Raw genomic sequence first — 72,089 nt, 5'->3', positions numbered from 1 at the left:
ATAGTTAGGCAAGGCTCAATTGCAGCTCAATCGTTGCCACGCTTGGTGTGTCATGCATGTATTAGGCAAGAATCACGATACCTCGGCCAAGAAAAAATTTCCAGAGAAAACAAACAAAAACTATAATTACTTACGTTCGAACATAATTATATCGTGTAATTCCTTTTATAAATGGACACACTGGACCAATTACAATGATCGGAAAAATGTAGCATACATCTATAACCACATCCACAACATATTTGATATTTCCTCGTTACAATAAAACTCGTATCGATTTCGAATTATTGTCTGAAAAAGTTGAAGAACCCGGCGGTCGTTGTTGATAAGAATGACAACGGGTGGGCACCCCCTCCCCGTTCTTGCCCCAAAGTCACGATACCTTTTTTTGTATTCATTTCGTTCTTGGTGGCAGAACAGATTCAGGGCGGGATATTCATTTTTCATCAGAAATAAGGAAACTCAGGTAATTATTTAAAAAATATCTATTTTATCGATAATTTATACATAGGATATAGGAATTTGGGGTATTTTAAAATTAAATTATAATATTTTAGGGATAATTCAAAAATAAAATCATGAGAGAAATTATCATCCCTAATTATCACAGAAAACAACAAGGTTGAAGGTTGGGTCTTAGATTTGTCAAAGGAGCAATCTGCCATAGAAGGAGATAACCTCTGAATCGGAAAAAAAGAATAAAAAACGTAAATATAAACGTAGTAAACGAGAAGAACGTTCGCCGCTACGTCTTAATTAATGGCCACGCCCACGCCGGCAAGGACCCGGTACTGCACTTTCTTTCGTGAAACCCTTCACCATTGAGTTAGAACGTTGCCGGTCAGTTAAATTAATGTCTTGACTTGAGATTTAGACGGCCATCGAATAGGAAAGAATGAAGAGGACGAAGATGAGAATGGTGATTATAAGGTTGAAAGCAAAGATGAGGTGACAGGGCTCCATGGTTTGGTGTTGTTTCAGACAGTTGAGGCCTTTAGGGGCTTGGCTTTGGTAATATTTACCGTGGTCTGTGATGGTGAATAATTGTATTTTAAGGCGGTTCAATTGAATTATTCGAACACTTAGGCCCCATTTGATTTGTGGGAATAAGGGTCTGGAATGGGAATTGAAATATGCTATTTCGATTCTAATTGTTTGGTTTGATAGAGTTGGAATCCCATTTTTATTTTCCCATGCATTTGAGGAAATGGTCACTTCCTGTCTCTTTCTTGGGAATGATTTTAATTCTCATTTCCATTTCTATCTGAACCAAACAGACTATAGGAACGAACCTTTTCTAGAGGATTTTTATTCTAATTTTAATTCGGATTCTGACTGTAAATCAAACAGACCTTTAACATTTAACATGACTCACAAAATTAATTTAGTCTCAACTAAATACCAACAAATAAATGTTTTCACCATATTAGAAATATAATATATAGGCGTTTTAGTCAACTTTAAAATAAAAATGTCATATGCTTATGCTTAAAAATAATATTAGGTAAAGTTAAAATGGTGAAATTGGTTATGAGAAGACGACCAAGGTACCCAACACCGCTTTGGAATCAAGATTACGTTTACACGTAAAACACACTGAGGGTTCAGTATTTGGTAAAAGTTCACATGTAGTCAAAGCGTGCCTAATTTGCAGCTTGGTTCAGTTTTCAAACATTTGGTGAGAGTGTAAATGTGCTAATTAAAGCTTATTTTTATTACCATGTATTTAATCAGATGCAAGGGAAGACGCTAATTAGCGTGTTCAAGGCTGTGATTGGTAAGGGTACCAATAACGTCAATTAGAACTCAGATACAATTTCTCAAGAATAATAATATATATAAATTGGTGAAGGAAAACATAATGATGAATTTTTACAATCAAATGAAGGTGAATTTAAAATCACCAATAAAAGTAGATAAGCACAATTCTAATCCACCACAAATAATAAGAGAAAAGATAGGAGATGTTCTCAAAAGAGACTGCAAAGTACCGGTAATAGTATGGTTAGGGTAGATCTGCAAAAGAAGCCAGAACCCCAAACATTACAACCACTATCAGAGATTGTAGCTGCCTTCCATAACTGCATCCGTTGGAAAACTTGTATGGAACTCACCATGAATTGCATCTGCCGGACAACTGTGAACGGACTTTAATCATGGACAACAAAACGTAAAGCAACATTCATCGGCATCGAATGCCCAATACAAGATCTAAGAGAAAGTAACCTCCTTGTCAAAACACCTGCAGAAAGTAGAGAAAAAAAAACACAAAATGCACAAAAAGAGACGAATAATGAAGAGAATCAAATGGGAAAAGTGAGAGGAAGAACGGTGGGAAATAGAACAGTGGGAAGAAAGGAGAGAACCAGATGGGGGGAAGAACGAAGAATAAAAGCAAGGGAGGAGGGAAGAAAAGAAACGACAGAAAGAGAAATAAACAATAATAAAAGAGAAGAGGGGATAATGGAAAAGGGCGAAGGAAGCCCGTGCAAAAGAAATTTCTAAGATGGAAAGCGGATGATGAACAGAGGGAACGGTTTCAGAGAAACCAGAAGACTGGTTTCAGAGAAACCAGAGAGGGAACAATTACAACAGAAATTTGAAAATACTTGCAACTGCTTGGAGAGAGTGCAAATGTGCTTCCAAAATAGATGTAAAAATTAATGAATTTTATTACCATGCATGTGTATTACACTTTTAAGGAGCAAAGTTTGCTTCTATTAAAAGAGTACAAGCTTTGTCGATAATATACACTGCAAAACTGAACCGAATTTGCACAGTTTCTTTGAATAAATTTGCATTCACGTCAATATGTGTGAAACTTGATTTCTAAGCAATTCAAAAATCCATTATTGTGTCGTAACTCGTAAGGGCCCAACGCCAACATGCATAATCACTAAGAGTTAGCTTAGATGATTCCTAATTAGAAAATCGCCTCCGAAAATTATGGGATGTGCGGTCATTTGGCGAAACAGGTCGGGGAATATTTGACTAATAGAAGGGACAAGTTAGAATGTAATAAGAAACCCTAAACAAGTAAATATTTGGTCAGATTTCAGGGATTGGGATCTGCTCCTCACACTGAGCGCCTCATTCCGACCTTATATGCACATCTTATCATGTATTGGGAACATTTCCGTGAATAATAATGTATAAGCACGGGAGATGTTAGAATAGCATGGTAGGTTGTGCATATGAGGCGCCTTGTGTGAGGAGCAGATCCAGTCTCAAATTTCAAATAATCCAAATGAGAGCTCAGATTTTCTATTCATGATAGAGATATGTGCCTCCAATTCACGGGTAGAGAGTGGGTAGGAAAAGTGAATAAAAAATTCCGAGTATCCAAATCATGGTTTTCAAAATCGGATTAGATTGGAAAGACCGGGAACTGGTCACTTGATTGGTTCAGTTTTTCCCAAAAACCGAATTTCCCCTCAAAACCATTAATTTTGGTCAGCGAACCACTGAACTGGGCAGTTAATAGTCCGAACAGTTCGAAACATTCGAACGGTTTTGACTGTTTTCTATTTTTTTTAATTTTTTTATTTTTTTATATTTTTCTATCAGAATGGGCCGAACATTTGATTCAAAAAATTAGACCGTTCAACCTAATAACCAGACCCCTGACCTGTTCCGTTTTAAAAACCATAGTCCAAATTATGCCTACTTTTCCTAGCTTTGGTCCTCATGTTTGCCCTTCAGTGTAGCATGTAAATAAATCCAATTATTATTCCAGGTAATAAGGAAACCCTAAATAAGAATTTGGATTTGGGGCAATGTTTGCCACGTGTCATATTTCATTAAAAATATTAATAAAATAATATTTTTGATAAAAAAATATTAATTATATAATACTATTAATATATATTTTGATTATATATAATATTATCGTGCTGGGTTTATTTAAGAGGTATAATGCATGTAGACCAATTTTTCTTGGCAGAGTGCAGGTATAGCGGTTTGACCGTATGCATGTGTTTAAAACCATCCCGCGTCCAAGTTTGATCATATGTAGATGCATGTTATATACATCGCAGATTATAAATGTTCATATTTTGTACATTTCGTCAATTTTTTTTTCTACGTGTGTTAATTTTTTTGCTTGCAAATCTTACAAACGTATCATCACCAACTATGTGGAATATTGCGCTGGACCAGCCTGCACGGTCAGTTTTCATAAAGGGCACACACGAAAACTTGTTTGTATGTTTGGGAAATGACCTATTTATTAAAAGAAAAAGTCTATGATACCAGAAAGATACATATCATAGTCGAACACTTTGATTGAGAAGCAATTTGGTGGTTAGGTTTTGGTTTGACAAGTGTTTACTCTAAATCATTAAATGAATTTTATCTATACGTGTTTGGTATTATAGTGTTGCGTTTCCATTATATTTTGGGTTGAAACAAATTTGTGAAAGATTGATTTTTCTACGCGATAACAGTTTAAATTGAGCAATACAAGTAACAATTGTTATTTTAAGTTTAAATTATATTAATATTTGATGTGACAATACATATTTCTTACAAACTTGTATTGATTAACCCCCCCCCCCACCCCCAAGTCTTTAACCTTAAGTTGATCAAGGGCCAGCTTGTAGCTCAGCTTCAACAACTGAACCAATCGGCCAAATTTATAAATTAACTGTAGATTTGTAAATGATACTATCTCAACGAATCGACCTAGTAATTGCACTATTAAGATATATAAGTGAACTAACGTCCACCTAGTGATGAAGAATATATAGGTTGGTGGGGTGGAGTTAGGATCTTGCCAAACAGTTAGTAAGAGAAACAGATTTGAATTGGACCAAGGAATTTGAATTCCCTCAGGCCACGAATCCATCGACAAAAAATCAAATCCCCACGTATATATGACAAATCAACATTTACAATTTTGGAGTGTACGAAATAAGTTGGCAGAAAAACGCAACAATTAAAGGCGAAAAGCTTTCAACTTTAGACTGAAATGTGTACGTTAAGTGTCACGAATCACACTGCGATATTAGTAAGCAATATGCCTTTACCATGTTGTTCACTTGACTACTTGTTTCTCAAGTGTGCTGTGTGCACTTAAAAAGTCTACATTCTGTAATACAAATTAATTTGTTATATATATATGTTTGGATATTAATACTTAATACGCATATACATTCACATCCCAATCACAAATACTGCTGTAGTTGGACTTTTTTTTTCAGTCCTCTCTGGAAACACTTCTGATTTCAAATCAATGCTGGTGATGAGCATGCTGGCCGTCGGCCAAGTGGAATTGTTGTTATTATAAGACTTTGGGAGGAGGTCTCGTTCCAACTCTGCTGACACCATTGATTGAGAGAGAAATAAAAAAATACCCAAATATGATCAACTGTTAGGGCAAGTAATCAGGTATAATTGGTTAAGTTACGCTCTCTCAAAATAGCTAGGGTGTATTTCCTGTTATTCTTCAAATATTCTCCCAAAGCAATGAGGTGCCCTTGCATTAATGTAAGAAGTAAAATGGTTAATTAATTTCCTGAAATTTTCCATTTGAAAGTGTTTGATGGCTACAAGTGATAGGAAAATGACATTATTCTTTTTAATTTTTTTCAAATCATTTTATAAGTAGAGATTTAGGTTCGTTTGAATCAAAGTTGAAATCGGAATAAGAATCAAAATCCTCCAGAATTGGAATCGGAACAATCTATTTTTATAGTCTTTTTGGTTCGAACAAGAATTACAATAAGCTGGAAGGGATTTCATTACCAAGGGGGGAGGGGGAATGCCATTCCACCTGGAATGGGTGGAATGCGAATGGGATTCCGTTTCCACGCAACCAAACAGTTGGACCATTTTAATTCCTGATCACCCCTATTCCTGCACACCAAATAGGCCCTTATATTCTTTCAATTTAATCCCTTAATTAATTTAAATCCATCCAAACACACCCCCTACAAACCGCATTCACAATATGAACTGACTGAATATATGTGTCCCTTATATTCTATCAAGATCAAGCCAAATACAGTATTCAAACAAAAGGGATATATACTCATAATTGAAGAAAAGAAACAGTGGACAGAGATGAGATGGCCGGGCGAGGCATGCATGCCGTAATTAAATAACTGGTAACTTGGGATGTTGGAGATGGTCTTGTTTTGCTGCCTTGAATAGAAGCACCACGTGAGTCGATCTGCGTCAATGGAATTGATGATCATGAGTCGTGGAATGGAATAAAGTTGAGAAAGAATATATCAATGCCTGCATGCATGCATGGGCTATTAATTAATTCCTCGCTCATTCCATTATTATTCATTCACTGATTCGAGCAAATTAATGTGTATTAATTTAATTATTAGTTAAACTGATACGATGATCAAGATGGAGTTATTAATTCGGAGCAACAAAACATTCGTTAAATGAGATTCACGATCGTCTATGGTCTATCTCGTGTGTTCACTTTGCTGGTTGCTGAATCCGATTGACAGCTGACAGCAAATCCGCTGTGTGGAGGAGGTTGGATTAGAAATCAGAATTATTATTATTATTATTAATATTATTATTATTATTATTATTATCATTCCATTCTTCTTACATTTGACACTTTGACAAATCAATTAATTAGCGCGCGCGTGCTCCACGACCGGTTCTATATTTCAGTTCACAGACGCCCACGTACAATGAATATCAATACAAATTAAAAAGAAACTCAACATCATCGTAGCTCGTGGGTTTCAATAAAACCATAAACTAGCTCAGAAAGTCTTCCTTCCATGGATTTATCGTACCAACTATCAGATTCTATGCAATTTATCTTCCAGACTTACGGGAGGATCCAGCCAATAAATAAAAAGGCTTAAATAAAATAAATGAATCTAGTACGAGATAAGATCATCATCTCAGATCGAGATGAAGGAGTTTGTTAGATAGAGATTCCACTTGCTATTTATTGAGTTGTGATACGTTATAGATTTAGTTGTCTTCCTCTCTCTCTCTCTCTCTCTATCCATCGTCATCAAGTTTAGTTCCTACCCTCTTCACTCGCCCACTCTTACGTACATGTCCAGCTCTAGCTGTGTGGTTGGTTGGTGGTGGTGGTGGACCCTAATACTCTTTTGACTCTTGGCTCTGTGTCCACCACCCAATTTTCATAGAGCCGGCGAGAATCACTCTGATAGGGATGTTTTTAGATAAGCTTCGGGCCATGGCTAATGTGGACGCTCAAATTTATCAATTTGCCTGGGAATTTGAATTCCCACCACGTAAATCATTTATTATTATGGATGGATTCGTGATTCCGACCAGCAGCAGCAAGTAGTGCAATTCGTGTTGGTCCACGCTCGATCGAGCGGAGCATGCATGCCCGACCTGACTATGGCGACTCGACTGCTGCATTCTTCTTTTTTTCTTCCTTTTTCCACAAGGGAATGTTGAAAATTATCACCTTAACTCTTGATTTTAGGAGCAACGCGATCTTCAAAGTTCAAACCCACGTCATTCTTTCGCTTGTGTGAAATGTGAACAAATGCAAATCTTCTACGTAAAACTAAGAAGATACACATTAGTCCAGTATATCCTTAATTACGTCTTGGTCTAAGTTTTGCCTTCGTGCATTACGTGACAACTTCAAATTCCTTGGGGTTAATTAAGGGTAAGTTGGTCTGGCCGGCCCCGGTTGGGCCCTTCGTTAACAGGCTGAAAAGTGGTTTTACACCAGCTAGCTAGCGGACGTGTCGCCTCTATCCGTTAATCTGGTCTGCCACGTTTCTATTGGTAGCTGCTCCTTGTAACACTGTCCAGCCCTTCTTCATTATACATCGTTGCGCGATGGACCGAATTAGTCCATTAAGATTTTCTCCGACGCAAAAAAAAAAAAAAAAAAAAAAAAAAAACTCGAGTCCGCTGCCGTCCGTTTCATTTTGTGTACCCAAGACCAAGACCGTGTGAAGTGAAATTCTAGCCAGCTCCATCTCCAGCTGGCTGCTGCATTTGCAAAATACTGAAATTAATACAAGTAGCTTTTACAAGGTTTACTAGCTTTACAACTTTACCATAAATATATAAACATAACCTACAACTGCTGATACTGCTTTTCTTCTCGTGTACATGGACTACCGACTCTTCTTATACCGAGTAACAAGTACCAACAAATTTGTGTAAAGTCAAAGAAAAGCCGCTCAAATGTGAATTTTTCGTCCTCGCCACCTCACGCCCAGGCATTTTAAGAAACAAAAAGGAGGTAGTCAAACACAACTTCAGGGTCCCACATCACACCCCCCAAAAAGGCAATCCACCGTCCTTAATGCCGATGATCCGCGGCCCCCCACCCCACCCCTCTATATATATCCTCGGCTAAGGCCAAGGCCAAGGCAACACATGCACATGCAATTTGCTCTTGTTGTGCTTACTACACCAAGGAGAAAACTTTTTTCAGGAAGAAGATCCATGGCGGCATTCAGGAACAACAACTCGACAGCTTCAATGGGAAAAAAATTTTTGCTGGTTTCGATGATTGTAGTGCTGGTAATATTGTCACGACCTAATCTCGCGTGCTCCAGATCAATTCGATCCTCGCGATCGGCCAGGCATACCACCACCACCGGTCGCCACCAAATTGACGGAACAAACTCATCTGGGCTAGCTCCTTTTTCTGTTTCTTCCAACAGCAAAACCAATGGTGGCCCTTCTTCACCCAAGAGCTTGCTCTATAATAAGTTGGCTTCTGGGCCTAGCACTAAAGGCCCTGGTCACTAGCTAGCCTTAAGACCCCTCACTTCGTTTCCTCCTCCGTTCTTGCACCGGGATTTTTGTTTTGCTTCTTATTCTTCTTTCCATATATTTTTTGTATTCTTTTCTCCGAAATGTTCTGCTTCTGTTTTTGGTTCAGTCTTTTTATACATGTTTGTAGTTCTACATCTCCTACTGATGTAAATGTTGTCTATTCACAGTACTCTAAAGATTTTTTTTTTTTTTTTTTACACTCGATTCCAGCTAAAAATTGTATGTGAATCTGAGGATGCTTCAATCTTCATACCAAATGGAAATGAAATTGTAGTATTTGTTCTACAGCTAGGAGAACTATGGCTTCTGTTATCAGTACTGCAATCGTCTCAAATGGGTAGGTGAAGTCCGTGAGAGCAACTCCGCAAAAAAAGAGTCCAAAATGCTATTAATTAATTAACGTCGTCCATGCAGACCAGACCCATATTTTAGATTGGAAAGGTTTCTTTCTTTAATTCTCAATGACTTACTAGTGGCACTAATATACGAGTACAGAACATAAACTTGCTCACCATTTTCAGAAGAAAGACTGTCTGTAATTGATGCAGAGCAAACGTAATCAGTTTTGTTTTTTTCTAGTGAGATCGATATTCCATTCCATATACAACGTTGACAAAGTTGGTCACGCTCTTTCCAATAACGGGATTTCAGGTTTCTTGCCTCCCATATTGGAGAAAAGCTCCGCCTCCTTCCCTCGTCCTTTACACCATGACAATTAATACAGCGCGTCCATAAAAAATCTCTCCACAGTCCAGATAGATCGACCACACGGACTTCGCATCTGCTGCGGCCACCGTCGCACAAAATTCCTGGACCGCCCAAGAAAGCGCAGCACGCTAGTGATCATCCAACCAAAAGTTAAGCACATCTCCGGTGTTTAGGATTTCAAACAAACGGGGATCGTCCATCGTGCAAAATCCCCGGTGGCCGGAGTTATTTATTAGCTGAATTTCGGGGGAGACGTGTTGGTGACGATTTTTTCGTTGAACTCAATCAACTCTTGAGTCAGTGTTGATTGCGCTTTACGTGAACCGGTTAAATTGTCTGCTCTTTCCTAAATGCGGTTGAGAAGTTTTTCGTCATTTGAAACAGAATCTAGCGACCCGGAATCGGATTGTGAGGAGGAAGCACTTACATGCTGGCCAAAAGCTACAAAAAGTTAAGGCCCAAAGAGCCATGAAATCGATGGGCCCATAACAAGAACTAGTGGTATAACGGTGCAACTTCTCTTTTTTCCCTTTTTTTTTGAAAAAAACCTTAAGATGGTTCTATTCATCGAATGGTTTGAGTTGAATTCCTAAATTCGTTCCATTTCAGATCCAAGTTCCAACAGAAATTCTGAAAAGGTACAGTAATTGCACCTTATTAATAATCTGTTTTCTTTATGTAAAGAAGATAAATTAGTTCAGTGTTTCTGATGGTTAGCTAGCCTAGTAAAATATTCTTTCCTGGCTGAAATCGTATCAGGATTTAAGGAAGATAAATTAATTAGCATGTTTCATTCAAAAAGAGGTATAATATATCTTATCGAAAGAAAATGATTGTATGCTTTGATTGCTTAAGGTTTTAAATGGAATTAAAAATAGGGCCATTTACTTAAACATCCCTTGTAATTGCATATATTTACTAAAAAATAAACCTATATATAGGCTATAGTTTTCCTATTACTAAAACAGCTCCTATAATTAATTTGCCACAGTTTTACTTGCTTTCAATATTGTTACATCAGGAAACTGTTTTTTGTTTTAAGAAGTAAAAACAAATCATGTTTTTTACTTTCATCAAAATTATGTTTTCTAAAATAAAAACAAATTTAAACTCATATATATATATGCTTCTGTTTTTTTTTTTTTTTTGAGAAACAATTTTATGTTTTATTTAGATGGGTTTGATTTGATTTTGGAACTGACAACAATAAAATTAATTGACTTTGGAGAATGCACCCTTAATTGATTGACCTTGCGTGGGAAACCATTAAAATGAGTAAAAAATGCAAAAGGACATAGGTTAAGGGTATTGATAAGAGAGAAGTAGTAGAGGTGGTGCTTTTAACGGTAGATCCAGGAAAAGAATGAAGGAAAATAGAAAATGGTCACCAGTTTGAATTTTGACCCTTGAGTCAAATTCCCTCCACGTGATCCGTTTCTTTACTAGGTCGCCATTTGTCCACTCTAGGGCCTAGAAGAGGATATTTGAAATTTTGAACTTACAAATTAATTATATGCTTCTGTTTTTCCTTCGACTGATCAATTAACAGATATCAATTCAATTATCAAAAAAGTGGTAACCACTGATCAAGTTGTATTTGGTAACCAATTAGGTCAAAGCTCTTCCCAAAGAACCACTGGAAAAGGGATACTAATCAAGGTTCTAAATATGCCAACTGGCTATACTTTCTGCTATTTCTTTTTTCTACCTCAACATGTTAAGAACTTGTCTTATGATACTGTGCTGGAACTTACTACCAACTTGTATAGACTTTCAATTTAGTGCTTTCTTTTGTTACCCCCAAGCCCCAAATGATGGACACATGATAGGTTGAATGGAATGGCATGATACCACCGCTAAAAGTTTGAAATATATTTACGTTATGAATAATTTTCATTGAGCTTAGGGCCGAGGGGTGTGGCTTAGTTATGGACACATGGTAGATTGGTAGGTTCGAGCACGTTATGATTTAGCGGGCCACCCGTGCTTTAGTGGGCCGTGTCGTGCCATGCCAGCACATGGGCCTGGGTGGGCTGTTCTTGCCTGGTCCATAACCCTTTAATGGTCTGGTCCAACACAGCTCATGCCATGATGAGCTTAGGTGGGCTCATGTCATGTCAGGTTGGGCCGTATGATTCATATTTAAAAAAAAAAAACAAAAATTGAAGAATGATTAAGATTTCAAATAAATTTATAAAATAGATAAAAATGAAAAAAAAAAGAATCTTAAAATTTAATTCTATATAAATTTTGATGTATACAATTGTTTATATATGAAATATCATGTCTCTCCTTATTAGGAATGGCAACAGGGCAGGGATGGTATTCCCCATCTCCGATCCCAATCCTCATCAGCAATAAAAATGGCTCTCCATCCCCGATCCCTAGAGATGGGGAACCCATTGGGTACTGAGTCCAAATTTAAATTATTTTTAAAAATAGATTTACTTAAAAAAGGATTTTGTTAAATATACTTTAATATGAATAATATCATATATGTATATATTTAATAGATGTAATTGGGATTGGGGTTGGGGTTGGGATGGGGCAATGAATTCGCTCCTCATCCTTGGTCAAGTATCACTATCAATCCCCGCCCCAACCAAGGCAATCTCCATCCCCAATTCTAATGGGTTGGGAAAACCATGTTTCAAACTAGGAGATTGGGAAAAATTGCCATCCCTACTCCTTGTTGAATGTGATGCATAGATCATCACAAATGTTCTTTGGGTGGATTACATTGAACCACCCTATTATATTAGAAACCTAATTGCAAATTGTAAAAGCATTTTATAGCACCTCAACTATTTCACCTCAACTATTTCCTATGTCCCTATTTGGAAGGAGTACAAATACAAATACATATAGTACAAAACCTTGTATATTATATGTATTTGTACTGTACATATTTGTATTTGTATCCTTTCTTAAGGCTCTATTTGGAAGGAGTACAAATACAAATATGTACAGTGCAAATCCATACAAAATAATACAAAATATAAGGTTTTACGCTCTACATATTTGTATTTGTACCCCTTCCAAATGGAGCCTAAAGTACAAATACAAGGGTTCACACTATACATATTAGCTTATTCTTCTCAATAGGCTCAGTTTGTGAAGAGCACAAATACAAATATGTATAGTGCAAAACCTTGTATTTGTACCATACATATTTGTATTTCCGAACCTTGTATTTGGCTCAATTTGGAAAGAATGTGAATACAAATATGCACAGTGCAAACATTTTGTTTGCAGTGCAAATCTAAACTAGATACAAAATTTGCACCAAGTTTAGTTTTTCTTTCTTTTTCTTTTTTTTTGCCACCAAGTTCAAAGTTCAGTTTTAAATTCTTTTGTTTGTAACCATGATTTGCATTTCACTCCTACCTGATATAAAATTTGTGCTGTTTGCCTCATTTGCACTCACTGGCGATGCGAATTTTGCATCTCCTAAACTAATGCAAAACTTGCACCACATTCTCCTACAATTCTTTCATATAAAGTGGTGACAATTTGTTTCCTGTCTCACTCCCAGATAAAGAACATGCACGGCCCTACTTCCATTTTCTTTCATGTTTATTTTACTTCTCACAAACAAATAAGAAGACAGCCAAATCTGAAGCAAAAGTAAAGCAGAGAGTTACTCTCAGTCTTGCACTCCAATGCATTTACGTTTATACCGGTGCACTCCAATGCACTCCAATACAAAACTTTGTATATAGTATTTTTAAGCCTTGTATTTTTACTGTACATATTTGTATTTGCAGTCTTCCCAAATATGCATAAATACAAATTTGAACTCCCTCCAAATTGAGCCTAGACTTATAATGTTGCAGCACACATGGTGGAAAAGATTACTACCAATTGTACCCAGTCCATGACTTGATTCATTACTCCCCGTTTTCTTGATGAAATTATTCGAAGGGAGTCGTAAACTGATATCCGTTTGAATCGAATCTGCCTGAATAAAAAAATAGGATTTGGTTCAGGACTCTGTATTAGGCAGAATTCCAAATCTTCAAGCAATCAGGAGTCGAGCAAGAATGTGCTTGTGTCAAGGCCTCGTAAGCCCACATTGACCCATTTATCGGTATGTTTGCTTCCATTGCTTGCTCACATCAACGTCATTTTCTTTTAGCTTTGAGGGGTGGGGGAGGCGGGAGAGGGTTTGGAATACTAATCAAACTGGGACCAGTAGAAGTAGAACTCATATCTCTCTGAGCAGTTGTGACAGTGGAGGAACCTCTGAAATCCGAGAAGGTTATATTGGAGAAAGATTCACTGATGGCTCAAGAGGGTGATCTTGAGTTGAGGGCCGTTTGATTGTGGCTGAAATACCTAAGGCTAAGAATTCTATTGCAGACCAGATGTTCTAGAACAGAATTAGATGTTTCCTTAATAATATGAATCACATTACCAAATTTTCTCTTTCCACTAGATCTTCCAGGGATCTTTCATTGTATCAGTTCAAGAAATTGAAATAGGCGCTAGCAAATTAAGCACCGAAAGCAGCAGCAAGGCATTTTTGGCAGTGGATATGGAAACCACATTGCCCAAGTTTCTTGTTTCATTCATGAGTTAGAGGAGCACTGGTGGTAAAGTTTCTTTCTTATGCCGATCAAGTGCATCATACAACACAATCAGGAACACGACTTCACTTCAACAAAATATTCCAGATTTCTGGTAAGAAAAAGTAATTTTATAGTCAGCATTGCTTTTCTTTTCATTATGTTCTCTGTTTTCTCCAGTCTTTACAGGTCCATTCTCCAGAGAGCAGTGATCAAATAATCAGTCCAAGCCCAAATGGGTTCAGCATCTGCAAGAGAATACTGCCAGCAAAAATTTTTCATGTGTTTAGGGAGCTTCAGACCATTGTAAGGTCGTGGACTAGTTTTAAGCCGATCCTAATCAAAGGATTCAGTCAATCTCCTCAGGTCAAGATTAAACGAGGCATGTTAAGGCAACAAAAAAAGGTAATCAGTTATCAGACATTGCAGCAGAATTCAAGTAGCATTGGAAATTCAAGAAGCAAAAACACAAAGGGAGGTTGAAAATTCAGTCACTTTATGTGACAACCTTATGACCAGCAAAATTCAATCCACTGCCACCATTAAACTTGAGTTTCAAAACATCAATAGGACGCATGTAACCAAGATTTCCAATAGTGTTGTTATTCACCCATCAAAAGAAGAGGAATTTCTGAAAAATTCTCTACTCCAGCCTCTTTGATTGAAAGGGAATTAGGAATTCAATTAATAAATTCTTCCCCTATTAAGTTAACATTTCATTCATCACTGTTCCCAAATTCCAGCAAAAGTTCCCATCCAAGTTCCATAAAGAGGCCAACGACCATGTAGTCTCAGTGTCAGTGGTCAGTTGGCATCCCTCTCATTGAGGAGACACAGGTCTAACCTGCAAAAAAGCAAGCTCCCCCTACTGTATAATCCAGCGGACCCTGCATCCATCTTTGCCTTACCAATACCACCAGCCCATGAACTGACTCCGGATCTGCTTCCCATACTAGCCACAAGATACTACAACCGTACATCGGGAGCATCTCCACATGAATGACAACATACAAGTACAGAAGATGTTCCCAATGTATGGTTGCAGTGTCTAGTGGGTAGGTCTGGGTACTGGGTAGTGTTCTTTTGTGTAGCAGATCTGAGAACCCCATCAACTAGGTATAATGGCAGGGCAGCCAAAGCAGCATTGGCTAATGCCTACAAAGAAAAAAAATTCTTTAGGAGGATCACTTCACCCTGTTGTGTAGTGAGTAGTAGTTATTTCTGAATAGTAGGATCTTCAAGAAGAGTTCCAACAGTGAACTTTAAGGATGATACTGTCTAGCTCTTACATGTACACATAAACACTCATTTAAATACATATTCTCATATTGAGTTCTACATTTGATTCGTGGGAAAGAAGGAAATAAGTTCTAATATCTTGAAACTAATGCTTCTTTGAAAGTATACAACTAACTTTAACAAATAAAATAGATCAGAAACGCAGTAAACCATACTGACATGATCAATGTTGAGACATCTAGACTCACATTGGAAGTAAAGCAAAACAAGTCTTCCTTACGGAAGCGGTTCAGTCTTGTTATGCATTTTGGAGAAATTAACAAACATTAAAACTCACAGACCTACAATAACAGGCACCTTCAAAGGAACTACCTTCCTTCGCCAATAGTCAACTGGGAAAATACTTGGCTTTCCGATACATCTGAACTAATATCATATTTGGGCACTACACCTTCTCTTTCAATTACCACGTTTATTGAAGGAACACGCTGAACAGTAGGCAATGGATGCTCTGATTCACAGATGATACTATCCTCATGTGGTTCCCTGTGCACTGCAGTCTGTTGAAGTTTTAGTGCGTATTCCAAATCCCACAACACATTACCCAAGGTTGGCCTATCAAAACCATACTCACTCAAACATTGCTGCACAATCTCTCCAAACTTCCTGAGAGAGTTGGGACTGATCTTACCCGCCAGGAAAGGATCAATAATCTGCTCAAATGACCCCTTCTTCAGACAATTCATCCCCCATTCAGCCAAGTTCACCTGCTCTCTTGGGAGTGTAGGATTGATGGCCGGTCTTGCACAAATCACTTCCAGCAGGACTACCCCAAATGAATACACATCTGACTTATCTGTCAACTGTTGACGCTTAAAATACTCAGGGTCAAGGTAGCCAAAGCTACCCTTCACGGCTGTGCTTACATGGGTCTCATCCATGCCAGGTCCAGCCTTAGAAAGACCAAAATCAGCAACCTTAGCAACAAAATTCTCATCGAGCAAGATGTTTGTGGACTTAACATCTCGGTGAATGATCTTCCCTGATGCACCAGTGTGGAGGTAGTGGAGACCCCTTGCAGAACCAATGCATATCTCAAGTCTCTGCTTCCAAGACAAACAGGGGAAATCCGAACCATAAAGGTGGTCTCTCAGTGTCCCTCTTTCCATGAACTCATACACCAGAATCATTTCCGAGCACTCATCGCAGTACCCAACTAAGGAAACAAGATGACGATGACGGATTTTAGATAAGACCATGATCTCTGTCTGGAATTCAAGAAAGCCCTGTCCCGCATCCTGCTGGCTTCGTTTTACTGCGACTTTTGTATTGTCCCTTAGAATCCCTCTGTACACTTTACCAAATCCACCAGAACCAATTAGAAAATCTTTACTGAAATTGTTGGTCGCAAACAGTATATCAGTAAAAGGGATCTTTAAACAGAGATCTAAGTTCGGAAATGGGGAGCCGTTTGTACTCCCTCCATTCATATCTGTGTATGAACTCCCTTCATATAGAGACAAGGGTGGCCATGTCTTGGAATCACTGGGCGTCTTCTGCCTCCGGAATCTGAAGATGAAGATGAAGACGGCAACTACCAGTACGCCAATAACAGCAATGCCTCCAACAACTGAAGCCACCACAATAACGACATGGTTTTTCTTCCCAAACCCTTGCAAGAAAGATGTATCCCTATTATTTGTAATCTCCATGATCTCCAACCCGTTTAGAAAAACAGTTTTGATTGCAGATGATGAATCTGGACCTACAATGATCTTAATAGTGCCCGAATCACCAGAGTCCACCACGAAGTCGGCGTAATTAGGAACCAACAACCCTGCACTGGTATCATTAACAATATAGCCATAATAGGTATTGATATATGCATAGAAGGATAGCAGATACCTAGATTCACTAACGATGTCGCAGAAATGCAAACGAACTATATGCTTGGCATTAGGACTCACACTGAAGCTCCAAGTAATGTTGGAATTGTTATTTTTCGGTTGTCGTGCAGTCGAGTAAACCCAGTATGGAGCAATATATTTCATATCATCTTCTCGGTACTTTGGTGACTTAGTGGGAGGGGTATTTGTCGCTTCTGGGTTTGGGTTAACCAGATAACTGTGATTGTCACTGACATCTGGAATCCAAGTTCTCCAGAGGGTGTCGTTAGTAGGTGTTATCTTGGAACCTCCAACATTGATCCTGTAAATTGTTTCCAAAACCTTTGATGGAAGACCGTTGTAAGCCTTGCTGCTTCCTGTGGAATTGATATAAAGGGGACCTTTGTCGGAGATCAGAATGTCGGGCGCAAGGAAGACCTCTATGGCATTAACAAAGGCAAAAGAAGCTTCAGGCTTGAAGATGATTTGGAATCTTGTGCTGTTGATACTGAGCAAGAACTCCTTTATTAGAGGTTCGGTAGTACTATCGTTGACTCCAAATTTTGTCAACAGAGAAAACCCAGCAACTGAAACATTGAACACGGCGGAAGTAGAATTGTAATTCGGATTTTGGGAGGAGAAAGGGGAGAAGTGGAGGCGTACCACATGAGTTCCGTTGCCATCAATATTGAATTCATACGCCGAAGGCTTTCTGAATATTCTTGCAGTACTGTAAAGATCTGATGGAGCGTTGTCAACACTGACCACGATATCTGAAGTTGCTACCAGAGTGAATGAATTGGAATTCTTGTCCCCGACAAATCTCCGGTTTGTAACGTCAAAAACGTCGACGTGTGATCCACAATTGATGAAGTATTCCGTAGGAATAGTATAAGACGACGAGAGATGAAAGAAAAGAGAGAAACAGAGGAGGAGGAGGAGGATTCTATGGCTTTGAAGCTTCCCTATAGAACTGGTGGTGGATTGGGTGGGTTCCCTTCCTCCCTCGCTCCCTCCACAGGAGTAACTAGTGAGGACCGATTCCATCTCGGGAGCCAGAGAATTCATGTCACATAGAAATGATAAGTTCTAGCAGATGAGAAGCGATCATTTGAGACATTTTTACCAGAAAAGATTTTTAGAGTTGAGTTTACGTTGTTGACTTGAGCGCTGACCTCACTGATTAGCCTAGCTGAAAGGGATGACTGACGTGGGAAATTGTTATTGGTTACCCAACCCCTAACTAGATCCCAACAGCCTTTGCAGCCGTGCGGTGGGAACATCTCCTTTTTCTTTCATTGCGAGATGTTCTCGATGCATGGCTGCAATGGCTGTTGGGAATTGATCCGGAGTCTAGGGGTGAGCAAGAAAAATCGAAAATCCGGTTAACTGAATTGACCCGTTTGATATTTTTAAAAAATTTAAGGTAGCGGTTTGATTTCAGTTAATTAATATAGAAAATTGATGGTTAATATTGTATATATATTCTGTATATTATAAATTAATAAATATGTATTATATATAAATATATATAATATATTATTTATTATTTAAATATAATATTGTATATATATATATATATTTTTTTTTCTATTTTTATTATATATTTATATGATTTTTTATAATATATATTATAAATATATAAAAACCAAAAAACCGATGAACTGAACCCACAATTAAACAAACCGGTCAATCACTTAACCGATCAGCTTCGATTATCTATTCGGTTAACCAAACTGTGAGAACCCCTACCCCTAATTAGTTTGGCTTCGATTAGTACAACGTCCATTCTAACATCCTTTACAGCCGAATATCTCATATTTATGTGCTTTATAAGAGGCTGTTCAAATAGTGTGAGCACGGACATGCACAGATTGAAGCCCATCTCTCCCTAAGGCCTTAACACAATCAAAAACGTTTTCTCAAGTTTTCTATTTTGTACCATTCTTATTGTTGCCACATATGTGTTTTCCAACACCACATCAACATGCCATTGTTTGCATCAATAGAAAAACGGGAAAACACCAAAAAGGACATATTCTCATACTACACCTTTTTGGATTTTTAAAGCATGGTTTAAGAAAACATTTTTCGGGAAAAGAACCAACCAAATAAGAGAAGTTTTCTCAAAAACTGAATTGTTGATATAACACTGATGTGACATCATATTCTGAAAAAAACAGTTTGTGTATACAGAATTTGTAAAATGCAACAGAGTGGGCCAAATATTCCGAGATGGAATTGGGATTTTGTGATCTCACACCGTTTACAAAGCCATTCTAGTTACGTAATTGTATGTTTTTATTTACGGTGAGATATTTTCAATACAAAATTATTTTGTATATATTTCTTTGATTGATTTTTTTTTTCAATTAAATTTAAAAAGTATAAAAATTATTTTCCTATCTCTCTCCACCTGAATAGGTAAAATAAAAACATTGAATCAGATATATTAAATAGACAACCAACCACCAATAATTAAAAAACCACCAATCAGATGAAAGTCAATTTGGTGGCCAGAGATGACAACGGTAACGTTGTCAATATCAACCGTCACAAGATAGGGCAGCGGAATTCTATAGAGATAGCCGAAGCTTGTGCAGCTAGAGCCTAGAGATGCAATTGAATCAGTCCCAAGCTTCAACTGCTCCATTAATATTATACCCTAGAAGGAGATTTCAAATTAACAGAACGGTGAATTGTCTTAAACAAGAAAGTAATTAAAATTTTCCATGGAGCACTTCTCAAATAATTGAGTACATAATATTTAATAATAGAGCATAGAACGTAGCCAACCAGCTTGCAGATTTCATTGCTAACCGAAAATGATTTTCTTGTTTGGATATTGATGGGGCGATTTGGCGCTCCAATGATATGAGGGCATGTGGTACTGCGATATAGTTAAATGATGTCTTAGCACCACGCAAGTAAGTCACGGAAGCGCCCCGGACATCTTGAATCTACTTGACAACCTTGGCACCATCTGGACAGACAGGACTGAGAACCAGTTCAGTAGGTCGGACAGGTCGGCATGAGAGGCAACCCACTTTTGTCCACATGACCTGAGTTTGGCTAGCAGTCTGTTTAACATGTCTGGATCACGACACCATGTTGCCGGTTATCACCCCGCTCACTTTGGGTGTAACTGGATAAACACTACCTATTTATGCAGAGTCCACATTCGGGCATGAAACCACTTTCGAACTAGGTAGGCTGGAGATTTCAAATGCACTTTCTCAGAAAAGGTACACATGATTTAACTCTCAAACATTCTAACTCTTTTGCACTCTTGCAATCACATCTTCAATTCATTAACTTAAACATCGGAGTGCCCACCCCGGGTAAAGCAACCCGAATACTTTGATTCTCTCTCTCTCTCTCTCTCTCTCTCTCTTGCAACTCGACCTGGCAACCTACTTAGTCCAACGTCCAAACTATCCACTAGTAGGAAGCACCAAATCGTGCATCATCAATTATTCAGTTATAATGTTAAAACTGTCCCTCTCTTTTGATTCCACAATAAATTGATTGGATTGGTTCAAGCCAAGTAGAGATTATCTGTGTTTTATGGTTTGGTTAACCAAATTATGGGTTATTTTTAAATTGAACTGGTGCTACTAGTTTTTGTAATTCTCCGAACCAAAACTCAACTAATATCATTGGTTAACCGATTGAATGATTTTAGTTTTTTTAACAATTTGGTTCTTTAATTTTTTTGGTTTTTATATTTATAATATATATTATAAATAAACATATAATAACATATTTATAATATTGGTTTTTTCCATTCTTTACGAACACCCCCTACATCTATGTAATTTGTATGGTATTCAGTTTACAACGAAAAGAAAGCCTATTTGGTTATTGTGAAGTATATACTAAAAACATAAACTTTGGAATTTAATGTTCATACCGTGATTAACATACTTATCTTTTTGTTTTTTGTTTTTGTTTTTGTTTTTTTTTTTTTTTTTTGACATCTTTTGATGATTACCTTTGTTAGACATTATATGCCCTTAGCCCCAATCAGCATATTGTGCATTATGACATTTATTGTAAACGAATAAAATATATATTTGATTCAGGTTATTATGGTGTGTTTCTATGTAATACCCTTAAACGGGATACATATGACACTCGTGTTAGTTTAGAATCTTCACAACCGTTGGATAGATCTAAGAAGATTTATCTTGTTAAGGCTGATACTGATGTACCGCCAAGTTGGTTGGGTGGCTTGTCACAGCTGCCAATGTGAGACCTGAGGTACATGTAGTGTGGGTTTTTTCGAAACCCTGAATCGGACCAAAATTTTCAGTATTGCATTGGACCTTGGAGACAGATTGGCAAAACAGAAATGTTACACCTAACCCCTAGACTCGATAATGATACTACACTAGGTGTCGGATTGGGCTATTTTAGATGTGTCAATCAGTGAAATCCTTAGAGGAGGTCAAAACCTGGGTATGTTGAGACAGTCCGAGAATTCATCAGAGTGGGTGATCATAACGACAGGATTAACTCCTTTGTCGGACAAAGTGAATGATCGATAAAATGCACTCTCTCTTATGGAAACCTAAACTACCGATAGTAGATTTCAAATGTATTTGAAATTTGGTTTTGCAAAATATATTTATATAGAGATATACTTATATATATTATGGTTTCAAAATGTTTGCAAAAGATTTTAATTCCCGGGATCCATGTAAGTAGAGAGTGCAGCACTGTACCTTGCTGCCAAAGAAGAGGTCCTCTCTTGTTGGGCAGTGTTTGATCATTAAGGGCTGAGGGGTTAAGTGTAAAACCATTGAGGGTTATACCTAATGGGCTAATCTTGTTAGACAGTGTATGCCCTTAACTCCAATCAAAATGATGTACCTTATGACATTTATTGAAATAAATAAAATACATATTTGATTTATGTTATTATGGTGTGTTTTGTATAAAACCCTTAAATTGGACACACATGAGACTCGTGTTAGTTTAAAATGTTCACAGCCGTTGGATAGATCTGGGGAGATTTATCCTAATAAGGCGGACACTAATGTGCTGCGAAGTTGGTTGGGGGAGCCTGTCTTAGCTGCTAGGGTGAGACCCGAGGTACTTGTAGTGTAGGTTTACTTAAAACCCTGAACCGGACTAGAATTCCAGTATTGCCCTGGACCTTGGTGATTAGTGGGCAAAACTGGAATGTTACACCTGACCCCTAGACTCGATTATGGTACTGCACTAGGTGTCGAATGGGATGTTTTTGATATGCCAATCAATGAGATCCTTAGAGGGGGTCAAAACCTGGGTATGTTGGGACAGTCTGAGAATTCATCTAAGTGGGTGATCATAGTGACAGGATCAGCCCCTTTATCGGACAAAGGTAATGATCGGGGATGCACTCTCTCTAATGGAAACCAAAGCTGTCGACAACCGATTTCAATCGTTGAAATTTGTTTTGCAAAATATATTTATATAAAGATATACATATATATTACGGTTTCAAAATATTTGCAAAAGGTTTTAATTCCCGGGATCCATATGAGTAGAGAGTGCAGCACTGTTCCTTGCAGCGAGGGAGAGGTCCTCTCTTGTCAGGTAGTGTTTGATCATTATGGGCTGAGAGGTTAAGTGTAAGACCATTGAGGATTATACCTAATGGGCTAATCTTGCATCTGCCCACACTCCCTGGGTTTTTATAAAGTGGCTTGGCCCTAGGACCACTTAGTGTAAGTGTTGGGCCCATCAAGAGCCCATGATGATGGGCGCAGGGGTTCACTGTTCATAATAGTGAATTCGGACAGGCCTTGTAATAGAGGCTAGACTGAACCCATGTGGCTGATGTGTAGATCAATGTTTGGGTCCCACACAAATAAGGAAACCCAACTGGGCAGCAGTCTGGAAGGTTAGTGAGCACATGGACTTAATAGGACTAAAACCTAAATCGAACTGGTCTAATTTGATTAGTTAAAGAAGGGGGTGGATCTGGGATTTGGATTAACAGATAGGATAGGGAGTTATCCCTATCCACTCAAAAATTCCAAACCCAAATGCAGATTTGGATTTGGAAACTCCTAATAAAATTAAGAGGGCTGATCTAATCTACAAATAAGATAAGGGCTTCTCCTTATCTCTTAAAGAGAAGTCCTGATCCAATACAGATTTGGATTAGGAAACTCCTAATGAGATTAGGAGCTCTCTTTAAGGCTATAAAATGAGGAGGGTGAACCTCCATTCATCTCAACACAACTGATCTTAAATCACAGAAAAAGAGAAGGCAGCTACAATAAGATTGTGCCATCTTCTACTCTTGCGCCCTCTTCCTGCTGTTGCCATTGCCAGTTCGATCTCCACTATAGGAGGGATCAAAAAGTGTTCTTGATATCAGTTTTTGGAGAAAATTGATCTAAAGTCGTGCTCACATTCCCTCCATCGAATTTTGTTGAAGAATTCAGTTCTTGTGAAGAACTTGTCGATTCTGCTCCACCCTACGCTGTGTCATCTTCAGTGGGAGTAATCTTTGGATTTTTCCTTGGGTGTGAACACCTTCGTTGGGAGTTACTGCTACTCCGTATTAGGTACATCCCTCTCCTACATTTTCATTTCAGATCTGGTTCGGTCCTTGGTTCAAGATTGATCCTTGAAAAAAATTTGGATAAGGTACATCCAAATAAAGATTTGGATAAGGAGACTCCTAATCAAATTAGGAGGTGGTCTTTTTAAGGCTATAAATAGAGAACAGGGAGAAGACAACTCAGTTAAACTGATCTTACCTTCAATTCTTTTTCTTTATACTCTTGTCGCCCTACCCTATTTGATCTCCAATTCTTGGATCAGATCAAGATTTGATCTTGATATTGTATATTGCTAGAAGAAACAACTTTGAAATTGTGCTCACTACCCCATTCGAATCTTGCTAAAGAATCACAAGTTTTTGGTGAAGAACTACCCGTTGATACTGCCTCATCCTAAGTTGTGTCATTTTCAGTGGAGAGATGATTTGGTACACTCTTTACGCGTGAACACATACGTTGGGAGGAGTTTTTCGCATGGATTCTGCATCAGATATATCCCTCCCTAACCTTGGTTTCAGATTTGGTCGGGTTTTATTACAAAAATGAACCTTAAAAATGTTGTTTTTTAAATTGGGAATATGATTCTCGGATGGGAATAAAGAAATTTTTGAAATTTCGTCCAACCTTCCTAAAGGGTTCAGCCATCCAAATGATGGATCTCCCATCCCTTTAGCCTTTTCCGGACATGTGAAATTTTTAATAATCAATTTTCTTTTTTTTATAATAAAATTAAGGGGGCTACACAAGACAGGGGGTAGCACGTCCCCACAAATCACTATAACAAATAAACGCAAACTACCAAGGCAACTTACATAGATTCAGAGATACACAGCTATCATCCAGCAATTGGGCTTCGTGAGCATGCTAGTTTTTCACTCGTACATGCTACCTAATTAGTTAAAAGAAAGATGGAATGGCTTTTTTTAAGTAAAACCTGGAATCCATGTACCCTTGATGGATGTGTTAGCAGTTGTTTAACCAAGATTCAAGAATAGTCGTCCATGTCAACCAATTTAAAGAACAAAATGATTATAGGCAAGGTTTAAAATATTGGTATTGAACTTGGATAGGAATAAAAAAAGATACATATTGAACGTGGATATGATGAAAAGATATTGATTTGATTGGAAACATTAGGAAAATTATATATTATAAATCCAAAAAATACATTAATAACATTGAATTTAAGGTTCAAAATAATGAATAAGATATAAACGCACATAATAAATGCCCAATTGAATAGTTCATAATGAAGAGATACATTGATACAATCATCAATACCGGAAGCCTATAACATGTAAATATCATACAACTTTACTAATAATACAACAAAGATCAAACAATGGTTAAAGTTTTGGGCTAAACTTCAATAATAACAATGCTATTTAACATTTAAAAGGGAAAATTATAAAGACCCCCTGTTTATTGTGAGACAAAGACCCTCTTCTGTTAGTCTTTCGTTCAAAAAGGCCATTGCAATATTTTTTAATCCCCATATTACCCATGTAATAACTATTTTGGATGAGAAAACTGTTGCCGCTGTTCATGTATCATGAGGTTGGGGAAGATGAACAATATTTTTCTCATCCAATATTGTTCATCTTCCCCAACCTCATGATACATGAACAGCGGCAGCAGTAATCCCCATATGGGAAAGGGATCGTGAGGCTGGTAAACATTGAGCACCTTACTGGTAAAAAAGCTCGAACTTCAAACCAGCAAAAAGAAGTTTCAACTAGACATCTAAAGAGAGAAACATAAAAAAGAGAAGCAAAGAGAAAAAGAGATCGAACTGTGTTCAACTCACCTACGTGGGACGATAAGCATATGACCAATCCCCATATCAAAATCTAGCACACTTCACCTCTTTCTCAAGAGGCCAATATGATATCAAAGACTTGCCTAAAGTCACTTCAGGCTGTCGTGGGAGCAACCGAGCTGGAACTTTCACTTCTCCGAGCTATGTTCTTCAACTAATCGAAGAAAATGTCGAGAAGGTTCCTAATGAAGTGCGGCCAAGCCTGATGGCTGATAGAGGAAATGTGGCTCTCCATGAAATCGATGGCATTGTAGTTGTATTGAAGCTTCAAGGAGCATGCGGTTAATGCTCGAGTTCAACTATGACCTTGAAGATGGGAATTGAAACTCCGCTCAAAGGTAAGATCCCTGAAATCCAGACAATGGAGAAGATCTAGATACAGAGGTTGGGCTTGAGCTCAATGAGAAAAATGTTGAAAAGGTTCTTGTTGAGATAAGACCTTATCTTGTAGGCACATGAGGTGGGGTGTTGGAGCTTGTTCAAATCAATGACTATGTTGTCAAGGTCCGCCTTAGTGGGCCTGCAGCAGGGGTTATGACAGTACGAGCTGCTCTAACACAAAAATTGATGAAAAAAAATACCTGCCATAGCAGCCGTCCAACTAATAGAATAGTTGAGAAACAGAAAATGTATCACTTGGGATTGATCGTATGCTTATCGTCCTGCGCAGGTGAGCTGAACATAGTTCGACCTCTGTTTCTCTCTACTTCTCTTTTTTATTTTCTCTTTCTATATCTTTGGTTCAAACTTCTATTTGTTGGGTTGAAGTTCGAGCTGTTTTACAAGTAAGGTGCTCGACGTTTACCAGCCTTACGATCCCATTCCCATATGGGGATTACCGCCACTGTTGTTCATGTATCATGAGGTCAAGGAAGATGAACAATATTTTTCTCATCCGAAATAGTTATTAGAAGGGTAGTATGAGGATTAAAAAATATTGCAACAGCCTTTTTGAACGAAAGGCTAACAAAAGGTGGTCTTTGTCTCATGGTCATAATACAAGGGGGTCTTTGTCACTGACCCCATAGTATCGGGATCTTTGTAATTTACCCTATTTAAAAAATACGAGTTTTGGGAAATCCTTAAAAAAAAGGATAAGGACCTGCCAGAATGGTACAAACACCATATATACTTTGAATCTTGACTTTATTACATCTACATTGTAAATACATTTTCAAGGATAAAAAAGAAAAAAGAAAAAACTCCATCTGGGCTAAACTACTCTCATGTCCTGGTGGCATTTTTTGCGCTATTAATTTTAGTAGAGAATTTGACTAAAAGTAGGGGATATGTAAAACTGTTTGATAATTTATGCTCATGTAGCAGTGTGTATAGAATACAAATGATAATTATCTTGCTTTTTCAATCACTGAAATCATAAATTCAAAATCTATAAACTTCAAAAACATCAAACTAAAGATCTGAACTGAATATTAATGTATGAGTGCAACCAATGTAGGAGGTCATCACACGAATGAGGACAACTCCACTCGGGATTAGGTCTTATTCCAAAGTCCTCAGTGGGTAACCTCATCCCAACAACCCAAGAAACCTCATCTGACTAGAGCACGAATCTTCGGCTATAAAAAGTACCTCCTGCTCAAGGTAAGGGACCTAACTTTCTACTTCCATACTGTTACTTTGCTCGAACCAACACCGTTCTCTAACTGTTCGGCCTGACCACCTACCTTTCTCGACTAACTTGAGCTTCAGAGTACCTACACAGGGATAATTCCTCGGGCCTCTGACCATCTTCTTGGTTTTAGATCTTAAAGTGCGCCTCCGCCCTTTCACCTACCTTTCTCGACTAACTTGGCAAGATTATTTGATTGTAATCTTGGTTCAAGAACCACTTCGTATTAAGCAGCATCATATTGGCATTGTTTATGTATAAATTCTACAATCATAAGTTACAGAATACTACACATTACCATATGAAACAATGTAAGTGGCTGAAAGATCACTAACCAACTAACATGCTTCTCTTATTCAGCTTTAGTGTGAATTAGGAAACACTAAAAGCAATACAAGTTTACATTATCCATGTTCCACCACGTCACAAGAAATTCCACACATGCATTTGCATAAACACTTGTATATAAACTCCCAAATATGAACACAAGCATGGATGAAGGGCAAGACAAGAGGACAGTGGATTGTCTTGCTGGATAAAAGTATGATCGAAATTTCACGGGATCACGTCGCACGCCCTTAGGTCTTATCCTCATCCCACCAGTATCGGTCAAACTCAAAAAGCCTTATCGGTTAGCACGAAGTCCACTTCCTAATGCAAAGCGGACTCCTAACAGTATGCACGAAGATCTCGGGGGTATTTCATGAGACGTACATCTCACCAATATAAGGGCATCAACCCCAAGGATACAAGGTACGTGCGGTATATTGCATTTTAGCTCTCTTGTTATCAAGTTTTCAGCTCGCACACAAATTATACTAACTTAAGCATCGGAGCGACCACATCGGGTTAGCCACCCCGGGTCCTCTGAGCTCTACATCCCTGCAGTTTGACCGACCAACTAAGCAACTAACATCCAAACTACCCTCCATCTAGGAACAACCAGATTGCGCACCATCAGATATCACCCCCTAAAAGTTAATGCAACAAAAGAGAATGACAAACAGATTGCAGACCAACTAAGTTATGGATTATGCCACGATAACATCAAGCTCCTAAACAAACCATGATACAAAAAGAACTACTGGAAACTCATTCAAGAGGCAATTAGACAAAGTGAGTAGTAGACGGTAGTTAGACATTGCATACATACCAAACCATCCCTTTCCACCACAGAAGTTGAGCTTGAAACACCGATAGGTAGCATTTTCCTGATCAAGAATTCCAACATTGGAACTTTATGTAAATTCAAATTTAGAAAAAAATCTAATCTCCACTTCCTCCACTATTCCAATAATGTTAGTTGACATACAATCAAATTGACGGTTTACATTTCAACTAAATAAGATAAAGAGATGAATTCAAATAAACAGCACTCTATGAATTCAAGAAAACTTAGGATGCTTTTACATAGCCCCTGCATTGTTCATTGGGGGAACACCCCCTAAATCTACAAAACCATACCTTCGAGGTTAGCTCCCAGAAGTTCTCGAGAACGAGAATAATTAGCACTTTCGAAGGCACTACCTTCCCTCACCAATTGTCAACTGAGAAAATACTTGGCTTTCTGATACGGATGAACTACCACCATATATGACTGGCACATCATCTTTCTCAATTTCCATGGGTATTGAAGGAACACGCTGAACAGTAGGCAATGGATGCTCTGATGCACAGATGATGCTATCCTCATGCAGTTCCATGTGCACTGCAGTCTGTTGAAGTTTTAGTGCGTATTCTAAATCGCCGAACTGACCTACCTTGTAACAGCTCGGGATACACTTCGCCAAACTGACCCACCTTGTAACAGCTCGGGATACACTTCGCCGAACTGACCCACCTTGTAACAGCTCGGGATACCTCCGAGCTCAAGACCGCCTCGCTCAGCACTTCGCATCATCTTCTGGGCACCAAAGCCAAACAAGTCGTACCATGCCTGACACTAAAGAAGTCCGTGCCCGAGGGCGCCACGCCTAACTGACTTGGGATCTGACGTTTGGCAGCAGCACTCTAAACGGCCACCTGCCACCGCCACTGATGCCGCCATCTCAAGTGAGACGGTTAGGCAGTGACCGTTCTGTCTCAGCAGAAAGGACGATGACCGAGTTGACAAGCACAAGGGTAATCATACCCGATCTGACAAGGGCCTCGGGACGAGTACACGAAGTGACTATAAGAGCCCCCTGCCCCCTGACAACGGAGGTATGCAAACTTTGCTCTATCTGGTATTACCTTGCTTTTGAAGGATTCTAACTTGAGCTTCGGAGCCTCTACACCGGGTTCCCCCCAGAGCTTTCCCATCTCTTCCGTTTCAAGTTCCCTGCTACCCTGTTCAGAAGCAAGGCAGCGGACAACTAAGACCAGCCGGATCGCGCTCCATCAATAGGCATTTATCAAAATACTGCATTATCATCGTCAAATCAACATTTTTCCCATCATATTCATCCATAGGCATTGATATTTACAAAAGTAGGTTTTGATTTATGTGCACACCAACCATTAGGGGAAGTTTCATTTTAACGCTTCCCCCAACAGTTGAACGTTTATTCCCTGTTCCACTGATGTAGTGCCTAGTTGTCCATAAACGGTTTGTCAAATACTATATTAACCCCCCACCCCTTTAGTACTTCAAAATGACAAACATGTCCCAAATACTTATGAAACCCATATTCATCTGCTTTTTCAAATTAGGCTTACAATAAAAATTAGGGTAAATTGCTAGAACCTCCTTGAATTTTTGAAATGTTGATGAAACCTCTCTTGAAGTATCATAATTGCAATCTCCTGCCCTCAATTTTCTTACACAATTGTAAATCGATTCTTTTTGTTAAAATCCTCTAATAAGGGATACAAAATGTCTAAAATACCCCAACAATTATTATTAAAGCTGGTTTCAACGGATAAAGCAATACAAATCTTTATAAACAACAAAAAAAAGGAGAGTTCAAAGTTGCAGTTTAACCTTTGTGCGATTGATATGAAGAGCAAATTTGAAAAATAAATCAATTTTCGAAAAGAGATTGGAAGGGCTTGGAGTAGTGGTTAATGAATATTTTTTATTAGCTAGAGTTAAGCCCTCCCAAACACCACCTCGGTAACTTAGCATCATATATCGCATATCAGGAATATTGTGTCAGTCCAGATGGGTCCCCATCCCCCATAGATGTTGCAGAAAGAGGCGTCTCTACACTCTACAGGCCCACCTACATCCCTTGTCCTAAACTCCTAATCCCTTCCCTTCTTTTTCTTATCGCTCCCACCCATTTCCCTGTATTTTGTTTCATTTTCTAGCTGAAGATATTCAGGTTTTCAGGCCATCCATCAAGTAGAGCAAAAGACATTTGAAAAAGTTTCAAAGATAATTCCTCTTTCATTTGATGGATCATCCCTTGGATGGTGCAAGCTTGGGTTGTCAGTTTGAGAATTTATTCTTGCTAGAAGTGAAAATGGCAAAAAGAAGACAATTTGATAAGCATCTGGAATTAGATATTAGTTTCACCATGAAAACTGAAATCATGAATTTCAAACATTATATCAACTTGTATGCACTGCACAAAGGATTATGAGCAACTAAACAAAATATACAATAGCATGCTTCTTTAGCTAAGTTCAATTTCTGCACGCAATACAATTTGAATTGAGTAACTTATATCGATTGTCCAGTATCCACCAAATTCATAGGAATCCTACAGTCCGCTCTTACTCGCAAAAACAACAGCACTTGAGTTCCCAATCTTGGGCCTCTATCCAGTACAAGCAGAGGACGAATAGATTGGGTGTATGGATAAAATCTGCTCCAAGAAGAGTGAAAAGTGGACGTCAGACCATCTCAGTTGTTAGAAAGACCAGGGCAACATTAAGATCCCAAGCACACCATTATATCACAAGCAGTACTGGAAAATTCAAGTGGGAAGAAGTCAATGTGAGAACCATAGAAAGACAACTCCGTTGCAGCAAAACCCACCATTATAAACATCAATGGGAAATAATTGTCTATCCCAGAATTCCAAAGCAGTAAAACTTTCCACAGAAAATTCTGACAAGCTCTGTGATCAATTTTGCTCCTTTACAAAAAGGACATAGGAGGAAATTTATTTGACCTCCCCAAAGACAAGGCACAGTACTCTCATTATGGTTCCAAAGTGCCGGTTTATCTAAACCAAGTTCCTTAATAACTTATCTAACAACACCAAAATCATGCAAAAGGAACAAATCTGGACCATAGAAATTTGGGCTGAAACACAACTTTCGTGATTTCATTTTCAACTTTCAAGATTCTAATTAAAACTCTCTAATAAAACACTGTAACTAACTTGATGCTTTAAAATGACTAACCTTAATACTTAAACCACAAACAATTAAGAATAACTCTTAAAATTCTCAATTTGACAAAACTCAAGCAACCCAAAAAAAACTGCAAAGTTGCCAATGTTATAAGAGTTTAAACAAATTAAACTTAATATCTTCATCCATGGTTTCTTTCCTTGCCCCCATGCCTGCATCAGCACTTTCACATTTTGCCAGTGGTGGTGTTTGCACAAGATTCTACAATTTGGTGCAAGATTGCCAAGCATTCGACTATATGAGTTACAATACCTTCAACTTTATTCTTTGAATGTCTACTCCTTATAAGTATATAACCAATGTTGAGACCAATAGACTCATCCTGCAACAAAAGCAAAACAGAACTGGGACTGATCTTACCCACCAGTGTAGGATCAATAATCTGCTCAACTCCTGCTGCCGCTTCATCTCTGTTGAGCCAAGCTTGCCTGCTCTCTTGGGAGCGCCGAGTTAATAACTGCTATTGAACAAATAACCATAATCACCACCTCAAATGAATATACATCTGACATTTCCGTTAACTGTTGGCATTAAAAATACTTGGGATCAAGATGGTGAACTGCCTTTCTCGTCTTTGAAAGACAAAAATCAGAAACTTTAGCAACGTAATTCTCATCAAGCAAGATTTTCATGGATTAATATCAAGGTTGAATGATCTTTCCTGCTACACCAATGTGAAGCCAAAACAGACCCTTAGCAGAACCAATGCATATCTCAGGTCTCTGCTTCCAATAAACAGGGCAACTCAGGACCATAAAGACGGTCTCTCAGTGACCCTTTCTCCATGAATTCATACACCAGTACCATCTCTGAGTTTTCATTGCAATACCCAACTAAGGAAACAGATGGAGATGGCAAATTTTAGGCAAGATGATTATGTCCATCAGGAATTCCAGAAAACTCTGACCCGACTCCCAGTGCCTTCATTTCATAGCAACTTTCGTGTTGTTACTGAGAACCCATCTGTAGTTTTTACCAGATCTACCAGAACCAGTGAGAAAATCTTCACTGACAAGGATGCATGCTAATAATATATGGTTTTGTTTCTGCCCCCTAAGGTCTAAGGCTGTGTTGGAACTTGGAAGTTTAATAAGATTCCCCCTCAATAAAACTTCTTTTCTTGTGGGTGCTTCATGGAATTGTTCTCATGCAAGGAAACTTTTGGTTTTTGGAGGATGATAATGAAGCATTCTGTGTCCATAATGTGAGCGGAATATTGAAACAATTGATCCTCTCTTTTTCGTTGAATGGTATGATTCTCCTTTGAATTTTCGTTCATTCACCCAATGTGTTTCATGGAAGTTGGGCTCAATGTATAGTTAAAATCTTAGCCTAGGCAGCATAAATGTATAATATTAAAAAAATTATATGCATATGTATAATATCAAAAAATTTTTGCACATATACATGGGCCATACAAATCGAGCTGGAAGCAGCATTTTATGTACAATCCTTTTGATTGTAGTGCAAATTTAATTTAATTTGCACTGCTGTAAATAAATTGGAGAGCAAACGGGTAGAATGCAAATCCTACTTTATTTTTCTGTTTCCTCTTAGTGTTTGACTTTCTTGTTTGTTTATGAAAAATAAAACGGAAGGTGAAATAAGTAAGGAACCCCACTTTGTATAAAAGAGAATGAAGACAAAGTCACAAGACAGTGTTTCTGCTTTCTACTTTTCATTGAAGCTAAATTCGTGTTTTTGTTTTCGGAATTGCTTATTCGTCTCAATTACAATTATCCAAATTCACTTGAAGACGTCATTCAATATGTAGATACAGATAGAAGGAGAAAAGCTTTTAATGTCATGGTAGCAAGTAACGTCAGCTTCAATTTTTGTCCTTTCTAATGTGAAACGAAAACTACTCTTTTCCACCCCCCCCCCTTCCCCCTCCCCCCTTACAGCCCTTACTACATCTACATAGCAAAACAAAAACGGAAGGACTTCATTGTGGGCTCTGGGTCTGGACTTGCTGTTTAATTGTCTTCGACCCAAAATGGAATAGGGATCAATTCTCAGCCAAGGGGCCCACTACAACGTCCTCTTAACAAATATGAAACCTACAAGTCAAAAGGTGACAAAGCCCATCAATGCAGACAACTACTAAGCACCCGAAGACTTTCTTCGGCCGTCCCTCCGTCCTTTCTCTCAGCCCCAACTGTGTGAACAGGTGATAGACTGATGAAAGCAAATCACAATCACCCCATTCCAGCCCCAACCCAAATTGTGATGCTTCCACGTTCGACCAGACTAATCGTCTTGTCTTCTAGGTAATCCCACCGTCCAATCTGTGCTCCATCGGTCAACCACATATCACGCCGTTCGATGAAGTTAATAAAATAAAGGAACATTGACAACCAAAACAAAAACCAACGGAGAATACAGAAAAGTCTGGTCTCAAATTGGCTGGTCCGTAGAACACGTTCATAACAAGGAGTGGTGAAACGTAACAGGTGTGACTGTGTGAGCCAGTGGCTCAGCATCAGCAATTTTTAGGACGAACAGAGTTCAAATGAGAAAAAAGAAAACAGAAAACCACTCTGTAAGCTTTCATGGTAGATGCATATACACCTCTGCTGCTTCTTTCTTCCTTGCTTTTTCTTGCCTTCTTTTAACATGAAGAACTGCTTCTGTTTACGTTTCAAAAAAAATAAAATGAAGTAGAGGCAGCCATGGAAATAACAGAAAAAAAAAAAGAAGGAAAAAGAAAAAGAAATAAAGAGTTTGATTCAGTGCTTGGTGTTACTGTTTCCCATAGCAGGTGACCAGAAATCAGCGCCATTACTGTCCGCCACGTGTACGGTGCATGCAACTGGTACCAGGCAAAGGCCCCTGCTCCTCAGATCATATCTCGATCCGTCGTCTTCATTTTCTCTTCCTTCCTGGTCAATGTGAATTCATAGAACGATCAATATCATACCATTCAATAAACTGATCAAGAAAAAAAAAATGTAGAGAAATAAAAGCAAATGAAAGAGAATGAAGATCGAGATAGCTTTTACATGCAGATGATGAGAAGATGACGGCAGTCTTTGCAAATAAGGAGAACTCAAAACCTGGTCAGAAGAGAAGAAATATTAAGACAATTCTGTTTTTCAAATTTTCAAACGTAATTTCCATATTTTTCAGACGACCAAAACTTTTGGGCCTCTCCGCCATCCTCTTCACGGCGATGTACCTGAACTTGGTCATGCAGAAATTTGATATATCCCATCGCTTCGTGAAGAACGGAGGCCGTATCTGTCTGCATCAGTCAAAGTCAAAAGTACAGATAATATTTCTGTATAAAATATAAGAATGATAACAAAAATTTCACTGTTCCCCTCGTTCTTTAATTTAAATTTCTATCTGGTTATTCTCTTATATTTATTTTAAGAAAAATCTCCTCCTTGTTCTTTTCTTACCTTGCCAAATGGAGAAACAAGTTGCTGTAATGCTGTAATTCGTTCTCCAAGCTTTTCCTTTTTCGCCTATAATTTAATCGCAATGGGAAACCATGAAAACGAAACAACTCCATTACAGAGAAATTTTATCAGACATGAAGAAAAGCTAAGCAACAAAGCCTGTTTCTGACCTTTGTGGGGCGAGTCGAAGCCAAGTTTTCCGTTTTAGCCCTTTTATTCGTTTTACGATTCTCATTTGGAGCTTCTGAGGTTGAGTTCAAGCGAGGAGCTGACGCTGGAGCCGACCCATTTCGCTTTTTCTGCTCAGTCTTTACTTCTCCACTTTCGGGTTTCTGGAAAACAAAAACAAGAATATCTTTTACTTTTAAAACACACACTGCACCATTATCGCTTCTCGTCCTAAGATCAAACAAAGAATCGATTTTACCATCTTGTTAAGCACTTACCTTCGACCTGGGCAAGCTACTGCTACTGCTGTTATTACTGGAAGAAGCAGAGGAAGAATCACTACCGGTGATTCCAGATTTCTGGGCAACCATCCCCTGACCAGAAAACCCTCTTTCCCCAACCCCTTGGTTGCATGCATTACCAAAACACAACATCTTTGGAGGGTTTACGGTGGGAAAAGAAGATGGGTAGATAAAGCTCTCCGCCATATCAAGACCCACGACGTCTCCGGAACCCATCAACTGAGAGAAACTCCCAGCAACGAGAGGGTCATCGTCATATCCCTCGTTTGCTGCCATGAAAGACCTTGTAGAACTAAAACTACCAGTAAGCAATCCTTCTCTGTAATAACGAAAAGGTTCACAACTAGAGCACGGAAACAGACACAAACAGAGAAAAGTGGAAAGCACAGGTTGTAACGTTCTAGGAGTAAACGTCGGAAGCTTCTTCTGTATTAGTGATGGCTGTCGTAGTTGTGCGGTGGGGACTGGACTCTCCTTTTCACCTCTCTTAACTCTCTCTTTTGTTCTCTTCCTCCTCTTTTTTGTTGTTTTTTGCAGTGGACTCTGAGAGGAATTCCCAGGCTTCGGTTTCGCTGTCTTTCGGTCAAAAAACCATCTTACTCCGAGAAAAACCGTGGTTTCTCGCTTTCTTTCCCCAAAACAAAATTAAAAAAAAAAAAAAAAAAAAAAGGCGGTTTCTGGTTTGCCCATAAAAGACCCTGTTGCTGTTCAAACCGACTTAACCATTTCTAGACCCGAACCGGACCCAATACTTCCGTTTCTGTACATAGGAATGCTTACGACAGGTCTAAAGAATGTCAGCCGAGGCTACAGATGACCATCGATTTAGCATCGAGATGTGACAGTTGGGAATTTATGGTATAAGATTGGGTTCCGTGCTATATACTATCATTTCCACTTTAACATCTCTAGGAAGATCACGGTTCTAGGTCGTCCACGTGGGAATCTGTTAATGAGGATTGAGACGGCAATGAAAACGACGGCGGAGGAGCAGCGCGGGCCCACGATATAACCAGTAACTGGAATTCTGGGAAATCCTCGGCAATAACTCGAGTCGTATCAGTGTGTCAGGGTTCGGGCAACGGACCGTGAATTGAGCATAGCTGGCAAGGAGGAGAGAGAGAAGCGAAGATGAACAAACCGAGAGCCACGTGGTAGACAAAACCAAAATCTTTGAGACACGTGTGACAAGAAATATTTGAGGTTGAGAGAAGGCGCAGGAAACGAGATCATGTATCGAGGCTCGACCCGAGGATGGGTCGTCGGGAAAAAAAAAAAAAAACGAAAAAAAATCAAAATGCCCTCCATCTCCGACATCTGCACCACCGCATGCCGCTTTCTTCCGACACTTCTTCGGTGGTGCTCCGCCTTCGGGACCTCGGCGGTTCGGCTGCCTTTTCAAAAAAATCATTAAAAATATATTTTTACGGGAAGAATCAACAAAAGGACAATGGCTTTATAACATTCACGAAAATGCCACGACATCCGGGCCTTTTATTGGTACTCACGACTCACGCGTTTCGAGTATTGGGCCGCGACCCGCGGTCCATGGTTGGTTGATGGTCCATTTCCTATCAGGCAATCACCCCCCGTGAACTCCGTCTCAACCAAACATGAGAGATGAGACAACCATCAACCCACCTACCGGCTACCGCTTCAGCCTTCAGTTTCTTGTTTTCGCTTGATTCCGATCTAATAAATCTGATTTTTCCCATTCAAAAGAAACGTCTGATCTGAATTGGGTTCTAATGAATTCCTCGTTCTTGGTATATGCAACCTGACCTGACGCGATCTAATTACATTTCTGTTTTGTTTGATGCGATCTGTTGTCCCTGAGCAATGGGAAAGTAGACCAAGTAGTTCTTGCAACAATCACGGTCACCATTTGGTGTTCTGAGTTTAAATTCTGAATCCCCAGATGGGATCGCGATATACGGTACTTGGAACTTGTCTGTCTCTATTAGAAATGGATCTGTAACGACTAATGAGCAGATTTCCTGGAGAAATTGGGATCAAATCCTCAGAGGAGGTAATCTCAGATTAAGTCGATTTGAACGAGTTACAAGTATCGTCTCGGGGAGTGTATGGCCACTAATAGTGATACAGATCTTTATGAAGGTCGACCTGCACATATTAATGTCGGATATCTGGAACAGTTATGAAGGAGACTCAGCCTCGCAGTTGCAGAAATGGTAATATTTAGGGATGCTGGGCTTGTTTAATGAGAGGTCTGATACCATCACATGTCAATCCCACTAAACATGTACTTGTTATTTAATAACTCTATCGGGGGTCTGCGTTTCTCATTCAACTACGGAAATGGAAAACCTTCCTCTCTCCCGGTTGAATTCAATTTAGATTATTAGTACAGACGATCGACTGAATTCCATTAGAGCATGTGGACTTTGCCCCATTCAATTCAGCAGGTATGTGAATTTTGAATTCCACTCTTGTTCAGAAGAGCCATGACTCGTCCATGACATTTTCGGCCTCTTCTCTTTTGTCCTGCTGGATGTAATGTACCTCCTCCCATTAATCAAATCTGTAACGGTTCGTCCACTCTGGTACTACTACTCCTAATATTAGGCATTTTCTATGTGAGAACAAACTTTTTTGCTCCAACAACAATGAGGCTGCATTTGTAGTTTGTTCCTGCCTTCGCCTTTGCTTATGGCTCATGGCGATCAATTTAGGGTTATAAATGAATCGGATTCAGTTTAATCCCCACATCATATGATCTAATTATCAAATCAAATTGTTGGGCTCAAATCCAATTCAAATATATCAGTTTCTAGTAGGGTTTGGATTTAATTTGCATGTTATTGAGGTTGACAACAAGGGTAGTTTGGGATTGGAATTTAAAAAGTTAATTTGGCCCAGTGTCCCACTTACAAGTACAGAAATACTCCATAGGTCCCGGTGTTTGATCCTAAGAGCAATGACTTCAACAATTAAAACTACATTTGGAAATGATGAAAATGGAGTGTAAATCTTAAATCAGGGTAAATTTGCTTTTTTAATTCATTTTTATTTGTAATTGACAATATTTTATTTATACATTTAGATTGATAATAAAATGATAGACCAATGTATATTTACAATGATAATAAAATATGAAAGAAAATCAATAAAAATAAGAAAATTTTCATTTAAGTGGATTTTTGATAAAAAAAATGCATATACTTTATTAAAATTCATGTTTACATCCATTATAATTAAAAGTCTATTTGGTAAGAAGATAATTTGTCAGTGTAAAAGTAATCCAACTTTATAATTTAAATAAACCATTTTACACTTTACATATTTACATTTACACTTATTTACATGATTTTTAAATACGGCCTAAGTCAATAAGAGATCAGATAATCCCCTCACAGTATTTCACAGTATATCCCCACTGTATATTGAAAACATCTTCCGATAATGATATCATCATTTTTTATATTATCATCGGAAAATATTCTCAATACACGGTAAAAATATGCTATAGGACGTTACGGGGGCAATCTTGTGTGCGGGCTGATTTAAAATCAGTCAATAGAGGTGATTACTGATTAGAGAGTCAAGATGTCGAATTGCTATGACGAGAAAAATAGCAAAAGAATAGTGTGCATACGAAATATACCCATTTGTCTTTTCATAGACGAGAAGCCATTAATTGTGTGGTATTAAGATGAATTTTGTAACGGTTCCGCACATCGATTGGAATTGATTGTCAGCTCTATTAAAGCATATAACACGTGGCTGAGCATTTCTCTTGGTATTTAAAGAGCCAAGTTCTCAATCAACATCATAACGCTCAAAGTAGTCCGGATCTTCTGCTCACATCTCCTTATTTATACGTAATCTGAAATTTCGACCGTCAGTTAACCTGAAATTTCAGTATCTTAACTTTCAAATAGTGTCAAATTGATTCTTATTGTTTGTTAATCGACCATCAGTTATTTGATCATATAATGACATATAATTTAAATTTTTTGAAAATAAAACAGGTTCATTGTCTTTTACCTTGAGGTTCTTTTCCCTGAAGGATACTTGGGTGTTATCTTGCAGAATCTCCGATATCTAGATTTGTCTTCCAAAGAACTCTCCGACGAAATCCCAAATAACTTTTCTGCAACATCCAGCCCAGTCTAGCCACAGGTACTGAAGCTGTTGAAGTCCCCCACAGCTAGTCGGAATCTCTCCAGTGAACCGATTGAACGAGAGGTTAATGAGTTGAAACCTGGATGTTGTAGAGAAGTTACTCGGGATTTCACCGTAGACTTCGTTGGAAGACAAATCCAGATATCAGAGATTCTACAGGATAGCACCAGAGATTCCTTCAGAGAGAAGAACGAAAGCTAGTTTATTTTTGATGAAACAGTTTCAAGGTAGAAGATAACGAACAGTGTCTTCTTTTGAAAGGTAGTTTTGATATTTTTAAAAATTTTAAGTTGCACATGCCAAATAAGTGACGGTTTGTTAATGGCAGCAACCAACTTTTTGAAAATTTGGATACTGCAATAACACGATTTGAAAATTGAGATATTAACTTGACATTACCCCCAAAATTCAAGGTACTTTCCCTTGTTGTTCATGGAGAGGTATTCCCAATACAAAGTGGGATGTGGCCGTGGGCTCACTGTGAGGTGCCCGCTCTTTGAGGAACAAATCCCAAATCCACACAAAGTTGGATCTGAATTTAAGACCATGGCAAAATCCCCTAACTGCCCTCTAAGGCCTGTGAAAAGACAAAACTGCCATCCAAAGTTACATGTCATGTGCTGAATGGTGCAAATGATTTTGGCAATATCAATATTTAAAATGACAAAAAAAATATTTTTTTAAATACTTATTTTTAACATATACATGTACAAAAATGCCTATAAATATAAAACTTTAAATTTAATATTTATAAATTATATATAATTATATTATATAAAGGGACATCTACGAAAACACCCTAGATGGTTTCATGAATTTACAAAAATCAATCCTATAGTTTGTGTTTTACTAAAATATCCCTTATAGTTCGCAATCAATTTACTTAGTCGACCTTCCATTAGATAAAAGTGGAAAATGATAGTTTAACACTAACATTCACTCAAATAAATTTAATCAAAAGAAACTAAAAAACAAAGTTATCATTTTTGCCCCTAGTAAAACATAGACAACCACTCTATTTTTTCTTTAATTGGTCAATTTTTTTTTCTATATCAAAAAGTATTAGAGGTACTTATGGAATAAACAATATGGGTCAATACCCTTGAACATTTTCTACTCAATTTAAGGGTACTTTTGGAACAAACAACCATGCGCCCATGCCCTTAAACATTTCCTACTAAGACGGTGTTTGGTATGCCTTGCGTTTATTTGATAAATGGTGCTATTTCATCGTCATGTGGGCATTTGTCACATCATACTATTTTGTACGCCTTACAGTCTTATAAATGGAAGTCTTGATTTACATGCAAGCCAACCATTGGGGCAAGTTTCATTTTAACGTTTCCCCCAACACAAAAGTGTTTATATATTATTTTGTTTATGTGGCGCCTAATAGCGTCTATTTGTCCATAAATACCAGAAAAATGTTTATCAACCACTTTTTCTCGGTTTTAAAAACAAATCAAGTACATACTTTTATTTAATAAACGGAAACTATACCAAACACAAAAATGTATTTGGTTCCATGTATGTTTATTGAACAAATGTTTGTACTATATTTGTTGGTAAAACTGAGAAATGCAATAATTACAACCATTTATAACAACAGCACCACCAAGCTCCACATCAGCGTAACAATGAAAAAACGCATGGTCATTTGTGGAAGTTTCAAAAAACAACTTCCGCAAACGGCTGGCATGCACAAAAAGTGGCACCTATGTGGCACCATCAATAAACGTTTACTGAATAAATGTAAACGGAACCAAACACCCTTTAAGCTTAAGTGAGCATATTACAATTTACATATGGCAAATCATATAGTTCTTAATGAAAAGTTGATTAAATAAATAAGTTGTAAACTATAAGGGGTGTTTTAGTAAAATACAAATTATAGAATAAATTTCAATAAATCTATAAAATTATAAGGGGTGTTATAGTGAATGACCTTTATTTAATTAATTTTTTTGTCAAACTGGATTTTAAACTGAATTGAATGAAGTTGAATCCACATCTCTTGTATTGTGAACTTGTGATTGGGGCATAATGGAATTTCTGGACAAGTTTGTGTGCCTCAAAAGCAGTAAAAATAGGTTATATATGTGGGCCTAGTTAATACAGATCGCATATAATCTGAACCTAAACCAAGGCATGGATAATGAGGTAGATTCATGTTTGACATTTAAATCGATTCTTTTGTTTATTGCTTTTATTTTTTATTTCATGGGGCTATACAAAGAGAATGGTGGAGGTAGTGAGGCTGGTCCATCCACCATTCTCAATCGGATTCAGGTTGAACTTTTGTTAAATTTTGAATGAATTCACTCACAAAACCTAAACCCAAAATAATGTAAAATGTAATTCGAACCAAGCTGTGTGTTGCACCCATGCTCCATACCCACAAAACCCCCAGTGCCAGAGGGTTTAATCCCAATTCCCAAGTCTACACTGCCAGACACCCTACCAAGTGCCAATGTAGCCACTTACTCTTAAATCGAATTTAATCAGATTACATCGGATTAGACAGAAATTTATCCATATTCGTTCCAATTATTTATTATTATAACCAGATTGATTCGATCACCCTTGCCATTTGCAACCTTATTAATCAATGACAATGATCGAGTAGCAAGGTGCCAAAGAAAAAGCAAGCTTTTTAAAATCGAATCAGACAATCAACCGTTCAGGGGTCTGGTTTTTGGATCGAACAGTCCCACCATTTAAATCAAATAAATGGTTCATCTTGACAAAAAAATAAAAAATAAAAATAATAAAAAATCATTGTCTGGGTTGAACGGTTCGATCACCTAGATGAACAATTTATTGATCAAATCAATGGTTTTTGGCCAAAAGACGATTTCGGGTGAAACAAAACCGATCAGGTGATTGATTCTCGGTTTTTTGGACCGACCGTTCGGTCCGGTCCGGATTTTGAAAACGTTTGCGTAAAGCTAACGAGTTAAAAATAAGTGGTGGGGTTGATATGGTGACTTTGGTCGTGACTCCCATGACCAGGACCAGAGTCAGACCCAACAGTAGACCGGTAATAAAGCAAAAACAGCTGAGTGAGATGAATTGCCCAACCAATAGTCCAATAGTGGATCGATCAAATAAAAATCAGTTCCCGAAGAAGATAAATTAGCGTCTTCTTTTTCAGTGCACGATTTTCAGGCTGATCATCAAGCGGACCCCTGCTGGTGGTCAAAACGAACCATTTAGGCCATTTGATAGGTCTTTTGGTCTGATCCGGTTTAAGAATTCCTGCGTTTGCCACAACATCAACAATCCCTCCCGGCCCCGGGAATCCATACTGGTTTGTTCTACCTTAACCTCGCCCATAGTTTTTGCGCCATAAAACAGGAAAACCCTGTTTTGCTTTTAGATTTCAGGATGAATAATTGAAAGAATATAAATAGGGTATTGCTTGCTAGAACTTAGAAGTTGAAGGTTTCAATTCCACGTTGGTTGACATTAGCTGGGCAATACCCCTAACACACCATGGACGGGCAGTGGGTGGTGAACAAGCCTAGCCGAAGCGACGAAGTTCTCGACGCCGATGAACAGCTGAGGATCGCTGATCAGATCAGGGCTCACTTTCATTCCATGGCGCCCAAGCGGCCCATCAAACCCAACCGAAGCGAAACCGCCGATACTTCCGCAACCGCCCCTTTTCAAGATTCGGACGGTGGTAACATTCCTGAACTCGACAAGTTTCTTTCTCTTCGGTCACAATCCTTGCCTGTCTCTGTCGAAGAGGGAGGAGCTTCATTAGTGCAAGAGGAGTTTGTGGAGACCCAGTACTACAAGGAATTTAATTCCATCGACAAACAGCACCACACGGTAACATTCCTGATCAATATCCTTTGTTGTTAAAGACTGACTCAAAAAGAGATCATTGCTATTGATGTAATCTTATACGAGTTTTGGGACTTGGGGGGTTGTGCCTTGTGCGTGCAGACAGGGAATGGGTTTATAAGGGTAGTGGGAGGAGGTGGAGATGGATATGGTCTTCAGCTGCAAAGGGGTCATGAGGGAATAAGCAGAAGAGAGACGATGAGTATAAGATTCAGAAGCAACCCTGCAACAAACGACTGGATCCCAAGCGCTGAAGGAGAAGAGCGAGAAGAGGTAATACAAGCCTTCTGAGTCTTCTTCAAAGTTCAATCTACTAGATATCCAAACCCCCGTCCCCGGGTTTTGCTTGCTCTAGATCTATCAATCTTTCTATATTATTATTTTCCTTTTGAGTCTTTGACCAGGCCACCTTCATCTCGTCGAAGCCTAGTCGGAGCGAGAGTTTGGTGGATGGGTAGTGTACTGTAGACCCTGGATCTATCGGAAGGAGACGGGTAGGGAAAAAATTACTTTTGGCTTATTAATTAGTGAAGAGAAATAGTGACGTGCCTTTCCATGTGAAATAAATGGGGATCGTCTCGATCTGATGCACTGCTCTAGCAAATACAATCAAAACGTAAGTGACAATTGCAGTGTTTTTTATCATGTATGCATATAGTCTATTCGCTTTATTATTACTGTTTGGTGTTCTAATCATACATAAAGAATCGATCGAACGAAGGCAACCAAATTCAACTTTTCCCGATAATCTTCAACCCATACATCAGCACTGGTACCCATTATAACAATTCTATCTCACTGCCACATCACATCACATTTCCTACATCACCATTTTTTCTGATGCGTCGATGTTGGGGAAAATTCTTGATTAGTGTCAAATCCTAACCATGTATTGGGAAATGGAAACATCTCCCGATGACTGAGATGTACTGATAAGGCGTCGATGTTGGGGAAAATTCTTCTTAAATTTTAAAACAGAACAATTCAGCATCAGAATTTTTAAAATGTGTCAATTTAATATCTATCATTAACAAATCATTAAGTGACATTTGAAAATATACAAGCCCTTCAATTGTCATAATTTTCTTTATTAATCATCTATATGTTAATAAAACATAAACAGTCCCAAATACTTGCATCTTCTATTCTACAAAATTGAAGTCCGCAGATCAATTTTTTTTAATAGAAGAGAAAAAAATTTGAGACTATTCAATTAAATAACACTTGAAATGCACTTGTGTCTTTTTAAATGTCAATTAATAGTGGATTGACATGTTTTAAACATATAGATACTGAATTATTACGTTTTAAAGTTCGGAGATCAAAATAACACTAGGCCCAAACTACAGTGTAGTAATCTAGTAATCGGGAATTTTATTATCCATACAAATCGAAATGACTTCATCAACAAACAAAATTATCAGAAACAACAAACAGTTCATTGTTCAATTACCAGAATCAATAAACTGTAATGACTTGAATCCGCATTTTAACTTTCAAGCTTTCGCTGCAAAGTGCATTCCTCTCAAGACGTCAGTTGCTTAATTCCCACCATTCTCGTCAATGGAAAAGCAGGAGCAGAACTTTACACTCATTAGTGCAATTTGAGAATTTTGAGATTTAAATAAGGGACCAGTGGCACATGCAAGCACTTGGAAACTGTCACTGTTATCTAATATTTCTTAGAAAATCTCAACTGATTCTCTTGGAATCAGAAATAGAAATGGTGCAACTTCAATTCTAGTGGTTCTGTAATATCAAAAAATGTTTCAAATGCATGACCACAGACAGAAGAACTCATGAGCCTGATTCCATTTTTCAAAAAGGGAATACAATGTTTATTGCTTCCAACACTATGAAGTATGAACCAGAGCAAGTAGGAAAGACTACATGCTAAAAGTTTCCTAGAAGTACATGGTATCATTAGTTCATATCTCACGTGCATGCTAATAAAGCACTTTGAGTGTGAGGGGAACATCATCATTCACTAATACGATATGGGAATCATCATCAGTTCCTAAAAAAGTTGGCAGGTAAAGGAATACAAGTATCTAAGCAATTTGAGTTGTATAACTCATTTGGAATGGAGCACACATATTTACAAAGTATAACTAGAAATTATAAATTATTCACACCATTCTGCATACAAATGTAAATTATAATTGGTTCGTGTTCAGGATATTGATTGCAACTTCCAAGATATTCCCTCACACAAGTTGTTAAAAATTTGCATTTTCCATGTATTTATACTTCATTTGTGGTCAGTTAAACCTTAAACTTTCCATTACTGATGTAATTTTAGATTTATTTGGGTTTCCCTACCATGTTCATATTACCTTAATTATTCCACCCTACACCGGTGTTTCGCATACATATCTCAAAAAGTCTTAAAATTGTGTTTCTGATACTAGTAAGAAACAAGAAAATCCATCCAGCCCACATCAAGCTGGTTTGGCTTTCAAAAGATTACTGAACCTGTTGAACCTTAGCATAAAATAGACAAAGTATATATCAAATGCCGACTGGAAATGAAAAGAAAAGAAACAAGTTTTCTGGAAAGCTGCCTTAAGTACATGCACAGAGCATAAGATTTTCTTGTTCAAATCCTTAGGAAGAATTACCTCAATGCATGCCTCTTGAATATTCTTTCAGAAAGACAAATATGCTACCTTGGAAATACCATCCAGAAGGCTCTAAAAAACTACACAGAATCACCCAACCTCAAGGCCATTGTATAATTTTAATATATAATACAATAAGAACACCTGGTTGGAGGGACCAATTTAGTTGCCCCCCCGGCGCCAAATAAGCAAATGTTTATGAAATGGACCTTTTGCAGGTAACATCCAAACTATTGTGCCAAATATTTGTTTGGTTAATATTCTACTTCAAATAATAACCATAGGAAGAAGAGTTTTGAAGGGCAAGCAACAAAATGAAAAGTACAACAAGTCAAATATAAAGTAGCGCAGACAATTAATAATCAGCTAAAAAGCCTAAAATTAGCCTCCTTGAACTCACCTCCAGAAAACTCATACACAGTGTTAGGGTTGTAATAATCATATGCTACAACTCAACCAAAACCTCTAAATGTGCTAAACACAAGATGTCAGGTGGCAACGATGCAAAGAAAGTTACATGCATGGTTAATATCACAAGAGAACTTGCAGACAAAGAAGTACATTAAAATGCTTTTGATGGCTCAGATCCATCTTTCAATTACTTCCCCTCGTCCTCATGCCAAACTCACACTTATTTTTCTTGCTTCAAATTTCATCTGGTCCAATATTTACCTCCATTCATCAATGGCATACTTTGTCAATCAGCATTTTCTTGGGTCCTTTAACTATCCTCATCATCTCTACTTGGGCATACCGGCATATTACTTCCTGCTAAATGCCTATTAATCACTATTATCTTGTTGAATTAATATTTCTTCATTCAGGTATTCCAAGAAAACTATAGAAACAAATCACATGGTACCATCTCCATCCTAGCTCTTTTCATACCCCGGTGTATTTATCCTTACATTTTAACCCCATCATTGGTGGCCAATCCCCTCCTTTTTCTTGCTAAAAATAAAGATAAGTAATTCAATGTTTTCTTTATAGGAGATTCAAAGAAGTTTGCCAGTGCTAACTAAACTTGTTCAGTCAAGCAGAATATGTCTCAACCACAATCCAGACATTCAACCCCATTTGCCAAATGAGATTATGTCAACAGTTCAAGTGGCTCAGACACTCAAGGAAACCACATGAACATTTCAAGTGTTTTATTTTGTTTGAGGGTCAGAGTAAGGCGTGGAATCTTCCCTTAGAGGTTTGTGGGAGGGCATTAAGTTTCCTTTTTATTCTTTGGGGGATATCTTATCACCTATCCTTGTTTTATTCTCTCTTGTTATGAATAAAGTTTTCTATCTTATTTATTACCAAAAAAGACACTCTAAGAAACCAGCAAATGAGCAGGTAGCCCAACAAGGAAAACTTTGATTTGTTATAAACAATGCCACCTTCAAGGCTCAAGCAGCATCTTAATATCATGGCTGAGTATAAACATACTTCTATTAAACCAATCAGAAGTGACCTGTGACACGTTCATAGGACTAAAAGAGATAAGGCAGATCAAAAAGGACAAGGGTTGGGAGTTGTGAGAAATGAGTTAAAGGCCCAAGACTTAACAGTCATAGCACTGAACAAAACAGAATGGAGGAATGAGATTCATGTAACTGAAACCCATGTAGGTGGGACAAGGATTAGATGTTTTCTTTTATTTTTATTTTTTAATTTGAATGATTATAAGAAACTTTGCTATTAAAAGGGGAGGGAGAGCTTCCCATCAATTTGACCTACAAAATCACAAGGAACCTAAAGCAGCGCCCACTGAAAAGAACAAAACATAAGGCTTAGATGATGATGAAAGCAACTAATGCAGAACAACCAATAAGAACAACACAAACTTGTTTTAGCTGAAAACTTACCTTATCTTTCTGTATAAGAAAGACAAGCTGATGCAAGATATATTTGTTTCGCATTAAAAGAACCAGATAAATAAGGCATGAATACACACATCATCTCCACGCCAAAAACAAGTTCAGAATTCCTTTGACCAAAGCTAACACAACAACAAGAACCAGCAAAACCATTATGCATTGTCATTCAGTCTAATCATTCCATATGTCGAATTTTAGAAAAGAAAATAATACAATTGTAAATTCTCATCTTCAATGGCATTGCAATGATGTTCTACTGACAAATTTACAATAATGTCTTGACCATATTTACCAAATAATCACTCTTCACTTCATGATAAATTCAAAATATATAATCTAAAACACCAACTGTGTAATAAATGTCTGTAAGATATGCTACCCAAATTCGGCAAGGGCATGGCTGGACACAGTGTCAGATATGGAATTTAAACTAAAGTGTCCAACACAAGAAAAAAAAAAAAAAACCCTAGTACAGGTATCAAGGTATCATATATCATAGATGTAGTTGGGAATTCCAATAACCTAGTAATATTCAAAACCAGATCTAAAGCCATTAAATGTTAATACCCAATGTAACCAAGGAACTAAAAATATAATGGGCTAGTCTTGTTGATACTTGACAATGGGAATGAACCTTCCTGTAACATGATGCTCAAGATGAAGTCAGCATATTGGCACTCTTAGATGCATGAGAAAGGACACATTGGATATCTTTTGCATTTTTCTTCAATTTCTATAGGTAAATTTGCCATGGAAATGCAAATTCTCGGAAAGGTTTGAAATTTGACTTTTGAAACACAACCTCTTGACCAAATCTAAGTGCTCAATCAAGGAAATTTAGCATGAGAAGGAAAAAAAATAAAGTTTAAATTTGCTCCAATTTATTTTCTAACTTTTCTCCTTTTTTCATATTCTTTTCTTAATCCATTCTTATCTTTCCTAGTTCTGTTCCCTCTATTTTGAATTGAAAAGTTAAGAACTTCCATTAAGTTTGAATCCATTATCCCCATTAAGTAAGATGGCATGGAATAAATCTATAAAATTAGTCACCTTCCACTGTCAAAATATTGACAAGCACCAATTTTCTCTCTTTTCCTTGTTTCTAGACCAACTATGTCACAATCTGTTTATTTTCCGCTGCTATGCTCTTCAACCTTGACGATGCAACTTCATTCTACTCCTCTGTAAGAGAAAAAATATATATTTTATTGCCTCCAAAATCCATCCCTACAATTGGTGTTCCCAGCACCGAGGAAACCACAATTAGAAGTGTTTTTGGAGTGACCAAAAAGTTATATGGCAGGTAAAGCCAGTATCTAATAACTATTAGTGTTACATATTTTCTGTTTCAAAAAAGAGGGCACTTTCTACTGTGAGAAATGTACTCTTGTTTGTCCATGACGGCTGGTGGAACGATAAGTGGAGTGTAGAAAAGGGGGTGAAGGGCTATGATGTTAATGGCATATGGTCTGTAATTAAAGATTACCAGATAACACAATAACTGAAGCATAGATGCAGATCTCTACCAAGGTTAATGCAATCATTACAGCAAGATATAAATGGCCAAAGACACCCATGGCCCATAAAAAGAGATCTCAAAACAAGAGCAGTGCAATACGATGACCACAAATATCAATAACAAAAAGTAGAACCCCTGACCCATAAGAAAAATACTGAAGTCTACGAAGATTCAATTTTAACAGATGAGATTTCATCACTAGTGGCGGGGGCAGCAATTGGTGTCTGAGATGGGTTTTCGTTGGGAGAAGCTGCCGGAGCTTTGGATTTCACGGCTTCGAGCATTTTCTTGCTGATTTCCTTGGAGTAGACCTGAAGAATCTCAATGCCATCGTCTTGGACAGCATTTGAAGCGGCGGACAAAGCGGCAGCGGTGGAAAAGGCTTCTTCTTCAATGATGCGAGCAGCGGAAGCGGCTTCCTCGGCCGGCATGCACCCATAGCGGTTGGAGAGTATGGAAGGGGCTGATAGGGTTTCGACTAAGCGGCTGATGACGGCATCTCGGGTGCTCTGTTTGGGAGGCCAAATGCTCAACGAGATGTGCATCTTCTCGGTTTTCTTGACGATATCACTTTGTTCTTGTTGTTGCAGTTGGGGTGCTTCAGATTCTGCCATTGTAGTCGCCTCCTCTGTCACTACGCTCTCTTCTTGATTGTCGCCCATCGCGAATGCAGTGTACACGATCCAACCAAAACGCGCAATTGTAAGCTGATTTCTGATACAAGAAACCATCTTGTATCTCTTAAATATATAGTTGGATTTTTTAGGGAAAATTCCTGATTGGTACTTGTAGTTTAGGTTGAGTGTCAATTTAGTACTCGCACTTTAAAACGCTACAATGTAGCACCCGATTTTTCAAAATGTGACAATTTATTACCTATCATTAATGTTATTGGGAAAGACACAAATGTCATCAAATTTACTATATCAACCATTAGCAACAACTAGAAATGCCCTTCCCACTATTGTTCACTGCCACTGTTCATCCTCTTCAAGCTCTCGAATAGCGGGGGTGCATAGCGCTCCCCACGGCCATTATTCTTCCTTCTTCTTTTTTTCTTCTCTCTATTCTCACATATCTCTCATTCCCTTTTCACTTTCATCGTTCTCTTCCTTTTTCTTTCTTTTCTATTCATCATCATTTCCGACAAGAAACAGAGGAGTTGCAGCGGTAAACTCCTCTGTTACTCTCTTCGGTTCCTGCAACGGACCCTTCTCCGTAATCAGAAGAAGTGTATCTCAGATGGGTCTCCCTTCCATTATTTTCCCGTACAATTTCTCAAGAGATTCAATGAGATTCGGGACCTCCGGATACAACTCCCTGATGACTCCAACGACTGGTGGTGGCGGGGATGGGTTGTTGTTGAAATGGAGGGCTAAGTTCGACAGCTCGCTACAGAGTTGTGTGTTACTCGGGCCCTTCGGATACAGCTCCCCGACGACTCCAGCGGCTATGGTAGTGGCAGTGACGGGTTGTTGCTGAAATGGAGGGATGAGTTCGGCAACTCACTACAGAGCTATATGTTACTTGGGCCCTCCGGATACAGCTCCCCGATGTGGCTATGGTGGTGGCGGTGATGGGTTGTTGCTGAAATGAAGGGCTGAGTTCAGCAGCTCGCTATAGAGTTGTGTGTTACTCGGGTCCTCCGGATACAACACTCTGACAACTCCGACGGCTATGGTGGTGGCAGTGACGGGTTGTTGCTGAAATGGAGGGCTGAGTTCGGCAGCTCGCTACAGAGTTGTGTGTTATTCGGGCCCTCAGGATACAGTTCCCTAACAACTCCGGAAACTGTGGTGGTGGCGGTGATGGGTTGTTGCTAAAATGGAAGGCTGAGTTTGGTAGCACGCTACAGAGTTGAGTGTTAATCGCCGTTGTAGACGCCGCCGGAGTCGTGGTCATTGGTTTGCTCATCATCTACAGAACGAAACTGATTCTGCAAATGCTTCATTACCAGTCCTGCCGGCCACCCAAATGACTACTATTCCACTGGGAATTATATCCGGGATACAGTCAGCAACTATGGTGAGAGAGACTACCTAGTGACAGTGATCTGGAGCTAAATCGAAGATGATGATTCGATGGTTGAACTTCCGCTCCAACTTGGTGACGATGACCAGACTATAAACAGGAGATAGGGGTGGCATAGAGAGAGAAAGAAAGAACAATGAGAACGTGGAGAGAAAGAGGGAGGTAGAAGAAACGACAGAGAAACCACCGCGGGTTCAGATTTGACACCGGAAGAGCGAATAGAAGTTGAGGAATGCAGAATGGGTTCTGTCGTCACTCTACTTTTTGATGAAGATGAACAGTATTTGAAAATGAATTCGGTGATTTGTTCAAAAGTGTCTAAGGTAATTTTAACATTTTTAAAAGTCTTAAATCTCACATGAGTCCATGTGATATATATAACTGACGGATTAGATTGTCATAAAATAAAAGTTGGAATATTACATTATTTTAAAGTTTGGGTATAAATTGACAGTCGGCATAAACTACAGGGTACGGGAATTTTTCCTTTTTTATTGCACTATTAAATAGGGTTAATTATATTAAATGAAAGTATTTTAAACTATTCTGACAATTATTCAAAGGAACCCTGAAATTCAAAAACTAATTAAAATACCCCTCAACGTTTCCGTTACGCAGTGCCGTTAAATTAGACAAAAATACGCTTTTACCCTTAATTATCTTTCAAACATTCTCTCTATGCAATGTGAATTCTGTCGAAACATTCTAACCTACCCTCTCCGCACTGCTTCAACTTTAATATCTTGCTAAGTTATATCCCAAATGATTCAGCTCCCTCTGAATCCATCAACTATTGATCAGACGATTCATGAGAATAATCCCGCATCTCTCGCATCAAAACTTGTCACCATTCACGTGATTCAACTTTTGTGGGACCGAATACTCCATGGAGATATTAAAGCTGGCGGTGTGATCTGAAAATCCAGCAAAGGATCGACACATGACTCACTGTACAAGGGTTACTTAAAACTGGATCATTCATTTATTTTCAACACTGGGTTTTGGTCGATTTGGGACTTATTGGCTACACAATAGTTGGACAATCAACAATTTTACAGTCCTACTCATGCACCCTCTTATGATATCGATGGCAATATATATATATATATATATATATATATATATATATATATATATATATATATATATATATATATATATCAGAATCCAAGTTTTAAAAAATCGAACTGAAATTATTCTGGCCACCAGTTTCTGGGTTGACAGTTGGACCATTTAGTTTGAATGGATGGCCTATTTTAAATAAAAAATAAAAATAAATAAAACTGTCAAATAGGTTGAACGGATCAATGGTTCAATGGCCTAGATCAACAGGTTGCTGATCAAATAAATGATTTTTGACCAGGGATTAGATTAAAGATAAAACAGAACAGATTGCATAAACAATTCTCAGGTTCAATGATTTGACCGTCTAAATCAATAGTGATTCAAAAACACATAGAAACCATCAAAATAAATTTCTTAATTTGATGATTTTTCGAGCTAAATGCCCAAAACTCAAGGAAGCTGAATTATTTGGAGCTCAACCGCATCAATTATGGTTGTAGTCTTGGTAGGTTACGTTCAGTTTCACTTAATTAAGTCAACCGAATTCATACTATCAGGTTGACCACGAGGCAACTGAAATTGATCGTTATGCTCAGTTTGGAGTATGGAGTGCAAATCCTTGTATTGCATATTATTTTATATATATTTATGCTGTGCATATTTATATTTATACTCCATCCAATCGGAGTCTTAAGTATCAAAAACCTGTTCAACAACAAAAATTAAAAATCAAAGGAACTTGTGTCAATATCAACGATCATTTAATGGTATTTTCATGTTATTTTGTTTTTGTGTTATATCAAATACAAAAAAATTATCACAGAACAAATTTTATATGAAATCATAAGAAATAATATCACATAAACATGAACAACATTACAAAAAATTATACAAATGGTTGTTTTATGCAAAAAGAAATTATTTGAAAAAAAAAACTAATATTCAGAAAAATGGTTCATGGAAATTGTAAAAAAAGAATGGAGACGTGCCTGATGGAGGATGGAGGCATTTGCAAAGAAATCCCCATTCCCCATTACTGAAAAGGCGATAACGTGATTATCAACCATGCCAATCATTACAACGGTCAGTCAGTTCAGATCTACTACATTCTGAAGCCCAGGAAGGAGTGCTTTTGAAACTCTAGACCAGAGTTGATGTTTATAGAATTTGCTGAACACCAACAGAATTGAACCGATCGAATATTCAGGTTCTATTCTTTTTTTTTTTTTAAATCGGAACCGAACCAACATATTTGAAAACCAACCATCGAGTCAGATCCATTTGATTGGTTTCTACATTTTTGTGAACAGTCCTAATCATTACCCTGGTTGTTAAAGCATGATTTTAAAAAACAATTTAGAAATAGAATTATTCTGGCCAAGGATTTTTGGGTTGATAATTGATTGTGTAATTCGAATAGAGGGCCCATTTTCACAAATAAAAAATAAAAAACAACCAAACATCATTAAATGGATTGATGGGTTGACGATTTGACTGCCGGAATCAAGGAATCATTGACTGATTCAACAGCTTTTGACCATAAACCAGATTTAGAGTAAAATGAAACCAATTGTCTAGATGATTCTAGGGCCAAACAGTCTGACGGTTCAGATCAACAATGGTTCGAGAACCGTGGTCAAAGGTTCAGAGGTTCAAAGCTTTTACACGCCATTACTGACTTTTGCTCTCCACCTTGACAGAATAAGAACATTGGTGGAGCAAATTTAGTCAATTCAAAGCTTTTGACTTCTTCTCTGGCCCAAATTGGCATTGATTTATGGAATGTAAGAACAATTTTTTTTTATACAATTCGAAAATTACAACGGGCGACGAGACACCTAAAAACTCTATAAGGGTGATGTAGTCCGATTCCAATGACCGCAACGTGTTAGAGTCACGACCTTCATAGACGTAGGACGGTGGAACCGGTGAGGGCAAATTTGGGTTTTCAAAATAAAAGGCGTCACATGTAAACAGAATCTGATGGGCAATTAATGGAGTGGTTGTGTGTGTTGTATTATGTCATTTTAAAGGACATTTTAGGTAGATTGTTAAATTTCAGGGGTCTTTAAGTATGTATAAGATAACTTAGAGATACTTTAAGCCTCTGAAAAAAGATGGGATGAAAAAATGTAAAAATTTAAATTTTATTGGGATAGAATGGAATGGGAAAATGTGAAAAATGGGAAAAGTTTACAAAGCAATCCACTATTCATCCTCGTTCGCCTCTCCACCGAACGTATCGACGACTAGGAAGAGAAGCGCAGATCTGAACAGAGCGGCAACTACGAAGCAATCCACTATTCTTCTCTCTTCTCCTTCTTCCCCTCTTCCCCCAATTTATTTCTCGCTCCATTTCGTCACCGCTGCTGCAAGTTAGCGATAGATCTGCGTGTCCCCACATATCTGTATCTGCGACTGTGTCTGCGAACCCAAATCTGTGTATGTGATTGTGTCTATGAACCCAGAAGAAGAAAGAGAAGAAGAGAGGAGAGAGGGAGGAAAGGAGTTAGATCTATGTCTGCAACCCAAATCTGTGTCTGTGACTGTGTCTATGAACCCAGAAGAAGAAAGAGAAGAAGAGAGGAGAGAGGGAGGAAGGGAATTAGATCTATGTCTGCGAACCCAAATCTGTGTCTGTGATTGTGTCTGCGAACGCAGAAGAAGAAAGAGAAGAATAGAAGAGAGAGGGAGGAAGGGAGTGTCTCTGATGTGTGTTTGCGAACCCAGATGTAAGTTCTGCGAACCCAAAAGAAGAAAGAGAAGAAGAGAGGAGCGAGGGAGGAAGGGAGTGGCTGAGAGGGGGTGTCGTCGCCGCTACTCTGTTTCCGGGTTCGAACGGGGAGGGGGTGTCGTTGTCGCTGGCTTCGCCGAACGAGAGAAGGAACAATCATTTCTCACATTTTTCCACCGGCGTTGCACGGTTTTGGTGCGATCCCAAATCCATCCTTTTGGGATTTGACAGCCCACATTTTTGAAATATTTTTTTTTTTTTCATCTCCATCCCACAAATCAAATAGAGCCTAAATAATTAATCCTATTAAATATGATGATAAGGATAAATATGGGTATAAATCAAAAAAGACGGTACAGTAATCTAACTCTTTATCCATACACGTGGCACAATCTCATTTGTCAAACTGATGTTCTTTTATTCTATATGGGTGAGCGTTGGAAATACGTATAAAGTTTTTATCCCAAGGAGAAGAACGCAGGTGAACGAGTTCATGCAAGCTTATAATACTTGGGTGATGTTTGACATCCATGTCGTTTTATGAAAAATGTCACACTAGAGAAAGCCGTGCTTCAAATATGTAGCAAGAAACAAATACAAAGTTTTGTATTTTGCATTATTTTCTATGTACTTGTATTATATATATATGTGTATTTGTACTCCTTTCAAACTGAGCCATATATACAAATACAAATACAATGTTTAAAAATGCAGTATAAAGGATTTTAAACTCAGTTTGGAATAAGAGTACAAACACAAGCATGTTCAGTGTAAAACCTTGTATAATGTATTTCTAAACATAGTATTTGCATTCTTTCCATGCTAAGCCTAATTGATTCCATTAAAATTTTGACATTGATTAGTGGATTTGAGAAGATGAGACTAATGAACCCAACATTATACTTCTTTACAAAGCAATGTAAGCCATTTCTTCTTTTAAATAATCAATCTTTTTATTCAGCTGCTGAATAGTCAATTTTATCTCACATTGAGTTATATTTAAGGTTTTAAAAGACTAAAGAAATAATTGAGACGTATTGATCCAAAAAGGTGAGGCATAAGCCTCAAATATTAAGAAAAAATTAATTAAGATTTATAAATGATAAGAATAGCATTGATTGAAGTTTATAAATGATAATAATAGCATATAACATCTAGAATGATAGAAGTTTATAAGCTCTACCTTATAAGCTTAAACAAAATACTAATAGTTATAAATATTCTACAGTTCAACTTCCATAAACAAAGTTTATAATCATTAAATGATGATAATTGATTTTTGAGACTTACAACTTTTATGCTCCAAGCTATGCCTTACCCCTGTGGCATGAAGCAGATACCACATTTTGATAAGGGCTTAAGCCTAAGCCTCAAGGCAAAAGTCCGTCTGTATCGCCTCAAAGCAATGAAGCATATATCTCACGCCTTAAGGCTTAAAACTTTAAAAACAATGGATATATTACTTAGTTCCGCCTGAGTGGGGAGATTATTAGCTTTCATTGGATTTTTTAGGCCCAGATTAGAAGGAATACAAATATAAATATGTAGAGTGTAAATCCTTATATTTTGTATGTATTTATATTGTACAAATTTGTATTTGTACTCTTTCCAAACTAAGTCTAAGATTGTATTAGGTTGCCATGTAAATTTTTTTGCACTACTACAAATGCATGGGACAGCAAATGTAAAAAATGGAAATTATTGTTTAATTTTGTTTTGGATTTTACTTTATTCTGCTTCATGTCTTAATTTACTTCTTTTGTACTGCAATCAAACAAAATAAGCTAAATTTTGAAACAAAAATAAGTCAGCATTTACACTCAGATCATTTGCATTGCCATGGTTTTGCATCAATGCAAATTTAATTGCATTGCAATCAAACACAGTTTTGTTGTTGCTCTTTCTTTTTCGTTTTTTTTTTTCTTTTTGGTACAAAAGGGGAAGTGTAGAACATCTTTATTGTGAGATTTCTAAAGTTTTAAACCCCGTTTGGCACATCTTTATGTGCAGTCTTTTGGCTGTTTGCAAACCGGGCAAATTGTACCCTGTTCTTTTCCCGTTTGGTTTATAACAAATCTAGCTGTCAAAAGTCGATGCGCCAAACAGACTATTTTGGATTGATTTTAGAAAGCTTCAAGTAGAGCTTTTCGAGTCTTTCTCACTTTATTCTCACACAGAAAGACACGGAAAGATGCACGGTAGCCAAACTAGCTTCGGGCTGTTTTAGATCTTCATGAAAAAGTTCAATATATCTTTTAACTGCCAGAGCTACCAAAAGATGGCCCCAAAAAGATTTGCCAAATGGCCCCTTATTCTCAGACTTGTTTAATTAATTTTAAAATGTCTATGTCGGGTAGTTGTTGTGATTGATTAGTTAGTGTACTCCTAGTCACGTTGCTTTAGTTCTTATTTGTGTCCAGTGTTTGTTGTTGGTTGTGTTATATCTTGTATACCTTGTTTCTGTTTCCTTGTTGAATGCCTTTTTTTAATTAAAACAAAAAAAGAAAAAACTGTCAATCCCGATTCCCGAACGAATCCAGATCTTCTGTTCATGTTTATTACAGTCACACATGGAGAACATTTCATAGTATTATACAGGGGGAGATGTTTCCAATTCACAGAGGGCGATGCATTGTGAGTAGGCGTGGGCCAGGCGTGGACAAGATTCTCATGGGCAGGAGATCCGAAGTCTTCTCGAACCAATTAAAATTGACCAACATAAACGTCAAGTTTCCCAACCTGATCGCGGAGCAGAGTAACATCGGAAGATTGAATCACGCTTGAACCGCCAAAGCCCGCAGCCCAACACCTGGTCTGATCATAGTTTTCAATCCCAGGACCTAGGCCCATTCCGAAACAAACAAACAAAAAACAAGCCCAACTTGCACAAAAATTAAAATTGGGTTAGGCCAAGTTCGGGTTACACCTGCTCAGGTTTTGGTGTTTTACTACATGGGCTGAAGTCCAGGATGTTGGATCAAGTGATATGAGTCATATGACCAGTCTCGTTGATGATACAGTTGAGATACGGAAGCTTCGCTATATCAGACTCATCTAGCAACCGGCCTTCCCCAATATTGTTGTCGATCTCTTCCCTTGCCTTCAGCAGTGTTCCAGGATGATTCAGCAAAAGTGGCGTAGCCGACTCCATGGTGAGTGCCGACGTATAAGTTTCCACAGTAAAAATTAACTCATCGTTTTTGAACCGCGGTTGACCCAGATAATTGGACCATTTTTCCGGGAAATCATTTAGGTAATCGATTTCATTTTACCTAAAACCTGGAATCCGATAATAAAATTGTTGATTCAAGCAGTCAAACCATTGATCCATTCAACAGTTTATGACTATTTTTAATTTTTTAATTTTTTTTAATTTTATTGTCAGAATGGGCCATCCGTTCGAATCGGACAATCAGACCATTGACCCAAAAATCAGTGGCTAGAACGATTCCATTTCCGAGTCATTTCCTAAAATGAATTAGAAATAAAAGGTTTCAAAAGAACTTAAATAGAATGTATGGAATAAAAATTTAATAATTATAGGAGTGTGCATCAGGATACGTTTAGGATTGAAAACCAAGAAATAATTCAATGTAACTTCTTGTATCACCTTAAATTAATAGTTCATAACAAAAAAGTAAATTGAGCATGATGCACCTCCTAAAATTAGAATTGGATGGACCGATTTTGGATTAGAGACCCCGTTCAGTACAAGATCAATTTGGACAGATTGGAAAGGCCAATAAGACATATTGGATTGGACCAATATGGTCCAAAATATTTATTAAATTGGATTGGATCCGCTTCGTCCAAAACAAATTTATATTGGATTGGTTAGATTAAGCCAATATGTGGTCTATTGATATAAGATAAGAATATATGAGATGGTGCGCAATTCAGTCGATCCTATCTGTCAACGATCTTGTCTCTGACTGGAGCAGAAGGTGCCTAAAACGAGGAAGAAAGCGAGTATCTCCAGGGAGGGACCCGGTGAGAGTGTTCTAAATCTCAAGTTAATATCCTCAAAAGCAAGATGATAAACCAGATGGCGCAAAGTTCACATACCTCGTTCTTGGGGGGTAGAGAGCCTTTTATAACCACTTCGCGCACTCGCTCCTAAGCTTCTGTCAGGTCGGGTATGATTACCTCTGTGCTTCTGCCAGTTTGGGTGTCCTCACCTTTGCTGGGGCAAATCCGCCACTACTCTCATTGTAGGAGTCGTCTCTATAACTGGAGATGGCAGTGGCAGGTGGAGGTGGCAGGTGGCCGTTGAAGTGTGGCTGTCAAACGTCAGGTCCCAAGTTAGTCAGGCGAGCCGCCTCTAAATACGGACTCCTTCAGTGTCAGGTACGGTGTGGTTGTTCAGTTCAGCATCCCAGAGGCAAAGTGCTGGAGTGGTGCGCGAGGTTAAATCTTGATTTCGGATAGAGGTGTGGCCCAAACTGCCATGAAGTGGGCCAGTTCGGGTTGTTGCCTATTGTGTTTGTAAGGCTCGGGTCCAAGGGAGAGCTCGGGCTCCTTGTGGGGAGTTCGGACCGTGGGTTCCACTTTTCGGAGATCGCACCTTGGGCGTACTGTTGTGTCGAGCTGTTGCCTTTCCATGTGTAGAGTGGTTACGAGGTCGGGCCAAATCTTCCTTCATCAATTGCCCCCCACTCCTCGCGCAAAGGGACTTCCCTAGCGCGGGGAGTTCGCGAGGTGGCGGGTGGATTTCACCCGTACTTCGGACTGGCTTGATTGATAGCACGGAGTGCACGTTCATTAGGGTTCTTCCAGGTTTCTCGAGCGCCAAAAAGTTGGGAAACGCGTCAATCCGTCTATAAATGCTGACAGATGTGACAGCGAGAGTTTTATTTCAAAATTTAAAAAGCGCACCGCTGTGAGACGTGACAGCGGGCGTTATTTCAAAACTTAAAAAACACGCCGATGTTGCCTTTAACGTGGGGAGACGTGTGCCGGTGCTCTTTCAGTTTTGAATGACGTGCGGCCAGTCACGTCTTGGTCTCAGGAGAGGTGCGGTCAGCGCGACTGCGGGCCGTTGTATTTGCCTTTATCAGAGCCGTTGATTTTTTGTTACTGTGGGTATAAATAGTGGGGGACCCTAGTCGCTTTTCATTGCCATTCTTCCGCATTTTGCTTCTTGAGCTCGCGTCCAAGTTTTCGTAGTTCGTTTGCCTTTTCCGAGTGAGTCTACTTTCTTCCTACTATCCTTTTCCTCCTGATGTCTAGCTCGGACAGCTCAGACAATTCTTCGAGGGGTTCAGATGCAGGTTCAACGAATCGAGTTGCATCCTCCAACAGCCTTAGTGAACCCGAGGTAGAGATCGAGGAGGAGCTTCAACCCGTAGGCCGAGTCGCCTCTGGTAGTTTGGCGTCCTCCTCCCGTCGAGGTCGTACGTTAGACAAGTTTGGGACCTCGACCATGACGCCTGAGGGGCTTCAGTCCCTTATTACCCAGTTCAACTTGCCTAGGGAGTACACCTATTTTATACCCTCGGGCAGTTTCCCTTGGGAACAGGGTCCTGATGAGATCGTGATATTCCGGGAGCAGCTCATTGCTGGGTTGCGCCTGCCTTTCCACCCCCTCGTTGTCGAGGTTATGAACCACTACGGCGTCACTGTCGGCCAGCTTCACCCGAATTCTATTCGTAACATGGTGGGGACAATCTCCCTATTTTGCGAACAGATATTGCCTTTAGACCTGGAGATCTTTTCTTCCATTCTAATGCTTAAGAAACAAGTGGGTCCCCTTAACGGGCGTAAGTAGGCGTATTACCTATCTCCTCGCCCGGGGTTTAAGCTTTTACACAATCTTCGCAACAAGGTCCCGGCGTAGAAACGAGTCTATTTCGGGGTGCGAAGTGCATTCGGGTGGCCATTCCAAACCGGGTGGGGGATGGTTGCCACTGATGTCGGTGTTACGCTTGATAGAGAGACGACGAAGGGCCTCTGGGAATGGGCACGGCTTGGGCTAAAATGCCACCATTATCTAACGGAGGCCAAGATCATCGAGGCTGGTCTAAGTTCAGGTAGGTTTCTTACTCAGAGACTTGCCTTTTGTTTTGCTCCATTCTTTCTTTTTTCTTATGCTGAGCTCTTTTTTGCATGTGTGATGGACTCAGAGAAGACTCGTGGTGGGAACCTGTTTCACGCCATGAAGAGGAGGAAGCGAGTCGTCAAACGAACTCGTGCCGAGCTGCCCCGAGATGTGGTGCCTGAGGTACTAGACTACCCGTCAATGGATCCACCCAGGGAGCCCAAGATGGCCCCTCCAGTACAAGAAGCGGTAGGGGCCCCTTACGCCGAGGCTACTTACACGGGGGCTCCCATTTAATCTGAGTCTGCATATACGCGAGCTGGTCTCATATCTTGTCCGGGTTGGTCTCATATCTAGGATGGCCTTTATCTTGTCCGGGTTGGCCTCAATATCGCGCTGGTTGACAATGTACCCTAGGAACTTACCCAAGGTCACACTGAAGACACACTTGTTTGGGTACAGTTTCATGCTAAATTGACGCAGAATTTGGAAGACAGAATCTTAGTCTTGTATTAATTCTTGTGAAAACTATGTCTTGACGATCATGTCGTCTACATAACATTCTATTTCCTTGCCAATTAAGGGTCAAAACAACTTATTCACAAGTCTTGGGAAGGTTGCCCCAGAATTCTTCAGTCCGAAGGGCATGGCCTTGTAGCAGTACAGGCCGAACTCGGTTATGAAGGTGGTTTTTTCCTCATCGGACTGGTCCATCCTGATTTGGTGCTGTTGGAGCTGATGCTGTTGGAACTGCTGCATTTGGGCTTGCATTGCCCGCATGCACTGCATCAGGTCGTCAAAATGGCTCTGGTTAGTCGCCGGGGGGATAGCAGTTGGTTCGGTAGAGGTTGTCTCGATAGGGAGAAAAAGGGGGACGCTCGTGGCGCATTCAGGCTGGGGATCCCATCCACCGGAAGGGGGATGGTGAACTGTCCGATGCACACCACGAGGACTTGAAGTTGTTCCCCCGGGGGCGTTCATCTCTGTGCTACGTCCGGCATTGCTAGAAGAAGCCATGAGTGTTGGTGTTTTTTTGGAAAAAGGAGGTTATAAGAGTTTTAGAGGGAGGCTTTTAGAAATGTTTCCCACAGACGACGCCAATTGATGGTGCACAATCCGGTCGGTCCTAGCTGTCAACGATCTTGCCTCTGACTGGAGCAGAAGGTGCCTGAAACGGGGAAGAAAGCGAGTATCTCCAAGGAGGGACCCGGTGAGAGTGCTCTGAAGCTCAAGTTAGTATCCTCAAAGGCAAGATGATAAACCAGATGGTGCAAAGTTTACATACCTCGTTCTTGGGGGGTAGAGAGCCTTTTATAACCACTTCGCGCACTCACTCCTAAGCTTCTGTCAGATCGGGTATGATTACCTCTGCGCTTATGCCAGTTCGGGTGTCTTCACCTCTACTGGGGCAGAACTGCCACTGCTCTCTTTGTCAGAGCCATCTCTGTAACTAGAGATGGTGGTGGCAAGTGGCAGGTGCCCGTTGAAGTGCGGCTACCAAGCATCAGGTCCCAAGTCAGTCAGGCGCACCGCCTCTAGTTACGGACTCCTTTGGTGTCTGGTACGGTGCGGTTGTTCAGTTCGGCGTCCCGGAGGCGAAGTGCTGGAGTGGTGTGCGAGGTCAAGTCTTGAGTTCGGATAGAGGTGTGGTCTGAACTGCCATGAGGTGGGCCAGTTCGGGTTGTTGCCTTTTGTGTTTGTAAGGCTCAGGGTCCAAGGGAGAGCTCGGGCTCCTTGTTGGGAGTTCGGACCGCGGGTTCCTCTTTTCGGAGCTCGCGCCTTGGGCGTACTATTGTGCCAAGCTGCTGCCTTTCCATGTGTTGAGTGGTTCCGAGGTCGGGCCAAATCTTCCTTCATCAATATGTGCGAGTGGACCGAATTTGAGTTAAAACCAATGTAAATCAAAATAAATTTGAACAAATTAGGCGATCCAGACATTGAATTTTATCGGTCCAAAACATTCATTAGATTGAATTGGACCTAATCCATTTATAATGGACTCACACTGGAATGGATGGATTGAATCAAATCCATTCCAATTGACACCCTAAGAGGATGCATTTTTATGTGAAAATCGAACGCTATCTTGGCTGAAAAAATTATATAAGATATAATTGTAAAGTTAAGCATGTTGTATGGAGAACAGTTTTGGGTAGTCAAAAAATATGTCCAGAAAATGAGTGAGATACAGAAATATGTGTACTTAAATGATGAGTACTAAAACTAAAAGAGATAGGGTCAAAAATAAAGTCATACAAATCAATTGATAATGGCTCAGTTGATAAGAGCTCTTACTTGTGGGACTAGAGACGTTGGATCAAATCCCACTGCCACTGTGGTTAATCTGACCTTGAATCTTCTTGCTTGGTTTAAATCTGTCCTTGGATTTTACATTTCGGGTTTTTTTTTTTTTTTTTCGCTTCATAGGGCTACACAACTTTTAACCAGTTCTATTGTGGAACTGCATAGAACATAATTCGATAATAAGAAAGAAAAAATTAAATACTAGTAAAAACGACATAATTAAGCTGTGAATGTTACAATTTTTTTAGCATAAAATACATGTATAAGAAAAATAATACTAAAACGACACAACTAATAGTTGCAGAAGATCATATTTCGGTTAAGAAAACAGAGAAACTTATTAGTGAATAGCGAGGAGATAGATCAATGATTTGAGATTTTAACCATGTTAAGAACCCAAGTTGCATGGGCATGGATCTTGCAAACCTTACAAATCCCGTCCAGATATTTTACTGTGCGGGCCCGCCCAATTTCCTAGATTTGTGGTGCCTGGTGCATTCGTAGGTCCCGGCAAAGGGCAAAGCAAACGACATTCCCCATGTGTGATGTATATAAAATATTTATGCAATTTCCATGATAGCGGTAAGGAAATTGTGATGCCCGAAAATTTTGACACAATATCTATCAGAGGAATTAAATGAAGATTCCGGTAAGCAAAAAATACATGCTACGGTTGAGAGACATGGAATGGTCGCTATCGTTTCCTCACAATCTTATAACCCAATTTAAAATAATTACAGTACTAGAAGAAATTCATGATGAGGGCCAACATCTCTAGTTCTGTACTGCGTATGTCATTTACGTGTAATGTAATCCTGTGAGACTTTCCATGGCAACCATAAGTGTTCAACTGGCCTTTCTCTTAGCTAGCTAGCCTCCCGTGATATACATACTCTACCATTTCCTGCCTGTGTTGAACGTGGAGGCCTACACCACCATTCAGTATTGTATTACACTTCCTACTTCTGCTTCCAAAACTTCATTTTGATAATTGATAGCGCCAAACCTTCCAATTCCAAACACACGTTCATCCCCTCATTAATGAATCCAAACGCAGAAGATGCAAACACACAGACGAGGCCCACTTTGAGCCACCAATTTCATTCCTTGGCATCCGTCCCTTCAAGTGGCTAAGACTCCCTCCAAGTTGGCTTTCCGTCCATCACTCGTTCTCTTTATAAATATAAAACTACCCCCATCAGTCATCACCTCTAGTCTCTAGAGATTTATCCATCGAAAACCCGCAAGCTGCAACCAACCACATATGGATATCTGGTCATGGTTATGCGACCTTCCCAGCTCAGACGATTGGCCCGAGTCTGACTCCCCACCCGTCTTTGAGCTTGTGAGCTCCAACGCCGGCGGCAGCCCAGACAACACCCCGAAATCGATTGTCCTCAACGCCCAACGAACTTCAGGATCCAACACCGAAGCTCTAGTGACCTTAATCGTATGCTTACACGGCTTCCATCCTTCTAACCCTAACAAAACCCTTTGGGTCTCTGATCCATGTCCTCTCTCAGCCGACAAGCCCTTCCTTCCGCTCCTCCTCCAACTGCTCCAAGAAATCATTGCCCGTTCTCCCTCCACACACGACACCACCTGTCCTCGCTCCCAGTTACAGAGACTGAAGCCCGAACCCATTTCCTGGATCCTCGACTCCCACTCTCCGGAATCGTTCTCCAACTTCTTCAACTTGGTCTTCCTCTGTCGCCTCTTCTGGTTATGCGTCTGCGATGCGCCCAGCGAAGTAGGCTCGCTCTACTTCAAAACCCTGTTACCTCCTAGCCTGGAGGCTCTGTCATCTAACAAGCACGTAATTCGGACCTTCTTGATGTCCATAGGAGTTGACGCGGAGCTTTGCTTCATGCGCACCCTCGGGTACATGTTAGCAAAGTGGTTGATGTTAAGAGAGCTTGGCGTAGGATTGCAATCATTAACCCCACTCCCGTCGTACAGGCTGGGCTTCTCCTACGCCACGGAATCTCACGGGTTCTGGATCCTGAAGGCTTACGCCCCGATACTGTCGATGCCACGTACCTGTGTCAACGGTCAACAAGATCAGTACCCACTTCTCGAGACAAAGGAATCCGTGCTAAGATACGCTCTGGCGCACCAGCAGCTCGAGGTCGTCATCCAGCTGGAGTACTCGGTGGGGTTCTACGAGGGATTTCTTCAAGTCAATGCACGTGTCGATAATATGAGATTCCACGTTGCTAAGTTGGGACTCAGTAAAAACGACTACGGAGAGTACACCGAGGAGAAGCATTTCCCGTCGAGGATCCGCATCTGGGTCGGTCCGGAGATCGGTTCGACTTACGTGGCAAGTCTGAGCCTGGGGCGGTCCACTGATAACCCGGAGAGAGAAGTGGAAACGCAGAAGACCATGCACGGAAGTTTTGAAAAGTCGAAGGTCCCAAAGGTGAAGGCCAAGGCGACGTCGTCGGCGAGGACAAGAATGAGGAACTGGAGATGGGAACAGGACGCCGACGGGAACGCGGCGGTTTTCGAGGCGGTTTTGTGTGACAACGTTAGCGGAATTGAAGTGGCTACGTGGAAACCGGCCAAAGGTGGGAATCCAGTGAACGGTTTACGGAGGCGGTATTCGGGGCCGAATAGGCCGTTCAATAAATCGGGCGGTGTGATATTTGCGGGAGACGAGTACGGAGAAGGTGTGGGGTGGAGACTGAGTAAGGAAATGGAAGGTAGTGTGTTAAAATGGAGGATAGGAGGGAAGGTGTGGCTGAGTTATTGGCCTAACGATCTGAAGAGTCCATACTTCGAGACAAGATGTGTGGATTGGTGTGATGAAGTTGATTTGCCACTGATTCCGGGGAAATAATTTAATTTTAATACGCCATTTACTATGGATGTAAGACTGTGTAGAATGTAGTCTTAATTCTTAAAGACCTAGAGTGATAACCTATGGCTATATATATATATATATACTGCATGCTTAGTACTTGCTGTAGATGTGTAATGAAGTGAAACACTTTTTTCTTGCTCAAATAATAAGATATCCAAAAATTAATGACACAGTCTTTTTTTTCTCGCCTGATATTAAGATGGGATGAAAAAAAATTGAATAATGAGTAAATAATATATAATAAGAGATAATTTAGGGATTTAGGGTTCGATTTAGTGTGAACTTTTATCAATTTTCAAGTAAATATTTTGGAGGTAAAGTTCATATTTCATTGTTGTAAAATGTTGTGGCAATCGTGCAATTGTTCAGAACTAACCTAAACCATAAGCAGTTCAGGGGCCACTCGAAACATGAGAAGGATGACCAAACTTTGATATTAGCCCAACCCAAATCAAGTTGCACTCTTAGGAATAATGAGGTGGTTGCAACTTGCAAGTAGGGATGGGCTGGTCTGACCCAACAGGCCCGATGGACTTAAGCCGATTGGGTCAGTTGTGGTTCTAAGAATTATAATTGATGAATCAATATTCAGTTATTGATATAATGTCTGAATTATTATTACTTTAGAATCGATTCTATTTATTATAATATATATTATATATAATATTTTCAGCGGATTTATTATAATCAGGACCGATTGTCTTAAGAACTGATTCATTCGGTTCTGTATTTAAAATTACAGACCTTGCCAATCATAATTGCAAGGTTAAGAATGAGGAGTTTAGGATTGAGCACTCAAAATGAATTCTAAAAAAGAGTAATGCTTGATTATAATTTGTGGTTGAAGGTTTGGGCATTTAATATGAATTTCATAAATGCAGCAAACCTAAAGAAATTAGGATGGAGAGTATTGATATGAAATGATTATCTATGGGATTGAGTAGCAAAAGCAAAATACTTAAAAAAAAAAAGTGCTTTTCCACAGGCTCCGATGCCAAAAGAAAAGTCTGCATGGGCATGGAGAGATATTTGCAAACCAGAAGAGAGGTCTAGCGTGGAAGATATGAGATGCAGGAAGAAGGAAAATTGGAGTTAATACTCGAAAATAAAAGATGGAATAGAATCAAAACTAATAATGAAGCGAAAAAAAAAATCAAAACTAATAAGATATTTTCAGATGAAATAGCCCAGTGCATACACTATACAGTCAATAATCCTCCCCTCAAGGAAAAAGATGGTGTGGGGAACAAGTACAACTGGGGAGTTCTCGGTTAAGTCGGTTAAGTCAATTTATGCTTGCCTAAATATAAATACGAGGCTAACACAAATGATCATGTCATGACTTTTAGCAAGAAAATTGAGAAAGTGGAATGCCAACCAAAAATAAAATTTTCTTATGGATATAACCATCAGAAATATGCTCCCAACAAGGGAAAATTTATATCACTAAGGCTTGAACTGTATGTGATCCATAATGTTTATTTGGTGGAAATATGGAGGGTAGTGACCAAAACTGTGATATGGCCATGCAAGCTTGCTCACTAGTAACAAATCAAATCCCAAGTTCCAATGATCTAAGGCCCTATTCACTTTTAATTAAGTTATTTACTCGAGTAAATGCAATTATTTGGGTAAATTTTTTATGTGAAACACTTATCCAAGTAAGTGTATATATTCATGTTCTTTTATTTTTTAAGTAAAAAAAGGAAATAATCATTTTAACAATAAATATTCATCATTAAAAGGGGCATTTTTGTCCCATTCAAGTGTTGGAAACTTTTCCCTGGTGGGAAAAATATTTACCCACCTAGGAAATGGGTACCCAAGAAAATAAACTTTCCCTGGTCCCCACATTAATCTGAAAAAAGAACATAGATTCTTGGTCAATGGGAACCAAAATCCCATTGACCAACTTCCCCCCACTCAAAATCCAAAAAAAGAACACCCCCTAAACACTACATCCATCCTCGATATTGATGGGATGAGATCAGGAAGAATAATTTGGAAAACAAATGTGACTTGATATGGGAAAAGATAGCATACATATATACCGTGGTATGTATGAAGAAATAGAAATGACATGTTTCAATAATAAACACTTCAACCCACCACAAACAATCATTAAAGCCCAGTTTGGAAGGAGTACAAATACAAATATGCAAAGTGTAACACCTTGTATTTTATATTATTTTATATGTATTTGTACTGTACATATTTGTATGTGTACTCCTTCCAAACTGAGCCTAAGGCCCTGCAAAGCCTAAGAGAAGTTATAAAGACAATAAGGTTGTGTTTGTTTGAGGTGTAAATTCAAATTTTACACCCACGGAAAATGAGAACCAATTAAGTGGTCGATGGAAATTGGGACCGCTTGCTTTTGAAAAATTTACATCAACCACGTTTGGTTGTCAAAATGTAAAATTCAATGAAAATATTTTGAATGTTGGTTACCCTTGCAGCGGTGAAGACAATAAGCTTGAACATTGCAACAATTAAACATCAAGCTTGAACAATGGGACCTCTTGGCGGCTGAGAGGAGGTGCAAGTACAGGCAGATTTAGCTTGGTGGAGATGAGAACTCAAAAAAATGTAAAACAACAGAAACAATATATATATATATATATATATATATATGTGTGTGTGTGTGTGTGTGTGTGTGTGTGAGAAAGAGAGAGAGAGAGAGAGAGAGAAAACACCATTATGAGATCAAAGGATGGTGAGAAATGAAACCATGTAATTAGATCGGAAATGGTGCAGATATGAGGCATCTGTTCCTCATATTAGAAAAAAATGGTGGAAGAGTCATACTTGTGTTGTCACTGAGAGGAGGCGCGAGCAATGAGTTGTCATTCCTCAAATCCGCTCCTCAGATCAGAAAAATGGTGGAAACAACTTTTGACTGTTGCAGTGGCTAACAAGAGGTGCGAGCAACGAGTTGTCATTCCTTAAATATTCTCCTCATATCAAAAAAAATGGTGGAAACACCCTAATCAACCGTTGCAGTGGTTGAGAGGAGGTGCGAGAAGTGAGTTGTCATTCCTCATATCCACTTAACTCAAATCCTCTCCTCATATTGGAAAAAATGGTGGAAATGCCCTAATCGACCGTTGTTGTGGCTGAGAGGACGTGCGAGCAGTGAGTTGTCATTCCTCATATCTGCTCCTCAAATCGAAAAAAAAATGGTGGAAACACCTTAATCGACCGTTGCGTGGCTGAGAGGAGGTTCGACCATCACCTTTTACACTGATAGAGAAGACGATGGAGTTTTACATCGACTTTATTGGTGATAACTTTCCATCGATTCTCGATGTAAAACTCACCCTAAGTTGAGTTTTATGCTTATTAAAGGTGTAAAAGAACACCTAAAACAAACATGTACAAATTCAAATCAAGGTATAAAGTTTATCCCGGTTCTCATTTCCACCGAAAACAAATGCGGCTTAAAGAGATTTGGCATGAGAAAAAAAATGTAAAAATTAAAACCATTTGAATTAAATAGACTCCCAGCAGCAAACACTATCAAAATTAATTTTGATGCATTCAATAACATAAAAGGCAGGCGTGCTTATGGATGCTTAGCCAGAAACTCCAAAAGGAGAATTGTTAAAAATGACTACAGGTAGCATTGGTGTTACTTCAAATGTCATTGGAGGCCCATAAACTTGCCTGAAGTTTTTGCTGAATCACATGTCATACCGAAAGAGATTCAAAGACTACTATAAAAGTTTTTAAGGATCATGTCATACAAGATGGAGATGCCAGAACATTCTCGGGGAATGCAAAAGATTAGCGAGAGAAGCCCAATCTCCAAGTCCAATACAGCTATGTTCATCGCGAAGGAAACCAAGTTGCTGATTGGTTAGTAAATGAAGGCCACACTAACTGGCTGGAGTCGTCGCATCAACCAAGTGGGAACTAAACTACCTGGTTGTTCAAGATGCCAAAGGATCTCAAGTGGGAACTAATTCGACCGTCCCTGTCCAATAGGTCAAAATGTCAAATTGCTAAAGCAATAATATCACTTAGATAGGAATATCAATGTATTGGCCTTCAAATGGAAATATACGGGAAAAGAAAACCTAAAAGTGTCGATATATGATGTTTTTGTCTTAGAATGAAAGAAGGGAGAGAGAGAAAAAAAAGAAGAAGAAGAGGAGGCAGCTTGTTGTAGTTGAGGCTATTGCCACGCAAGCACCCACCATTGTTCCCTTCCCATTGCCACCGCCATCTATGCCACACATTTTTGACCATCCATTTGACTAGATAGTTTGACTAATTGACGTGATATGTTAAATATAAATTAAACATAAAATGCTGATTTTTCTACGCAAAACCTTATATTTTGTATGTATTTGCATAGTAAATATTTGTATTTGTATTTTTTCCAAATGGAGCCTTATTGATCTATTTGGTATTGATTCTCAATGGCCAATACTTTTTGTATTAAAATTATTATTCAATGTCATATTGGAAGCCATGTCTATCTTCAAAAAATTGAAACCATCTAGAAATTAGAAAATCACCAAAAAAAATATCCCTGAAAAGGGCTGGTTTCAAGAATCAATTTTTGATTGGTTTCCTAAAAATCATCCAAATCAGCCAACCAAATGGAAATTTCAACACTAACTCCTCTAATACTGATGCGGCTCCAACATGGCATAGATTTTCAAAAAATCATTACTCATGCCAAACATCACCTAAGTGAATAGAACCATCAAATGTAGAAGAGGGTTGTTTAATAATTCATTAGATTAACCGGACAGGTTTCACTCTTCTTCCAAAGGTGAAACAAGCTGAACGGTCAAATAATTGTTCAAGTCAACTATAATTTAAAAGCATTGTTTTTTGAGGTAGGGGTGGGTCAAAACCAAACTATTCGCAAGACATTCGAGATCAGTTAAGACCAAGCTTGTATATTTATCTTTTAGGGTAAATTATAGATAGTGATAAAAGAAGATTTGGCCCGACCTCTTTATTATGTGACACGTGGCAGAAACGACAGCTCGGCAAAAGGGGCCAAGCCTAGGCGGGAACAAGGAGACATACTTCGCCGAACTGACCCACCTTGTAACAGCTCGGGATGGACTTCGCCGAACTGCCACCTTACAACAGCTCGGGATGGACTTCGCCGAACTACCACCTTGTAACAGCTCGGGATACACTTCACCGAACTGACCCACCTTGTAACAGCTCGGGATACACTTCGCCGAACTGACCCACCTTGTAACAGCTCGGGATACACTTCGCCGAACTGACCCACCTTGTAACAGCTCGGGATACACTTCGCCGAACTGACCCACCTTGTAACAGCTCGGGATACACTTCGCCGAACTGACCCACCTTGTAACAGATCGGGATACACTTCGCCGAACTGACCCACCTTGTAACAGCTCAGGATACACCGCCGAACTGACCTTGTAACAGCTCGGGATACACTTCGCCGAACTGACCTTGTAACAGCTCGGGATACACTTCGCCGAACTGACCTTGTAACAGCTCGGGATACACTTCGCCGAACTGACCCACCTTGTAACAGCTCGGGATACACTTCGCCGAACTGACCTTGTAACAGCTCGGGATACACTTCGCCGAACTGACCTTGTAACAGCTCGGGATACACTTCGCCGAACTGACCCACCTTGTAACAGCTCGGGA

The 72,089-nt window shown here is 39.0% G+C and overlaps 4 protein-coding genes and 2 pseudogenes across 6 annotated transcripts; 3 read left to right on the top strand and 3 right to left on the bottom strand.

The window, feature by feature from the left end:
* Nucleotides 1–15,328: 15,328 nt before the first annotated feature.
* LOC148850229 (putative receptor-like protein kinase At5g24010 pseudogene) lies at nucleotides 15,329–18,268 on the bottom strand (annotated as a pseudogene). Its single transcript, XR_016098870.1, has one exon. The product of XR_016098870.1 is annotated as a putative receptor-like protein kinase At5g24010 pseudogene (transcript).
* Nucleotides 18,269–25,342: 7,074 nt separating this feature from the next.
* On the top strand, nucleotides 25,343–26,153 carry LOC148850228 (nifU-like protein 3, chloroplastic pseudogene; annotated as a pseudogene).
* A 7,744-nt stretch (nucleotides 26,154–33,897) lies between these two features.
* LOC148850227 (uncharacterized) lies at nucleotides 33,898–36,055 on the bottom strand. Of its 2 annotated transcripts, XM_088944770.1 has the most exons (7): nucleotides 35,368–36,055; nucleotides 35,092–35,253; nucleotides 34,922–34,987; nucleotides 34,696–34,761; nucleotides 34,520–34,573; nucleotides 34,264–34,399; nucleotides 33,898–34,147 (listed from the first exon to the last, which is right to left on the bottom strand). In XM_088944770.1, the coding sequence occupies exons 1-7, from the start codon at nucleotides 35,665–35,667 to the stop codon at nucleotides 34,068–34,070; spliced, it is 864 nt and encodes a 287-aa protein (XP_088800896.1). In that variant the 5' UTR covers nucleotides 35,668–36,055; the 3' UTR covers nucleotides 33,898–34,067. The 2 variants fall into 2 exon arrangements, with proteins under 2 accessions (XP_088800896.1, XP_088800897.1); XM_088944771.1 differs by having other exon boundaries at nucleotides 33,898–34,399.
* A 6,626-nt stretch (nucleotides 36,056–42,681) lies between these two features.
* LOC148850226 (uncharacterized) lies at nucleotides 42,682–44,066 on the top strand. Its single transcript, XM_088946166.1, has 3 exons — nucleotides 42,682–43,374; nucleotides 43,492–43,662; nucleotides 43,794–44,066. The coding sequence occupies exons 1-3, from the start codon at nucleotides 43,033–43,035 to the stop codon at nucleotides 43,845–43,847; spliced, it is 567 nt and encodes a 188-aa protein (XP_088802292.1). The 5' UTR covers nucleotides 42,682–43,032; the 3' UTR covers nucleotides 43,848–44,066.
* Nucleotides 44,067–49,368: 5,302 nt separating this feature from the next.
* On the bottom strand, nucleotides 49,369–50,143 carry LOC148850225 (MFP1 attachment factor 1-like). Its single transcript, XM_088945899.1, has one exon. It carries the CDS (start codon nucleotides 50,126–50,128, stop codon nucleotides 49,559–49,561), a length of 570 nt encoding a protein of 189 aa, XP_088802025.1. The 5' UTR covers nucleotides 50,129–50,143; the 3' UTR covers nucleotides 49,369–49,558.
* A 14,624-nt stretch (nucleotides 50,144–64,767) lies between these two features.
* LOC148850224 (uncharacterized) lies at nucleotides 64,768–66,604 on the top strand. The gene has a single exon (XM_088942941.1). The coding sequence runs from the start codon at nucleotides 64,833–64,835 to the stop codon at nucleotides 66,408–66,410; it is 1,578 nt and encodes a 525-aa protein (XP_088799067.1). The 5' UTR covers nucleotides 64,768–64,832; the 3' UTR covers nucleotides 66,411–66,604.
* Nucleotides 66,605–72,089: the final 5,485 nt, after the last annotated feature.

Source organism: Nelumbo lutea, chromosome 5 (assembly GCF_056320005.1).
Source record: "Nelumbo lutea isolate HS-2025 chromosome 5, American lotus-T2T, whole genome shotgun sequence".
Taxonomy (NCBI): Eukaryota; Viridiplantae; Streptophyta; class Magnoliopsida; order Proteales; family Nelumbonaceae; genus Nelumbo; species Nelumbo lutea.
This window is presented reverse-complemented; position numbering and strand designations above follow the sequence as displayed.

Excerpts from the sequence above, each read along its gene's own strand:
- LOC148850224 (XM_088942941.1), top strand. The coding sequence starts at position 64,833 with ATGGATATCTGGTCATGGTTATGCGACCTTCCCAGCTCAGACGATTGG.
- LOC148850227 (XM_088944770.1), bottom strand. The coding sequence starts at position 35,667 with ATGGCAGCAAACGAGGGATATGACGATGACCCTCTCGTTGCTGGGAGT. Across the intron at positions 34,400-34,519 it reads CATCTTCTCATCATCTGCAT|GAAGGAAGAGAAAATGAAGA; the intron begins GTAAAAGCTATC and ends CACATTGACCAG. Across the intron at positions 34,148-34,263 it reads GTCACCTGCTATGGGAAACA|AAGCAGTTCTTCATGTTAAA; the intron begins GTAACACCAAGC and ends AAACGTAAACAG.
- LOC148850225 (XM_088945899.1), bottom strand. The coding sequence starts at position 50,128 with ATGGTTTCTTGTATCAGAAATCAGCTTACAATTGCGCGTTTTGGTTGG.
- LOC148850226 (XM_088946166.1), top strand. The coding sequence starts at position 43,033 with ATGGACGGGCAGTGGGTGGTGAACAAGCCTAGCCGAAGCGACGAAGTT. Across the intron at positions 43,375-43,491 it reads TCGACAAACAGCACCACACG|ACAGGGAATGGGTTTATAAG; the intron begins GTAACATTCCTG and ends TTGTGCGTGCAG. Across the intron at positions 43,663-43,793 it reads AAGGAGAAGAGCGAGAAGAG|GCCACCTTCATCTCGTCGAA; the intron begins GTAATACAAGCC and ends GTCTTTGACCAG.